We start from the raw sequence: 72,089 nt of genomic DNA, 5'->3' as shown, positions 1-72,089 counted from the left end.
GAATAATCACTGAAGGGATGACCTCTAATCTGATTAAGTGAGTCAAAGAGATAATTACAAACAATTAAAAATAAGGTGGTGCTGGAGACAAACTAAATGACTGGAATAACATGATAGGTATAAGAGTTCGCTGCTGAGGGTCTAACCAAAGTAATAAGTATTTCAAAACTGTGCAATTAATTAAGGTAGAGTGATCATAACAACTTATCAACGTGATGGTGTCAAAACAGGACAGTACGGAAGATTTTACACAGACAGAACAGTGTGGTGGGGTCACATGTAAGACCACAAGACCATTTGGAAATAAGGCCATTCGGCCAATCGAATCCACTCTGCCATTTAATCATTGTTGATGGACATTTCAACTCCACTTACCCGCATTCTCCCTATAGCCATTAATTCCTTGCGAGATCAAGAATTCATCAATAGCGCAACATGAACCCAAGATCACGATTGAGGTCGTCTTCATGGGTACGGAATTTGGCTATCAGTCTCTGCTTGGTGATTCTGCATTGTTGTGAATCTCGAAGTCCACCTTGGAGGATGCTTACCAAGTCAGCATGGTGTGTGGCTTGATTGGTTAATTGATTTATGGCTGTCACATGTACCAGGATACAGTGGAAAGTGTGGTTTTGTGTGCTCTATAGGTAGATTGTACTATACAAAGTATGTCAGGGTAGAAGAACAGAGTGCAGAATATAGTAGGTCAGGCAGCATCTGAGGAGCAGGAAATTCAATGTTTTGGGCCAGAGCCAGGGCTCCTCGGATGCTGCCTGACCTGCTGTGCTTTTCCAGCAACACACTCTCAACTCTGATCTCCAGCATCTGCAGACCACACTGTTTCCCTGCAGAATACAGTATTCCAGCCGCAGAGAAGGTGCAGAGAGAGAGATCATTTGAGAAGTCCATTCAAATGTCTGATAACAGCGGGGAACTTTTATACCTTCTGCCCAAGAGGGTGGAAGGCTTGGAGGGGAACTTGCAGGTGGTGGTTCCCGTATATCTGCTGCCCTTGTCTTTCTAGATGGGAGTGGTTGAGGGGTTTGGTAGGTGCTGCCTAAGGGTCTTTGGTGAGTTTCAGCAGTGCTGCTGAGCATTGGTGGCAAAGGGAGTGGATGCTTGTGGATGTAGTGCCAATCAAATGTAAATGCTTTGTCCTGGACAATGTTACGCTTCTTGAGTGCTGTTGGGGCTGCACCCATCCAGGCAAGTGGGGATTATTCCATCACACTCCTGACTTGTGCCTTGTAGATGACGGACAGGTTTTGGAGAGCCAGGAGGTGAGTTACTCACTGCAGTATTCCTTGCCTCTGGCCTGTTCTTGGGACAGTGTGTTTATATGGCAAACCCAGTTGAGTTTCTGGTCAATGGTAACTCCAGGAATGTTGATAGTGTAGGATTCAGTGACAGTAACACCACTGAACATCAGTGTGGTAGTAGGGGATTGGTTTAGCTGGGTGGCTGCCTTGTAGGTTTGTAGTACAGACTAATGCTGATAGCATGGGTTCAATTCCTGTACTGGCTGAGGTTACCATGAAGGACTCTCCTTCTCAACCTTTCCCCTTGCCTGAGGCATGGTGACCCTCAGCTTAAAGTACGACCAGTTGTCTCTAATGGGAGAGCGCTGTGTGGTCTGGTAGGTTTATTAGATGTTAAAATAAACACAGTGAGTGCTGGAGAAAGTCAACAGGTCCGACAGTGTTTGTGGAAAAAGAAGCAGAATTAACCTTTTGAATTCAGTGTGATTCTTCAGGCCTTTGATGTAGTGTTTTGCTTTTACTGACATTACTTTATAGATACAGTCGGTTCTGCTATAACGAGTGTTTCTTCAAAGTGAATTGGCAATAATGCTATTGAGGAATTTAGACCAGTATTTGTAGAACGCAGACTTTCCTTCCCTGTATTGGTTATAATGAGATTCCGGTCCCATTGGTTTAAATGGTGCTGCTATTGCACGATTTTGTTATAAAGCAGGATTGCATGGGAATCGAACTATCGCGTTATAGCAGAACAGATTGTAGATGATGTGTTCTGTTGTGAGACACAGGCTCACATTGTAAAAGCTGGAGAAACACTACAGGTCTGGCAGCACCTGTGGAGAGAGAAAACAGAGTCAATGATTTGGATCTTCAGGAGTTCTGAAGAGGGATCACTCAATTGAAACATTAACTCCACTCTCTCTCCACACATGCTGATTTTCTCCAGCAATATCTGTTTTTGTTTCAGATTTCTGATATCTGCAGTTCTTTATTTCTTGTTTATTAAGTTCACATATTGTCATCATTAAGAGCAATCTCTGGAGCACTGGTGTGATGTGCCAGGAAAGGATTTTGCTCAGCAGGGCAATAATCCTGATGGGCAGAGAATGTCTTGTGATTTCTGTAACCCTTTCAGTCCTGTACCGGATGTTTTATGGGGGTGCTGAGGTCGTGCATGCATCCCATCAGAATAGTCTGATTTGGGATTCTTTAGTGGCACAGAGTGGATGAGAGAATTAATATATTAAAGAGGCTGACCCTTCAATTGGAAGGGTGGCAGTCATGAAACATGCATGGTTCAAAGTGTTTTAAATCAACTTACAGAATCAAAGGATTTCTCAATGCAGAAAGCCATTGACCGTCTCTGGCACACTCTCAGGCAGTGCATGCTAGGTGCTAATCACTCACTGTGTGGCAATGTCATCTCGTTCATCATGCACCAACCACCTTAAGTTGGTGTCTGTTGGTCATGCATGGTGCTATATAAATGCAACTCTTTCTTTACTTTTCCTCACCGAATAGGCAATCAAGGTAGCTTTGAAGTCTGTCCAACCAACTGGACTGATGCCCATGACCAAGTCTGGAACTCTGATGTTTGACATTGGAGTTTGAGAAGCTGAAACCTGCTGCTGTGCAGTTAATGAATCGAACCAACAGCTATTACAGATATTTGGCAGGTCCCCAAATACCGCCACAACTTTTGCCGCAGGTTCTGATGCTTTTATTTCAAAGCAGAGATCAACCACTGTTGTTTCTTCCTGAACAGGTCAGAATGGCACAGACTGTTTATATCTTGTGACTTCAGAATGTACATTATGTGGCAGGTCACCTGACCCAGGCTAGGACAGAATTCCGTGGGCTCCGCCAGATCTCCATTGTCCTGTCCAACTTCCCAAGCCTTAAACTTTCTCCAAATAAAACATGCAGCACTGTCCGATCTCCTCTAATCTTCACCGTGCCCAGTGGGAATTCCTTGCACTGTACCTCTTAAGCTCTCTTGTTCTTTAACACCCTCTCTCAGTTCTCTCTCTTTCACTTACTCTTTCTCTCCATTTGGCTCATCTACTCTCTCCCTCTCTTCTCCTATTTCCCTTTCTTTATCCCCTTCTCTCTATCTCTAGCTTTCTTTGTCTCTCTCTATCTCTCTCTCAACACATTTCCAGCAAATTTAATGAAGAGTGGGAAACAAAAACAGAAATTGCTGGAAAAGCTCAGCAGGTCTGGCAGCATCTGTGGAGAGAAATCAGAGTTAATGTTTCGGGTTGAATGGCTCTGCTTTCTCTCCACAGATGCTGCCAGACTCTCTGAGCTTTTCCAGCAATTTCTGCTTTGGTTTCTGATTCATAGCATCCATACTTCTTTCGGGTTTTTTTGGGGGAAGTATGGAATGCTAGTTGATTTTCTTTTTCTCTTTTCAATTCCTCACCTAGCAATTCCAGAGATGAAAGTTTCATTTTCTGAGGAGAGATTAAGCCGTTTCGGCTTATTTTTGGCTAAAGTTTTAGAGAATGAGAGGAGATCAAATTGAGCAGTATAAAATACTGAAGGCATTTGACAAAGTAAACATAGTGGTGATGCCTCCTCATGTGGCACATTCTAGAATGAGAGGCGATAGCTTTAGGATAAGGGGCAGCAGATTTAAAACAGAAATGAAGATGAATTACTTCTCTCAAAGGGTCGTGAATCTGGAATTCACTCTCCCACGTTGGGGTGTTGAGTAAATTTAAGGAGGAGATAGATTTTTAATTAATAATGGGAATGAAGAGTTATGGAGGGCGGGCAGTAAAGTAGAGCTAATCAGCCACGATCCTACTGATTGGCCAGAGCAGGCGCGAGGGGCTGAATGGCCTCCTCCTACTCCTGGTTCTTGTGAACATTAAGACCAGTTGCAAAGTCCTCTTACAACTTAGTTTCTTAACAGCTGTTCCAGCTGAAATCATCCAAAGGTATCAACGTAAAATGCAGCAAACGTTGGAGACCTGAATCGAAATCAGAAAGGAAGTGCTGGAGAAACTCAGCAGGCTGGGCAGTGTCTGTGGAGAGAGAAACAGAGTTAATGTTTTGAGTCTGGTATGACTCTTCTTCAGGATATCATCCACAGGGACCGGGAGGATTACACTTCAGCTCATTCATGAGGGAGTAGAATGAAGAGGGTTCCCAATTCCAAGTCACAGAATCACAGAATCATACCACGACAGAAAAGGCCCTTCAGCAAATCAGATTGTAGACTATTGAATGATGAGGGGTTGGGAGGACTGCTGAGACATTAGAGGGCACTTTCTTTAACTTAAGGTGACTTCAACCCTCTAAGAAGTTGCCAAACAGGGGAATTTCTCACATTGTTTAAAATGCACAGGGAGTTCCCAAAAAGTGAAAACATCGTATTAAAATCCATAGAAGTTGTCAAGTTCACTCAACCAGCCACAGTGATTCCGGTGGAAATGTCAGCTCAAATTCATAAAGCTGTGTCTGCTCATCTTCCTCCAATGTTTTTGACATAAAATTCCTGGCGTCAAACTTCTATTTAAACTTCAAGCAATGGGAGAATCTAGGATTAGGATAACTGTTGAAAAATCCCACTTGGGATGCGAGATTGTGTGAATTCTTTATCTCATAAGGCCACGAATCCTCGGAACATTTTTCCTGGTGGAAGCAGAATCCTTGAATATTTTTAAGCTGAGTTCAGATTTATTCTTGTTAAGCAAGGGGGTGAAAGGTTATTGGGGTAGGCAGGAACTCAGATTTGAGGTTACAGTAAGATCAGCCAGAATGTAAAGATTAGATCCCAGCTCCTGATTTATATATTATACCGAAGATTGTAAAACTGAAGAGCCCCTGATTATATTTCTGCCTTCTTCCAGGCACCTTTCTCTTGTCTTCACCGTTTCACAATAAATTACGTTCTATGCGCAATAATTCTGGCCTCTTAAGCATCCTGAATTTTAATTGCATCACCATTCTGTTTTCAGCTGCCCAAGTCCTAAGCTTTGGAATTCATTCCCTACACCTCTCTGTCTCTCCACATTACTTCTGGGCTCCAAGATGCTCCTTATCTTTTTTAGTCACAGAGTCATTGGGTTTGAGTCATATCGAGCCTGAGCCAGACATAAAAACTACTTATCCATTCTAACCTGAGCTTTGTTTGTTTGTTTTTCTACTTTTATGATAAGAAGTCTGCAGTGCTAAATATTTTACCACATTTCTTTATTATTCTATTTCTGTAACTAAGATTTTGTTGGTACTTTGTACCTAAGATGACACCAGGTGTGGTGACATTTGCACTGTACTTTTGTATTCCATTCCTGAGTACATATGAAAATGAATCTAAATCCAATCCCACCCATTTTCCAGCACTTGGCCCATAGCCTTGTATACCTTGGCATCCCAAGTGCACGTCTAAATACATTGTAAATGTTATGAGGTTTTCATCAAGGGACATAGTGCCACACATTTTCTTTTTAACTTCAGCCTCTTTAAAATACCTTGGAGCAATTTATTGCATTAAAGGCTTCATATGACATAGGCACATAGAAAACAGGAGCAGGAACAGACCATTCAGCCCTTCCAGCCTGCTCCACCATTCGATATGATCATGGCTGATAGAGTCATTGAGTCATAGAGATGAACAGCATGGAAACAGACCCTTCAGTCCAGCCCGTCCATGCCGACCAGATATCCCAATCCAATCTAGTCCCATCTGCCAGCACCCTGCCCATATCCCTCCAAACCCTTCCTATTCATATACCCATCCAAATGCCTCTTAAATGTTGCAGTTGTACCAGCCTCCACCACATCCTCTGGCAGTTCATTCCATACACGTATCACCCTCTGCATGAAAACGTTGCCCCGTAGGTCTCTTTTATATCTTTCCCCTCTCACCCTAAACCCTCTAGTTCTGGACTCCCTGACCCCAGGGAAAAGACTTTGTCTATTTATCCTATCCATGCCCCTCATAATTTTGTAAACCTCTATAAGGTTTCCCCTCAGCCTCCAACGCTCCAGGGAAAACAGCCCTAGCCTGTTCAGCCTCTCCCTATAGCTCAAATCCTCCAACCCTGGCAACATCCTTGTAAATCTTTTCTGAACCCTTTCAAGTTTCACAACATCTTTCCGATAGGAAGGAGACCAGAATTGCATGCAATATTCCAACAGTGGTCTAACCAATGTCCTGTACAGCCGCAACATGACCTCCCAACTCCTGTACTCAATACTCTGACCAATAAAGGAAAGCATACCAAACGCCTTCTCATCCAACTCAATCCCCTGTTTCCACCTTCTCCCCATACCCTTTGATCCCTTTAGCTCTCAGAAATATATCTAACTCCTCCTGAAAACAATTTAATGTTTTGGCCTCAACCGGCTTTCTAGGGCAGAGAATTCCACTGGCTCCTCAATCTCTGGGTGAAGACATTTCTCCTTATCTTAATCCTAAATGGCCGATCTCATATCCTTAAAGGCTAACTGGGGGTGACATGGTGGCTCAGTGGTTAGCACTGTTGCATCACAGTGCCAGGGACCTGTGTTTGATTCCCGTCTCGGACAACTGTCTTTGTAGAGTTTGTACATCCTCCCCATGTCTGCGTGGGTTTCCTCCGGGTGCTCTGGTTTCCTCCCACCATCCAAAGATGTGCAGGTCAGGTGAATTGGCCATGCTAATTTGCCAAGTCAGGGGTAAATATAAGGTAGGGGAATGGGTCTGAGTAGGTTACTCTTCAGAGGGTCGGTGTGGACTTGTTGGGCTGAAGGGCCTGTTTCCATACTGTAGGGAATCTAATCTAACCCTTAATTCTGGATTCATTAGTTACCAGGAACATCCTTTCTGCATTTTCCTAGTCAATTCCTGTTAGAATTACATAGATTTCTATATAAATGCAAGTTGTTGTTATTGAGATAGGTCTCCTGTGATCTGAAACATATGCTGTTAAACCTATCATGTCAAGAATAGAGATATCCAAGATTAATAATAACCTGTTTTACTGTGCTATTTGTGCATGAAGACTGTGTAGGTCTGTTGGGAATGGCTAAAGGCACCACGACATTAGACTGTGATAGATTTATATGGGCTGCTTTTCCTCATTGATATCCCAAAGTGCTTTACAGTCAATTAAATACTTTTGAAGTGTAGTCACTGTTACAGTGCAGAAAATTCTGGGATGAACATGTAGTGGCATAGTGGAAATGCCACAAGGTTATTAATGCAGAACCAGGCACAGAGAATGCCGGAGAAACTCAGCAGGTCTGGCAGCATCTGTGGAAAAAGAAACAGTTAAGGTTTTGAGTCTGGTATGACTCTTCTGCAAAAAACTCTCTCCATAGATGTTGCCGGATCTGCTGAGTTTCCCCAGCATTCCCTGCCTCTGTTTCTGACCTCCAGCAACTACAGTATTTTGCATTTATTGTAGTAACCCAGAACCTCAGACTAATATTCTGGGGCTGTAGGTTCAAATGCCACCACAGCAACAGGTGAAACTCTGAAATCACTGGGAATTAAAAGCTCAGCTAATGGAGATAAACGTAATCATTGTTGATTCTTGCAAAAACCATCTTGTTGTCTAGGGAAGGAAATCAGCACATGTGGTTGACTTTTAACCATCCTGTGGGCAATTAGGGATGAGTTTCTCCAGTAATGCCCACATCCTATGAATAAATGAAAACAAGAGAGCAAATTGTATTACAGCAAGCTCCTCGAAGGATAAAGTAGATAACTTACCACAGTATCTGTTTTAGCAACGTTAATTGTGAGGTAAATGTTCACCAGGATGACAGAGAACCTTCCCTTGCTCTAATAGAGTCATCGAGGCATACAGCATGGAAACAGACCCTTTGGTCCAACCAGTCCATGCTGAACATAATCTCAGGTGAAACTAATCCCACCTGCCTGCTCCTGGCCCATATCCCTCTAAATTCTTCCCACTCATGAACTTATCTAAGTGCCATTTAAATGTTGTAACTGTGCCTGCATCCACCCCTTCCTCAGGAAGTTCATTCCGTAAGCAAACCACCTTCTGTGTAAAAAAAATTGTCCCTCGTGTCCTTTTTAAATCTCTTTCCTTGCACCTTAAAAATATGCCCTCTAGTCTTGAAATCCCCACCCGAGGGAAAAGAAACTTATCATTAATCCCATCTGCTCTCCTCATGACTTTATAAACCTCTGTAACGTCACTTCTCAACTCCTACACCTTGAAGTAGTTGGCCTGAGATCTTTTACACTCCCTACTAAGGGAGTGTTTCATCTGAAAGACAGCTCCCCCTGACAGTGCGGCGCTCCTGCAGTACTGCACTGTTCAATGTCAGCTTAATGTATGTGTTCAGATCTGTGGAGTGAAAAACCTCCTTAGGATTAGTTCACAGAAATAGACCATTCAACCCAACTAATCCATACTAGTTACCACAAGAACCTTCCCTTATCTTTCCTCATCCATCTCCATCATAGATCAGGGGTGAGACTGAGTAACAACTGATACCTTTGTTAGGAAAGAACTAAAATTGTTCAGTCTCTTTGTCAGCAGGTGTCACTGTGTCTACTGTTCCACTCTGACACCATTGCATTTCCCCCTCTCCGTGAAATAGCCTCGCAAATCTGAGCAGGGGAAGTCTTAAGTGGTAGCAAGTCAGAGTTCAAGTCTGCAGACCCATTAATCTGCACTGTTATGACAAACTTGTAACCCTTCCCAGACATAGACAGTGAAAGCATTTCCTTATGACGTGAAGAAGCATTTGATAAGAGCTTCGGCAACTTAGATTCGTAAGGATTTGTCGAGTCAAAGACTCGTCACAGTCTATGGATGAGTCACCACAGAATTCATCATATTATCCAGCAGCGCCCCTGAATCACCTTGCCATGGTTTTTAAATGCCAACCCTTGAAAGAGTTATTGGTGATGCTATTTAATCAAAACGCAGTATCTTTAGGCTGGCGAGTAGACTGTTGTTAGTCTAATATGCTTCATGCTTATCTGAAAGAAAGTATTAGACAACTGATGCATAGTTTTAGATCGATCAATGAACAGGAACTTCTCCCACAGGATGTGCCAAAATTCACCTCTCCTTTAATCGCAAGGGGGAGTGAAGCTATGTCTGGCTTCATTCTGAGTGGTACATCCATTGGACGTGAGCCAAACCAATCCACTCAGAATAATTCAACTTTTATGTTGCTTTGTGGATACCTGCTCCATCCCAAATAAATTGCAACAGTGATTCTTTCATCAGCTGTAAAACATTTTGGGCTGGCCTGAAGCCACAAAAGGTGTTATGTAAATGGAAGGCTTTGTTTTCCGATGAAGTGGACCTTTTCTTCTGCATTGTGATGGCGTCAATTTGAATACAACAGTTAATCACCAGGCAGTTATCTTGTCTATCAAGTCCAACAGCGGATTGATCGCGGGATGTTTTTAATTAATATCATCGCTGCTTGTGGGTCCTGCCTGACCTTTGCACAGTCCCTCATGAGAGGGAGATGAGTTTTCATTGATTTGTTCTTTCATAGGACATGGGCGACACTGGTAAGGCCTGCATTTGTTATCCATCCCTCATAGTCCTTGAACTAAGTGGTTTGCTCGGCTATTTCAGATGGCAGTCACACACAATGCCATGGAGTCACATGTAGGCCAGGCTGGGTGAGGTTGGCATATATTCTCCCCTACAGGCTATTAGTGTACCAGATGGACTTCTACAACACTCAAGTTGGGATGTTGTATTGCTGCTGTACAGGACAATGGTTAGGCCACTTATGGAATACTGTGTTTAATTCTGGTTTCCTTCCTATAGGAAAGATGTTGTTAAACTTGAAAAGGTGCAGAAAAGATTTACAAGGATGTTGCCAGGGTTGGAGGGTTTGAGTTATAGGGAGAGGCCGAATAGGCCAGGTCTGTTTTCTCTGAAGCCTTGGAGGCTGAGGGGTGAATTATAAAGGTTTATAAAATCACTAGGGGCATAGATAGGGTAAATAGCCAAGGTATTTTTCTCAATTTAGGGATGTCCAAAACTAGAGAGCATTGGATTAAGGTAAGGTGAGGGGGGAAAAGATTTAAAAGGGCCCTAAGGGGCAACCTTTTCATAAAGGGGGTGGTGCTATATGGAATGAGCTGCCATAGGAAGTGGTGGAGGCTGGTACAATTGCAACATTGAAAAGGTCTCTATTCATGATTTATGAAGAGGAGGGATTTAGAGGTATATGGGCCAAGTGGGACTAGATTAATTCAGGATGCCTTGTTGGTATGGACAAGTTGGACCAAAGGTTCTGTTTCTGTGGAATTCGACTCTATGATGGTCACCATGAATGAGATTGACTTTCAATTGCAAATGTATTCCAAATGAATTTAAATTCCACCAGCAACCATGGTGGGATTTGCATCTCTGTCATCATAGCATTTCGGGATCATAGGCCAAGGCCATAGACCAGTACACCACCACCTCTCTCCTGCACTCCCATGCTGTAGAGGTGTTTGGCCTCATTGCACTGAAGATGAAGGTGAGATTTAATAAAAACTGTCCATAATTATGAAGCATTGTTTTCTACAGTGTATCAGGAATAATAAGAAGGTTGGAGATTGATGAATGAGCCTCAGTTCACTTCACCTCATACCTTCTCACCTTAATTTGCTCCAAGCAAACATTTCTTGCTGCCAATGTCATTATAATTCCAATAATATACAGACTTGCAAGCCAACAATGAAAACTCTTTGCCTGCTCGTTGACACTATAAATAGCCAGTACAGTTAATAAGTGCTGTTTCATGCTTCATTGCAGTAAGACAAAACCATTTCACTTCTTTGTCGAAGGGTTGAGCTGTGGAAAGCCAACTCCCTCCCATTATCTGCTCATAGTCGGTCATGCTTTCACAATCTGCTCAGTCAGTAAAAAATATTATTCAGAGGCACCCTGAATTCCATTTCAATACCAAGGATTAAGCTGCCAATAATCTTTAAAGGCAAACTGGAACTAAGGGAAAGGAGAGGACAAGGCTTCGGAATATCCGCTGTGCTTTCTGAAATATCTTGGAATCGTAGAATCCCTACAGTGTGAAAGCAGGCACATCGAATCCATGCCCATAATCCGAAGAGCATCCCATCTAGACCCACCCCCTACCCTATCCTGGTAATCCCACATTTCCCATGGCCAATCCACCTAGCCTGCACATCCCTGGACAGTATGAGGCAATTTCCCATGGCCAATCCACCCTAACCTGCCCATCTTTGGACTGTGGGAGGAAACCAGACCACCCGGAGGAAACCCACGCAGACACGGGAAGAATGTGCGAATCCACACTGTTGCTCAAAGCTCGATTCTTCCCAGCCAAGTGACAAAAAAGGTTGGCATTTGCATTTCACATGTCATGCACTATGGGTAATAAAGTGAAGTTGGCACTCAGCCTCGCACACAGAAAGATCCCACGAGCAGTAACAAGGTGATTGACTATTCACTCTATCTTAGAAAATTCTCTCTCCAGATGTGGGTGACCCTAGCAAGGCAGGCACTTATTTACCATCACCAGTGTTCGTTGAGAATGTGGTGGTCAGCTTTGCTCTGGATTCTTTGCTGATGCTCCACAATGCAGTTAGGTAGAGTCATAGAGTCATGGAGCCATACAGCATGGAGACAGGCCCTTCTGCCCAAACTGGTCTACGTCGACCAAAATGTCCATCAACATTAACCCCATTTCCCTGTACTTGGCCCATATCCTTCTAATCTTTTCCTATCCATGTATTTATCCAAATGTCTATTTAATGTTGTTAATGTACCCGCCTCAGCCACTTTCGCTGGCAGCTCATTCCATATGCATACCACCCTTTGTGTAAAAAGGTTGTCATTCAGGTTCCCTTTTATTCTTTCCCCTCTAACCTTATACTGATGTCCTCTGGCCTTGATTCCCCAACCCTGGGAATAGACTGAAAGCATTCACCCTATCCATGCCTCTCATCATCTTGCACATTTTTATAAGATTCCCCCCTCAGTTTCCTATTCTATAAAGAAAAAAAAGTCCCACCTAGTCCAATTTCTCCCTATAACTCAGTCCATTGAGTCCTGACTAGTGGTATCTTGTTCTGCTATTCAGGGAAATGCTGGCCAGTGTTATGATCCCAGCTGATGGTAATACTTGACGAGACAGATCCCAGAGTGACATTTGACTTAGTTTACCACAAATATTTTTCTATTTATTTTTCTTCTTGTTTACCATGGAGGACAATCACTGTACGCATTTGAACGGACCCGTCAATGTACTTGTAACAAAAGAACATAAAGGTGTTTTGTGCGAAAGGAAAAGGATCATACAAATTAACCTGTTTTCTCGAGAACTTAGAAGGTGATCTGATTGAAGTCTTCAAGATATTTACAGGAAAAGACAAGTAAAGATAAACTGTGTCCTTCTAGATTGGAGCTTCTAGGATTAAGGGCATAAACTAGGGAGTTAGGGCCAGACTGTTCAGGAGAGATGTTAGGAAGCACTTCGATACACAATGGATGGTAGATGTTTGGAACTCTCTTCCATAAGTGACAGTGAATGCTGGATCTGTTGTTAGTTTTAAATATGCGACAGATATTTTTACATTAAGCAAATGTATAATGGGATATGGGTAAGAATAGGTATATGGAGTTAGGCCACAGTTAGTCATGATCTCATTGAATGGAGGAACAGGCTCAAGGGACTGAATGGCCTACTCCTGTTCCTATGTTCCCAGTGTGTTTTGCAAGAACTATTGGAATGGTTCCATTCCCAAATATCAGAAGGAAAGAATCAACCCATTATCCCAGCAATAACCTTACAGATACTCAACCCTCGGTGAAGATTCACCCTAATCTCCATGCTAAAGCTTCTTGCTCAGCTAGAATCAGTTCCCTTCCTGCTGCACAGATCTTTATGCCACAAAAGGAGGTCATTCAGCCCAGCATGTTCATGCCAGCCAACAAAAGTCTCACTACACTAATCCCATTTTCCATCTCTTGGCCCATAGCCCTGGAGGCTACAGCAACACAAGTGAAAATCTAAATACTGCTTTCATGTTATGTGAGTTTCTGACTTAACTACTCTTTTTGGGTGGCACTGTGGCTCCATGGTTAGCACTACTGCCTCACAGCGCCAGGGACCCAGGTTCAATTCTAGCCTCGGGCGACTGTTTCTGTGGAGTTTTCACATTCTCCCGTGTCTGCATGGGTTTCCTCAGGGTGATTCAGTTTCATCCCACAGTCCAAAGATGTGTAGGTTAGGGTGGATTAGATCTGAGAAATGCAGGGTTATAGGGATTAGGTGACAATAGACAATAGACAATAGGTGCAGGAGTAGGCTATTCTGCCCTTCGAGCCAGCACCACCATTCATTATGATCATCCTCAATCAGTATCCTGTTCTTGATTTATCCCCATAACTCTTGATTCCACTATCATTAAGAGCTCTATCCAACTCTTTCTTGAAAGTATCCAGAGACTTGGCCTCCACAGCCTTCTGGGGCAGAGCATTCCATACACCCACCACTCTGGGTGAAGAAGTTTCTCCTCAACTCTGTTCTAAGTGGCCTACCCCTTATTTTTAAGCTGTGTCCTCTGGTTCGGGACTCACCCATCAGCGGTAACATGCTTCCTGCCTCCAGAGTGTCTAATCCTTTAATAATCTTATACATCTCAATCAGATCCCCTCTCAGCCTTCTAAACTCAAGCGTATACAAGCCCAGTTGCTCCAATTTTTCAGCGTAAGGTAGTCCCGCCATTCCAGGAATTGGCTTCGTGAACCTACGCTGCACTCCCTCAATAGCCAGAATGTCTTTCCTCAAATTTGGAGACCAAAACTGTGCACAATATTCCAGGTGCGGTCTCACCAGGGCCCTGTACAGCTGCAGAAGGACCTCTTTGCTTCTCTACACAATTCCTCTTGTTATGAAGGCCAGCATGCTATTAGCTTTTTTTCACTGCCTGTTGGGTGGGATGCTCCTTGGAGGGTTGGTGTGGACTTGATAGGCTGCTTCTGCACTGTAGGGATTCTATGATTCAGGTAGTGGGTTCCAGATCCCATCAGCCTCTGGGTGAAAAGATGTATTCTCTCATATTAACTTCCTAACCCTGACCTTAAACCTATGCTCTGTGGTTATTGACCCTTCTACTAATGGAAAAAGTGCCTTCTTATCCACCTTATCTTTGCTTCTTATAATCTTAGTTCCATCTTGTGCATCTCTCTCAATTTTCACTATTCCAAGGAAAACCACCTCAGCCTATCCAATCTTCTCCCTTGGCCCAGTGCCTCCAACCCACGCACCATTCTGGTAATTCTCTTCTCCAATGTTTCTTGTGCAATTTCATTCTCCCCACAAAGTGATGACCAGGACTGCACAGAGTCCACCAGTTGCATCCTAACTAGCATTTTATACAGTTCCTGCATAACCTTGCTGCTCTTGTATTCTATGCTTTGGCTATTTAAGACAAATATCTTATATGTCTTCCTAGCCACCTTATCAACCTGCCCTGCTATCTTCTCTGGATACTTATACCAATGTCTCTCTGAACACCAATACTTTCCAAGTTCCTACCTTTCATTGTCTTGTTAGCCTTTTGCAAATGCGTTACTTTGCATTTTCCTTGTTGAATTTCATTTGCTGCTGGCTCTGCCCACCTGTAAATATCATCCCTGAGTCTACGGTTATCATGATTTAACACCCTAACAATTTTCATGTGATCCACAAACATTTTGATTATACCATCACATTTAAGTCCAAATCAGTAACTACACCACAAACAGCATGGGTCCCAGCCCTAAGCCCTACTGAACCCACAGACTTCCATTTTGGGAAATATCCCTCTACCACCACCCTCGGCTTCCTGCCTCTCAGTTAATTTTGGATGCAACGTACCACTTTGTCTCGGATCACATGGTCTCCTTGCCCAGTCTGCCACAAGGGACCTTATCAAAAGCCTCGTTAAAGCCTATGTAGACACATCAAATACAATAGGGGAAAGTGAGGACTGCAGATGCTGGAGTTCAGAGCTGAAAATGTGTTGCTGGAAAAGCACAGCAGGTCAGGCAGCATCCAAGGAGCAGGAGAATCAACGTTTCGGGCATGAGCCCTTCTTCAGCAAGGGCTCATTCTCCTGCTCCTTGGATGACATCAAATACAATACCAACATCATCACTCCTGGTTATCTCTTCAAAGCATTTGATCAAACTTGTCAACATGACTTCCCTTAACAAATCCATGCTGACTATCCCTGATTGAACCATGCCTCTCTAGGTGAAGACATATTATGTCTCTCAGAATTCTTTCTAATTATTTCCCTTAGGTTAGACAGACTGGCTTGAGGTATTCCTTCATTTCTTAAGATCATGACTGAGCTGATAATGGCTCCTATTTTCCTTTCAACCCACATATCAATCATTTGTTTAGGGCTAAAAGGGTCAAATGGTATGGGGGAAAAGTAGGATGGGGCACTCAGTTCAATGATCGCATTAGTTTACAAGGATATTACTGAGACAGGAGGGTTTGAGACCTACAAATAGGTTGGTACGTTTTTCACTGGAGCGTAGAAGGTTGAGGGTTGACCTCATTGAGGTTTATAAAATCATGAGGGGTAAAGATAAGATTAATAGCAAAGGTCTTTTCCCTAGGGTGGGGGTGTTCAAAATTAGTGGGCATATTTTTAAGGTGAGAGGAGAAAGATTTAAGAAAGACATGGGGACAACTTTTTTACACAGAGAGTGGTTTGTGCGTGGAATGAACAGCCAGAGGAAGTGATGGATGCTGATACATTTACAAATGTTTAAATGGCGCCTGGTATATGAATAGGAAATGTTTGGAGGGATATGGGACTAGTGTAGTTTGGAAACAGATCCGGGTGGACTGGTTGGACCAAAGGTTTTGTTTTCATGCTGTATGACTCTATGACTCTGTGAGGGTGCCTGTACTGCCTTAAGTTGGGTAGTTTCTCTCACTTAGCAGGTTGTCTGCCAAGAAAATTCCAAACAAAACCCAAAAACAAAGCCAAGAACCAAGGAACACACTTCCCAGTAAACAGGTTCAAGCAATTAGTTTAAGATATGGAACTGCGAACAGGTGTCTTTAAAGTTCCAATATCATTTTAGTGATCCCAAGAAAACAGGTTCCAGATGAGCCACTGTCCAGAATCCTTCAACATGAATCTTCAAGAAACGCTAAAACTGATGTGTCTTCACGGCGACTGTCTGAAATTACAAATCTCCCATGTTCACCAATGCTGAGTAGAACAGCAACCTAACAGGAATTGGAAAAGGGCAGAAACGTCTAAGGAAATTTTACTGATAGATAATATCCCACAAAACAGGAACATGCAAAAGATGCTTTCTGTTATTGTTAAGATGTGGAGGTGCCAGTGTTGAACTGGGGTGCACAAGGTCAGAAAAGTGACTTCACTCGATGAAGGAGCAGCGGTCTGAAAGCTTGTGATTTCAAATAAACCTGTTGGACTATAACCGGGTGTTGTGTGACCTCTGACTCTGTTATTGTTAAAACAGACTAGAAATTGCTTTCTAGATCTGCTGGTGGAACAATCCACTAAATCAGTTCTGTTGCTGCTCCTTTCCATAGAATTGCTTTTGAGGCTGATTCACCACAACTAACTAATTTCGATCCGCAGGGACTTTGTTTCAATATTTACAGCTGCTGAGTGGCTTTTTTTAAATGAACTTACATTTGGAAAAATAAATAAGTGTACGTGTCCCACTATTAATAATTAACTCAGTAGATTGTTTGCTGAGTGCAATATTCATTTGCTCTTTCTCTTCTTCCACATTATTCAGACCATCCTGAGCAGTTTGGCTTTTACCAATGCTTTTGCCCAAAATACTTCCTGCTGCAAATATAGAAACATAGTGGTCACTTAATCCTACAGCGTTTGGATGGGATTTGGTATCTCCTTTGCTTATTGGCCATCTTCCTATTTCCCCCACATTTCCTGTGGAACAATAAATCAGCCATCAACATGCGTCAGACAATCTGATTTCATGAGTTTAAACTTTGGATGCGATATTAAATTAAGATCCCTGAACTGTCCTATCAGATGGAGGTAAAAAAGTCCCTCAGTCATTATTTCAAAACATGTGAAGATCATGAGGAGACTTGAGAGGGTCACTGGGAAAAGGGTGTTTTCCCCAGTGAAAGGAAGCAAAGTTTGAAAATAAGAGGTTGCCCTTTTAAGATACAGAGGATGAGAAATGTTTTCTGTTCTCCAGACAGCAGTGTCAGTGAATATTTTTAAGGTCCAAGTAGATGGAATCATAAAAACATAGACAATTGGAACAGGAGAAGGCCACTCATATCTCCCCTGCTCAGGCCAAGGAGAGAATTCCAGGATTTCGACCCAGTGACGGTGAGGGGCTTGGAGGGTAATTTGCAGGGGGTGGTGGTCCCAAGTACCTGCTGCCTCTGTCCTTCTAGATGGAAGTGGTCCAGGGGTTGGAAGGTGCTGCCTGAGGATCTTTAGTGAATTTCTGCACTGCATCTTGTAGATAGTACACACTGTTGCTACTGAGCATCGGTGGTGGAGGAAGTGGATGCTTGTGGACGCTGCTTTGTCCTGGATAGTGTCAAACGTCTTAAATGTTGTTGGAGCTACTCCCAACCAGACAAATGGGGAGTATTCCATCGCACACTTGACTTGTGCCTTGTCGATGATGGATGGGCTTTGGGGAGCCAAGAGGTGAGTTCCTTGCCAGAGTATTCCTAGCCTCTGACCTGCTTCTGTAACCATTGTGTTTATGTGGAGAGATAGTCAATAGTAAATGCAAGAGGTGAGACAGTGCCTCTGTGATTAGCATTGCTGCCTCACAGTGCCAGGCTTTGATCCCATCCTCGGGTGACGGTCTGTGTGGAGTTTGCACATTCTCCCTGTGTCTGCCTGGGTTTTCTCTGGGTGCTCCGGTTTTCTCCAGAGTCCGAAGATGTGTAGGTCAGGATGGATTGGCCATGGGGATTTGCCCATAGTGTCCAGGGATGCATTGGTTACGTGGACTAGACATGACGTGTGCAGGGTTGCAAGAATAGGCTGGGGCTGGGTTTCGGTGGGACCCTCTTTGGACTCAATGGGCTGAATAGCCTCCTTCCACACTGTAGTGATTCTTTGATTGTAAGGATGTTGGGGACTCAGTGATGGTCACATCATTGAATGTTAAGGGGCAGTGATTGGAGATGGTCCTTGCCTGGTATTTGTGTGGTGCAAATGTTACTTGCCACTTGTCAGACCAAACCTAGGTATTTCTCAGGTCTTCTTGTGTTGAATATGGATTGTTTAGTATCTGATGAGTTGTGAATGAGTCATAGAATCAAACAGTATGGAAACAGGCCCTTTGGCCCAACTCGTCCATGGCAACCACATTTCTTAAACTGAACTAATCCCATTTGCCTGCATTTGGCCCATATCCCTCTAAACTTTTCCTAATAATGTACTCATCTGGATGTCTTCTAAATGTTGTATTTGTAGCCGCCTCTACCATCTCCTCTGACAGTTCGTTCCATATACACACCACTCTCTGTGTGAAATATTTACCCCTCAGATCCCTTTTAAATATTCCCCTCTCATCTCAAACCTCTAGTTTTGGTCTCCATTATTTTGGGGAAAAGACCTTGGCTATTCACATAATTTATGCTGCTCATGATATTTTAAACATCTATAAGGTCACCCCTCAGGCTCCTATGCTCCAGGGAAAGACATCCCAGTCCATCCAGCCTCTCATTGAGTCATTAAAATGTACAGCATGGAAATATGCCGACCAGTTATCCTAGATAAATCTAGTTGCATTTGCCAGCACTTGGCCCATATCACTCGAAACCCTTCCTATTCATATACCCATCCAGATTCCTTTTAAATGCTGTAATTGTACCAGCCTCCACCACTTCCTCTGGCAGCTCATTCCATACGTGTACCACACTCTACATGAAAAGGTTGCTCCTTAGGTTCCTTTTAAATCTTTCCCCTCTCACTTTAAACCTATGTCCTCTAGTTCTTGACTCCCTCACCCTGGGAAAAGACCTTGTCTATTTATCCTATCCATGCCCCTCATGATTTTATAATCATCTATTAGGTCATCCCTTAGTCTTCAATGCTCCAGAGAAAATAGTCCCAGCCTATTCAGCATCTCCCTGTATAGTACAAACCTTCCAACCCTGGCAACATCCTTGTAAATCTTTTTTGAAGACTTTTAAGTTTCACAACATCCTTTCTATTGCAGGGAGATCCTATAGCAGAATTGGACACAGTATTCCAAAAGTGGCCTAACAAATGTCCTGTTAGTCACAATATGATCTCGAAAATTCCTATACTCAATGCACTGACCAATAAAGGAAAGCATACCAAATGCCTTCTTCACTATCCTATTTACCTGTGACTCCACTTTCAAGGAACTACATACCTGCACTCCAAGGTCTCTTTTTTTCCAACAACCTTACCATTATGTGGAGAAGTCCTGCCCTGATTTGCCTTTCCAAAATGCAGCACCTCACATTTATCTAAAAAAAACTCTATCTGCCATTCCTCAACCCAGCGGCCCATCTGATCAAGGTCCTGTTGTACTCTGAGGTAACCTTCTTCGCTGTCCACTATACCTCCAATTTTTTTTGTCAGTCCATGTGACATTTTATAAATTCCTACTTTGGAAATAGATTCAGTCTGACTCAAGGTTGGGATACAGACAAACTCTAACCTCACACCTTTAATGCATTGTCTGAGCTGAGTTGTCACCTTTTTTCATAAAACCTTAAGTTATCTCAGGATTGTGACTTGGAAGAAGTTCTGAGATTTACATATTAATCAATTGAAACCTGCCTCCCCATTCTAAGTGGTTAAAGACTTAATAGCAATATAGATTTATTCAATACATTGTATGACACTTTTATCTTTTGGCATAAATTCTGTGTCCTGTGATCCTGCATCACTCGCTGTCTGATGAAGGAGCAGCGCTTTGAAAGCTTGCAGTTTCTAATAAACCCGTTGGACTGTAGCCTGATGTTGTGTGATTTTTAACTCAATCAAGTTCATGAGACATGATTTCCCACGCACAAAGCCATGTTGACTGTTTCTAATCAGTCCTTGCCTTTCCAAATACATGTAAATCCTGTCCTTCAGGATTCCCTCCAACAACTATCCCACCACCGACGTCAGGCTCACTGGTCTATAGATCCCTGGCTTTTCCTTACCACCTTTTTAAAATAATGACACCACGTTAGCCAACCTCCAGTCTTCCAGCACCTCACCTGTGACTATCGATGATACAAATATCTCAGCAAGGGGCCCAGCAATCACTTCTCTGGTTTCCCACAGAGTTTTAGGATACACTTGATCAGGTCCTTCAGGGGGAGGAGAGGGCTTATCCACCCTTATGCATTTTAAGCCATCCAGAACCTCCTCCTCTGTAATATGGATATTTTACAAGATTAGATTAGACTACTTACAGTGTGGAAACAAGCCCTTTCGGCCCAACAAGTTCACACCAACCCGCCGAAGCGCAACCCACCCAGACCCACTCCCCTACATTTCCATGTCCTTCTCCACGGTAAACATTGATGCAAAATACTCATTTAGTATCCCCCTCCCCCATCAAGGTTCGACACATAGACGGCCTTGCTGATCTTTAAGGGACCATGTTCTCTCCCTTTTGTCCTTAATGTATCCTCCTAACTCAAACCCTCCAGTCTCGGTAATATTACTTGTCAATCAATCTGATCATCAAATTGAATGCCCTACTTCCACTTTCTCCCCATGCCCTTTCACCTCTTTAGCCTTAACAAGTATGACAGACATGTGGGAAGAAAGGACAATAGAAGCCACAATCAGGTCAGTATGAAATGACAGAATACCTAAAGGGGCTGAATGGCCTTTATCAGAACTTTGGTTGAAAATTCGGTGTCCTAGCTAATGTTTCTTGCTCAATCAACTCAATGGTCAGTATGACATTGATGTTTGTGAGAGCTTACTGTACACAAAATGGCTGCTGTATTTCATGCATAATGATAACTTGTAAATATAAATAATAGAACATTTAAAGATTCTTCAAGAGAGTCTTCTAAAGCAAGATTTGACACTACCATCCTTACTTGGAAATGTGTCACTGTTCCTTCAGTGTCTCTGGGTCAAAATCCTGGAATTCCAGGATGTTAGGGGCATTGTGGGTCTACCTACATCACATAGCCTGCAGCTGTTCAAGAAGGCAGCTCACCCTCATCTTCTCAAGGGGCAACTAGGGAAGGGCAATAAATGCAGGCCCAACCAAAGACACCCATGTCCCATGAGAGAATAAAAAAGACATATATGGCAGTATTAGGGCTGGTAAATGAAAGTTGCTCAAAAAGAGAGAGGTTTTAAGGAGAAAGTTAAAAGGGGGAATGAGGGCAAAGGGAGGTTTATGAGGGTAGAGGGAGGTGTGAATTCTGGAGCTTAAGAACTTGGCATCTAAAGGCATGGGTTCCAAATGATGGGAGCAATTAACATCAGAAATGTTTAAAAGGCTCAAATTAAATAAGCACTTGGAGGGTTATAGGGCTGATGGAGGATAGGAAGAGGGTGAGGCCATGGCGGGATTTGAACACCAGTAACTGCACTTCCAAAAGTACTTCATTGGCTGCAAGGCTTAATTATCTCATTAGGGAAATTGGCAAATGCAAGTCCAGCAAATTCTCCCGGATCTCACCGCACAATGATCCTGGAACAGCAGAGTCTTCATGCACCGAGTCCAAGGGTCAACATCGCCAGCCTGTCCTCCAGGAGATTAACTTGGAATTCTAAACAACAATCTTCCAAGCGATGGAACGCTGGTAAACAGGAAGCTGCCCCACTTTGTGATCCCAGCGTAGCTGCTGGACTGTGAAAGAAAACATCCTGAAACAATCAGGCCCAGCAAACTACTGACGACAGCAGGAGTCAAGAGTTTAGAAAGGAAACTTTGTGTCATCGCTAATGACTGGCAACTCCATGAACTAATCCTGAGAACAAGTGCTTGGTGCCTATAGCATGAGTGAATTAGCACTGAATCTGGTATCTGCTCTGTCCACTCATTTAAACACGTGGAGATGGAAACCAGGGTCAACAATGAGTTATTCAGAAGGAAGAAACAAGGCTAACATTACTATTATATCTTTTACCAGCTCATGGTGTCCCAAAGCTCTTTACAGGCAATGAAGTACAGGCATGGTCATTGCTGTAATGCGGGAAACACAGTGCAGTGGGTTTATGAATACTCAATTTACAAATGCTCATTGTTACACCACAGTATGGATTGGGACTGTAATTCATATTTGTAGGGCTCTTCTTTCCTCTCAAGATCGTGACAGCAGGTAGGAAGTGGTCAGGCTCCTGGCCCATCTGCTTTTGATCATCAGTTAAAAATCACACAACACCAGGCCTATTTGGAAGTACAAGCTTTCAGAGCGCTGCTCCTTCGTCAGTGGGGCAGGATCATTGGACACAGAATTTACAGCAAAAGATCAAAATGTTATTCAACTGATGCAGTTTATTGAACAAACCTAGATTGCAGTTAAGTCTTTAATCACTTCGAATGGGGTGCAGCTTTCGATTGATTAGTATGTAAATCCCAGAATATCTTTCAGGTCACAGTCCTGAGATAACTTAAGGTTTTATAAAAATCTCATTGCAGCAGCTTCAGCGGTTTCCATGGCGTCGTGGTAAGCCCAGCCCAGGATTCCAATGTCCCGGAATACCTACAGTCAGAAAGTGTTGTGCTCGAATAGCACAGCTAGTCAGGCAGCATCTGAGGAATAGGAGAGTCGATGTTTCGAGCATAAGCTCTTCAACACACATTCCTGACGAAGGGCTTATACCTGAAACGTATATTCTCCTGCTCCTCAGATGCTGCCTGACCTGCTGTGCTTTTCCAGCACCACTCTCATCTTGACGCTGATCTCCAGCATCTGCAGTGCTCACTTTCTCCTCCCGGAATACTGGTCATCGGTTTCATCGGCAGCATCCTGGGATTCCTTGCGATGGCTTTGGTTTCAGGTTTCCTCTACCTCGAGAGTCCTGGAGCCGTGAATTGAACTAAGATGGACTTTGTCTTAGTTCTTTTTTTTTAATTATATCTAATTTATATTAATAAAATGGCACTGGAATCTGGCAACTTAAACACATTTTGCTGTATTCCTTTTTGTAAAAATACAAAGTGACAATAAATTACTATTCTGTTCTGCCAGTTCAAAGATCTGACAGATGTTAATCTCCCGTACTGACAATCAATCATTGGCTGTGGGCTGTTTCATCTTGTCCTGCATTGCGTTCCAACTCGTGGACAAATCGAGAACACAGTCCAGAACAGAACCTATTTGTAACCTGGGGATAGTCTGTAGCCAGTTTGTGTACAGCAAGAGTAATAGATTAACGGATTCACTATTCTTAATGATGTTAGTTGAAGGGTAGTCATTGTCCAGAACCCTAGTAGAAAGTTCCACACTTTTCTTCAAAAATAACATCAGAGAGCTTTCACATTCGTCTGTGATTCTCCGATGAGGTCTCAGGTTAACATCTAATCTGTAAAGATGCTGCCTTCAACATCACAGCACTCCCTCAGTGCCGCACTGGATCACATGCCGAGATCTTGTGCTCAAGTCTTCAGAATGAGAATTGAAACCACAGTCACTAAAAGAGACAACAACGTTACTCACTAAGCTGCAGCATCATGGTCCCACCTGGCAAGTGATCCCAATGAGGCCACCGAGGAACCGGAACAGTCATCACAGGGAGCCATTGAGGGGGGACCAAAGACGGTGTCAACTTGGACCCCACCGGAGGGCCGCTGCCCTGGGGGTTTGACATGTATGCTCAAACTGAAGGGAATATATAAATGCCAGGTTCATCAGCCGCACCCACAAGGTAGAGCGAAACATCACCTGTTCACAACGCAATGTCATCCAGGCTCTCAAAACCAACCTCTACATTGTCATCAAACCAGCAAATAAAGGAGGAGCCATCATCATTTGAGAATAGAGCAGATTACTGCAAGGAAGCATACCGACAACTCAACAATCAGGAACACTACAGGCAACTCCCAGCCAATTCGACCAAAGAGCACACCAGTGAACTAAACACATTGATCAGGAATTTGGATCCAGTCCTCCAGAGTTCCTTATGCGGCCTCATCCCATGTACTTCTCGCATAGGAGACTTCTACTGTCTTTGGAAGATACACAAAGCCAACAAACCAGGACGCCCCATCGTATCAGGCACTGGGACTCTGTGTGAGAACTCCTTTGGCTATGTTGAAAACATCTTGAAACCCATTGTACAGGGGACCCCAACTTCTGTCGCAACGCTACAGATTTCTTACAGAAACGTAGCACCCATGGACTAGTCAAACCGGGAACATTCCTCATTACAATGGACATTTCAGCACACCAGCATTGCCCACAATGACGGCATTGCGGCAACAGCCTCAGTCCTCAACACAAGAACTGCCAATCCCCAAACACCGTCCTACAACTCGTCTGCTTTACCCTCAACCACAACATTTTCACCTTTGACAACCAGCTCTTCACCCAGACACACGGAACAGCCATGGGGACCAAATTTGCACCCCAGTATGCCAACGTCTTGATGGACAGGTTCAAACAAGACTTCTTCTCTACACAGGACCTCCAACTAACACTACACACCAGATACATTGATGACATTTTCTCCTCTGGACCCATGGCGAGGAGTCACTGAAACAACTACAAAGTGACATCAATGAGTTTCATCCCACCATCAGACTTACCATGGACTATTCTCTAGTATCTGTCTCATTCCTGGGCACATGCATCTCCATCAAGGACGGGCATTCAGCAAACCCACGGATAACGTCATGATGCTACACTTCTCTAGCTTCCTCCCGAAACATATTAAAACAACCACCCCCTACGGACAAGCCCTGTGCGTACACAGGATCTGTTCAGATGAGGTGGAGTGTGATGGGCACTTGGAAGTACTCAAGGATGCCCTCATAAGAACGGAGTACGATGCTCAACTCAGCGACCGTCAGTTCTGATGTGCCACAGCAAGAAACCGTAATGACCTCCTCAGGAGACAGACACAGGCTGCAACCGACAGGGTACCCTTCGTTTGTCCAGTACTTCCCAGGAGCTGAAAAACTACGCCATGTTCTTTGCAACCTGCAACACATTATCAATGAGGATGAGTACCTCGCCAAGACCTTCCCCATGCCTCCTTGTCTTGCCTTTAAATAACCACCAAATCTCAAACAGATCATTGTTCGCAGCGAACTGCCCAGCTTTCAGGACAATACCATGCAACCTCGTCACGGTGGACGCTGTAAGACGTGTCAGTCGACTCAGATACCAAGATTACGTGTGGGGGCACCTCCCACCATGTAGGTGGCAGGTACTCATGTGACTCGGCCAATGTTGTCTATCTCATATTCTGCAGGCAAGGATGCCCTGAGGCATGGTGCAATGGTGAGACCGAGCAGAGGCTACGGCAACGGATGAATGGGCACCACACAACAATCAACAGACAGGAGTGTTCCCTCCCAGTTGGAGAACACTTCAATGCTCCAGGACATTCGGCCTCGGACCTTTGGGTGACCATCCTCCAAGGTGGACTTTGGGACAGGCAACAACGTAAAGCAGCCGAGCAGAGGCTGATAGCCAAGTTCGGTACCCATGGGGATGGCCTCAACTGGGGCCTTAGGTTCATGTCACACTAGGCACAAACACACACACACAGACCCTCCTACAGACATACATGCACACACACACCTATAGACCCATACACTCACAGAGATCCTCTCTCATATGCTTACAAATACACTCGCACACTCCCACATGCATTGTCTCACAGATTTATACCCCTTTACACTCACACACTATCTCACAGACACTCATACCTCCCCTCCCCCCGCACACACCCACTCACATGCACACTCACACATATAAGTTTAAGAAGTGAATTTGTACTTGCAGAGTTACATTTTATTTTGCTCAAAAACTGCATGAATCCATGTAAGATTCTGTAAATCCCTTTTTTAGATTAGAATTAGTCTGAACATTGGGCACAGATGTTATGGGCTAGGCCAGACCACTCAAAACACTCTTAAGCCCAGACCATAATTTTGCAATTTGTTTCGATAAGTGTACAGTGCAAATTACCCGGATTAAGTTAGCGAGGTTGACTACCAGGTTTAAAACAGACAAAAAATTTATTCACATAATTGCACAATGAAACACGAAGAACAGAATAAAAAACCCCAACAGAACTCAGTCTATCCAAACTAGACTTAAGTATCCTATTCCGAATATACACAGAAGTCCCAATAAGCAAATCCCTTTAAAAACCAGTACACATGGAACACATGCTTACAGGTTGAAGTTAGGAGGGAGAGAGAGTTTTCACATAGCTCACTGTTGAACTCCCAACCAGTACTGGACTGAACTAAACTGCTCAACTCAACTAGAGAACTGACCACTCCCCTTTCTTTATACAGGTCACTTCTAAAACATGGCCACTTTGGTCTGAAGTTTCATCTGTTTACATATAAACAAAAAGGCCTCTCAATACCCTTTAATCTCTGTACCAAACCAGTCTGATCGGAGCCCGGCCTGGTTTATTGCCCCTCTGAAAAAAATCAAGGACAGAGTCTCCTTGAGCCAAGGAACAGCTTTTAGAAAGCTTTGTGACACAGACAGCCTCACACAGGGCACGTCACACCTTCAATGCATTATCTGGCCAACATGGCACCTATTGTTAAAGTTCACTTGAGAATGTAACTCGAAGAAAGTTGTGGGATTTACATTTTTTAGATTAGATTACTTACAGTGTGGAAACAGGCCCTTCAGCCCAACAAGTCCACACTGACCCACAACCCACCCAGACCCATTCCCCTACATTTACCCCTTCACCTAACGCTACGGGCAATTTAGCATGGCCAATTCACCTAACCTAACAATTTTGGACTGTGGGAGGAAACCCATGCAGACACGGGGAGAATGTGCAAAACTCCACAGTGAGTCACCTGAGGCAGGAATTGAACCCAGGTCTCTGGCACTTTGAGGCAGCAGTGCTAACCACTGTGCTACTGTGCCACCCATGTGAAAGAACTGAAACCAACATGCCCATTCTAAAAGATGAGAGACTTAACAAACAATCCAGATCTTTTTCAATATATAATTTCAGTTCCATCCCTTTGTAAACTTTTGCTATAAATTCTGTCTCCTATGATCTTATACTCCATAACCACCTGAAGGAGCAGCGCTCTGAAAGCTAGTGCTTCCACATAAACCTGTTGGACTATAACCTGGTGTTGTGTGATTTCTAACTTTGATATTCCAAAGATGTGCAGGTTAGGGTGGATTGGCCATATTAAACTGCCCATGGTGTCCAGGGATGTGTAGTTTAGATGTATTAGCCAGGGGAAATGCAGGGTTATAGGGATAAGATGGGGGGTGAGTCTGGGTGGGATGCTCTGGGTGTGGACTTGTTGGGCTGAATGGCCTGTTTCCACACTGTAGAGATTCAATGATTCTATGATCATGTCAAAACTGCATTCACTCCCAGCAGAGGGCACCTCCTTTATTCATGGCCATACCATGAACTATTGGCCTGATTCGGAATCGAAATTGAACTTCCTTTCAAAGCACAGAGCTGCGCATTCCCAATCCGATGACCAATAATTTTCCCGCCCGATCAGCTAACAGCACAAACGACCAATAACAGAAAATAGCATTTGACTTTTATTTCTTCATTAATCACAGTTTAAAATAAGGCATTAACCTTTACACTGCGAGAGTCACAGGAACTTCACAGAAGGGTAGAGTGATTACAATCAATATCATCATGTGAGTGCTTTGACACAGATTGCTCTCTCTGACAGTTTGGTCTGGATCAGGGGGACCCAGGATCAAGTCCCAACTGTCCAGAGGTGACATGATCAGGGGGACCCAGGATCAAGTCCCAACTGTCCAGAGGTGACATATCTGAACAGATTGATTGAAAATCTATACAATACCAGCAGAATTAAGCAATTGCTTGATAGTACAGAACTGTGGTCTTGTTCAAAGTCCAAGCTTTCTGTCATTCATTCATCACACCCGGAGTGCAAGAAATTGTTCTGAGACAAGGAACATCAATGTATGAAGCATAAAAAAAGAGAGTGCTGATTAGTTGGGGTGTGGAGATGCAGCAAGAACTGTTAACTGCCAAGCTTAGATAGCTGAGTAAACTCAAGCCAGACGGATTGGTCAGGGTATTGCCATGGTGATAGCAGAATTGTTGATGCTCCCTATTGGTTAGTCTACAGCAGACCTAGGCATTCATGGTGAGGAGACTCTATTCACCACACCCACACCCTAATCCCACTCCCTCAGTGGTGGGGGGCTTTAGCAACCAAATGCCATTTGGTTATCCCAAGTGGAATTTCCAAGCGTTACTCTCCTGAATGGCCATTGCCATGGGCCATAACCTCTGTGTCTGGTGTCACTCAGTGGCAGCACTCTCATCTCTGCCCCAACTCCAATACTGGGAAGCTCAGTTGCAAAGCCAAGTTATTTCTCCTTCCTAAACTGGCTAAGATCACCCCGTGAAGACCCTGCCTTCTCAACCCCACCGCTTGCATTGTGGCCTTCTGATTACACTCACTAATAGTCATTCCCTTTCAATGAGAGAGCAGCCTGTAGGGCTCAAGTTGCCATCATTGCGCAATTGGCAATTTTATAAAATGCACTTCAGTTTGAGAAGTACTCCACTGAATTTCTGAAACACTTTGGGATGCCCCATGGATGTTATACGTAATATTGAATTATTACAGCCCTGAAAGAGGCTGTTTGGCTCATCATGCCTACACAAGCTCTCTGTAAGAGCATCTTAGTTACTCCCCCATTCTGAGTTCTTCCTCACTTTCCATTCTCTCTATTGTCTGCTCTCTGACCTCTTTAGTTCAGCCCTTCTATCAGTCAATTGTGACAAAGATACACAACAATGGTGTCCTTTTGAGGGTGGTCTTAAAAGATGAATTGGTAAAATTGTCTTAATAGAAACATTGACACTTGCTTAAATATATATATATACTGTATACCTATCTATAATACATTACAGAAATACTCTTCATTAGAAACAATCATGTTAAACAAAAATCACTTACACAAAACACCAGTCAAGTCAATGAACAGAATTCTCATTTTACACCCATCCTGAACACCATCAATCTTCTTGTACATGGTATGACTATGTGACTATATCTTGACTATATCCAGATTACATTGGATAGTTGGCTTGGGAAGGGGATTGATAGATTTTTATTAGCCAAGGCTAATAGGAGTTATGGAACAGAGGTGAGTACATGGATCGGCTACGATCAAACGGAATGGCAGAATAGATTCAATGGGCTGAATGGCTTCCTTCTACTCCCATTTGTGAAAAGCACCAGCATTTGTGGAATGCACGAATGCTCATCCTCCCATTGTTCACTATGTTATCCAAACTCATCAAGGTGTATTGTTCCAAATTCCATCTCCGATAACCTTTTCCCAGCATCCGAAATCATGGGGCTCCAAATCTTCCTCAAACTCAAAGGTGGAATCATACAAACCATTGCTATCTTGATTAATCACTTCCCAGCTTCTTCCACTTTTCCAACCTGGTTTGCTGTATGTATTGTATTACACAGTTACACATCCAAAGCCATCATTGTGATCTACTGAGCGTTAACAATCTCAATTGTCTGTGCCACCAAGTGAAAGGAAAACAAGCTGGGGGTGAGTAGGAAACTGTACCTTTACTGGCACAGATTAACTAAGCCAATTTGTTTGCTTAAAGATCAGTGTTCATTGTCCATCTCTAATTGCCCTTGAGAAGGTTGCAATGAGTCACAACTGAGGAGCTTGCTGCAGCCATTTTGGAGAGTGTCAACGTCACTGCATTGGGTTGGGAGTCACATATAGGCCTGACCAGGGAAGGATGACAGATTTCCACCCCTGAATGACATTAATGATCCAGGTGGATTTTTAAATAACAATCTTGCAATTATATGGTCACCATTTTCGACCTTAGCTTTATGAGATATATTTAATGAACTGAACTGAAATGTGCCAACAGCCATAGAGGGACTGGAACTTTTGTCCCTGAATAATTAGGCCAGGCTTCTGGGGATTACTAATTTAGTAATACAGTCCCAAAGCTGCTACTACCCTCTTGTCATGTATTCTAAATGATTTTTAAGATTTGTTCATGGGATATGGATTTAAGATATGATTTAGGATCAGAATTAGGTCATTCAGCCCATCGAGTCTGCTCCACCATTCACTGAGATCATGGCTGATAACCCTCAACTCCACTTTCTTGCCTTTTTCCCATAATCCTTGGTTCCTTTCCTGATTAAAAATCTGTCTCTCTCAGCTTTCAATATACTTAATGACCCAGCACTCTGTGGTAAAGAGTTCCACAGGTTCACTCCCCTCAGAAAGAAGAGATGCCTCCTCATCTCTGTCATAAATGTGCAATTCCTTATTCTGAGATTGCACTCTTTGGTCCTAGACTCTCCCATATGGGAAACAACAGGATTCCCCTGAGGAACCTTTTGTATTTTAATATTTGCTGCCAAACTCCAATTGCCCTGGTGGAGAAGGTTGTAAGGTGTTCCCTTCTTTACCTGCTGTGGGCGTGGGAACCCACGTTAGGGAGGGAACTCCAGGATGTTGAGCCAGTGACACTGAAGGAGCAGCGATATATTTCTAAATCAGAATGGTGTGACTTGGAGGGGAACGTGATGCTGGTACAGCTCCCACCTATCTGCTGCCTTTGTCCTTCTAGATGATTGAAGTCATGGGTTTGATGGTGCTGTCTGAGGAGCATCGGTGAGTCATTGTGGTGCATCTTGCAGATGGTACACACTGCTGAAAGTTTGCATCGGTGATAGTGAGGGAAGTGGATATGGAAGGTGGTGGGTGTGGGGCCAAGCGGGGGCTGCTTTGTCCTGGAAGGTGTCAAGCTTCTTGAGTGTTGTTGGAGCTGCCCCCATCCAGGCAAGGTGGAAAATATTCCATCACACTCCTGACTTGTGCCTTGTGGATGGTGGACAGGTTTTGGGAAGTTGGGAGGTGAGTTGCTTGCTGCAGGATTCTTAACCTTTGCAGCCACTGTATTTATATGGCTAGCCCAGTCCAGTTTCTGATCAATGGTAACCCCCAAGATGTTGATAGTGGGAAATTCAGTGATGGTAATGCCACTCATGTCAAGATACAATGGCTAGATTGTCTCTCACTGGAAATAGTAATTGCCTGGCATGTGTGGAGTCTGGTTGCTACTTATCTGCCCAAGCCTGGATATTGTCCAAGTCTTGCTGCAATTGAACCTGTAATGCTTCAGTATCTCAGCAGTTTCAAATGGTACTGAATATTACGCAAATCAACTAACATCCTATTTCTGACCTTATTATGGAGGGAAGGTCATTGATGAAGCAGCCGAAGATGGTTGGGCCTAGGACACTACCCAGAGGAACTCCTGTCACTTTACAGCACTGTAACTGACACCTTCCATTATTTTACTAATAATTGAGAGTACAGTGATGTTTTGGTAATTGGCCAAGTTGGGTTTACCCTTTTTTTGTGGACTGGACATATTGGATAATACCTGGTAGATGCCAATGTTGTGGCTGTACTGGAACAGCTCGTCCAGGGATGCAGCAGGTTCTGGAGGACAAGTCTTCTGTACTATTGCTGAAATGTTCTTCAAGGTGATTCTGCAGTGCTTTCAACTGTTTCATGCTATCGCATGGAATGAATCGAATTGGCATCTGTGAATGTGGGGACTACCGAAAGAGCCTAGGTGTCAGGAATTGCTTGGTAATTTGACAGTGGGGTGGTATCACCAGCTGATTGTTATCAACAGTGCCACTTCCAAAAAGAGACAGAATGGGAGAAAATGCACAACAGAGAAAAAGGCCATTTGGCGCAATTGGTATCTTACGCAACATACGAACATAGGCAACCCCTTATTCACCTAACCCAGTCTGCAAGTCCCATTCCTTCCTGCTCGTTGAATAATGATCCAGAGCAAAAGATTTGTTTTTCTCCACCTCACAAAAGGTGGAGAAGACTGAATAGGAAATTTAGACTTTGAGTTTGTTGCAGACTGAATTCAGGACCTTCCTGATGAAGGGCTTTTGCCTGAAGTGTTGATTTTCCGAGGTAAAAGCAATGACTGCAGACGCTGGAAACCAGATTCTGGATTAGTGGTGCTGGAAGAGCACAGCAGTTCAGGCAGCATCCACTCTCTTCTAGACTCAAGATCCTCTACTCTAATCCAGTCTATAATCCCATCATCAACTCAAACAGTTCTCTCTAACAGATTTTTTAAAACAATGAGGATGGGTGAACCAGCTTAATGCAAAATGAGAAACTACCAAAAGGAGGCCATTTGGGTCGTTGGGCCTGTGACACCTCCCAGAAAGTTTGATGCAAGTGATGCAATCCTACCCTTTCCGTGTAGCGCTGTAAACATTTTTCCTTCATTTGTTACGATTGTACTAAAATTATTATTGAGCTCGCTTCCACCATAATGTGTTACCTGATCAACTGTGCCGTTAATCATGAGCAGTTGGGGCAGACCTTACAGACGTAAGACGGATCCATGGTTATCCTACCTTTGAAGGCCACTGTTCTCATAATCACTCTGTGAGGGAAGTAATCTAGTGTCAGCGATCTAGTCTGAAATTGATTTACTTGGGGGGGGGGGGGGTGCTTCTGTGAATTGCTGGGTACTGCGAACCCCTTGGTTTGAGGAGAAGACCAACTTCCAAAAGATGGGAAAAGCCAGTGCAAAATGCCTGGCCTTCTTTACGAAACCCCTTTGGTTGTGATGGCCATCTGATACGCAGATTATGTAAAATGTTTATTCTCCTCACTTCGCTTCATTTAAACATTGACGAAGAAAAGAGCAAGCACATTGCCTAGGCTTTTACATGGTGCAAGAACATCCCTTTGACCTTCTGCCTCCGTGCCAGGCAGCAACCCAGAGCTACGACAATGGTGAGAAATATTACAATCATCAATACCAGCAACAAGAGACTCCATGTCGCCCAGTCTCGTGTGCCGTCCTGGCAGAGGCTGGGCCGTGGGCTAAACAATTGCGCTTGCGAGTATCCATCTTTGGTCTGGTAATGGCACAGCACTGACCGTTTGTCTGGGACATCGACCCAGGCCAGCCACCGAACCTCAGTCGTCCGGCAGCAGTCAAATGGGTTGCCAGAGAGCAGCAGGGTACGTAGGGTCCTGTTCAGCAGCTCCATGGAGGTTTGCTGCAAGGTGCTGAACTGATTGTTGCGCAGATCCACGGTTTCCAGCGACAAGCTCCTGCTGGAGATGGCAAGCTCAGTCAACTGGTTCTCAGACACATCCAGCGTCCGGAGATTGGAAAAACGTGACAGGTTCACGCCCAACGAGAGAAGCCTGTTGCCTTTCAAAGACAAGTTGGTCAATGAAGCCTCCAGATCAGATAGAGCCTCAGGATGAATGCTCATTCCAGGATTCAAGGACAGGTCCAACTCCACAAGTGGAGTCTGATGAAAAGCATGAGGAGGCAAGTGCTTAATGTTGTTGTTGCGCAGATATAAATACCTGAGTGTATTGATTCGGGAGAAACTTGTGCACCCATTCTCATGGTCCTCAGGCCAATGGGTGCCCCAACAAATGTTGACATTGTTGTTATGAAGGCTAATGATCTGAATTCTGTTCAGGCCCCTGAAGGTATTGGAAGGTAGATTCTGTAGGTGGTTGTCTTGAAGGTGCAAGTGTTCCAGGAAGCTGAGGCTGCCCCAGGCCAGTGAAAGGTTCAGTAATGCGTTGGAACTCAAGTCGAGGTTGACCAGCAAGTTCAGCATGTTGGCCTCACCGATGACGAAACTGTGCAGGCAGTTCCTGCTGAGGTTGAGGAACCTCAAGGAGTTCATGTTTCGGAAGAATTCCCATGGGATGGAGGTTATCTCATTGTAGCTCAGGTCCAAGTAGACCAATTCAGTCAAGTGCAGTGAGAGAGAGGACTTGGTCACGTTTGTCTGCAAATTCCGATTCAGGCTCCCTTCCAGGTGGGAGGGCGGTGGGGACAGCCCTTGAAGTGAATTCCGTGAGAGGTCGAGGTGCTGGAGGCGGTTCCTCTTGGGAAAGAGGGGAAAATAGAGCAAATTATTGTCACTGAGATCCAACCATTGCAGAGAGTACTCCTCCTCAGATTCAGCCATGAGGAAGTGTTCAATGCTGTTCTTGCTCAAGTTCAGCACCTGAAGTTGCTTGAGGTCGAAGTCAGAGATACAGGGTATGGAGTTCATGGCCAGATCAAGCACAGACAGATTGGAGAGCGACTGAAACGCCCCCGACTCGATCTCAATGATGATGTTGTGCTGTAGGTTTACGTGGGTCAAAGAGGGGGATCCTCGGAAGGTGTGGTCCGAGAGTTTGGTGATGCTGTTCCTAGCCAAGGACAGCTCCTCGAGCAAGGGGGCCTCTTTCAGAAAATCCTCAACAACATCAGTGTACAAACTGTTACCCGATAGCTCCAGCCTTTTCACATACGGTAACCTGCCGAGGCCATATTTGCTGAGATCCAAGAGGTTGTTTGCGAGGTTAAGCACCTCCAGGTGAGACAGACTGGCAAAGGTCCCTGGTTGGATAAACTCCAGGCGGTTGGATTGTAAATCCAGGTACTGAATGAAGTGGTAGAGAGTCAGATTCTCCATTGTCAGCCTCTTAATGCGATTAACAGATAAATCCAGTTTCCATATGTCGAAAGGGAGACCTGTGGGGATTATGTTAAGGTCTCTATTCTGGCATAATGCTTCTGCCTCTACCTAAAAAAGGAGAAAGGGGAAAACAAAAAGGACAAATTTGAGTTATACACAATTTGCAAATCCAAACTGTGCCTGATATGCATTAGATGGCTTCACCTTGTCCTCTCCACCCCTCTTTCCTTTCTGCCTGCAGTCCACTGGCTTTTAAAAACCAGGTTTGGCATCACTCAATTTTTTGCCTTTAGAAAGAGAGGGGTAGACCTGGTTACACATCTCACTGAAGGTGTCCCATTATAAAGTGCAACTCCTCAGTTCTGTTACACCCACGGTCTGTCAGCTGATATTGTCTGGACTTCACTCTTTAGCATCTCTGAGCTATTCACACAGTTGTAACAAAGTGATAACATCTGCTTTGGTCATTTAAAACAGAAAATTCTGCTGTCAGAAAGAAATGTGGAAAGAAGGGCTGATATTTTTATAGCCACCACCTCAAGACCAATGCTCCCCTAACTACTTTTTGAGTGCAGCCAAAGTGCACTAAATGAACTCCCAAGAGGCATCTCCTTCTCGGAATTTGTCACAACATCCAGGTTTTGAGAAACCATTGGTCAGAAAGTTCCAGAGCACTTTACAACAACTTCCACTGATGCAGCACCTTTTAACAAATGGAACATCTCAACATCCTTTACGGAAGTATTACGGAACAGAGTTTGACATCAAGAAGGTTACCTCAGAGTACAATGGGATCTTGACCAGATGGGCCAATGGACTGAGGAGTGGCAGATGGGAGTTTAATTTAGATAAATGTGAGGTGCTGCATTCTGGAAAGGCAAATCAGGACAGGACTTATACACTTAATGGTAATGTCCTGGGGAGTGTTGCTGAACAAAGAGATCTTGGAGTGCAGGTTCATAGCTCCTTGAAAGTGGAGTCGCAGGTAGATAGGATAGTGAAGAAGGCGTTTGGTTTGCTTTCCTTTATTGGTCAGAGTATTGAGTATAGGAGTTGGGAGGTCATGATGCGGCTGTACAGGACATTGGTTAGGCCACTGTTGGAATATTGTGTGCAATTTTAGTCTCCTTCCTATCAGAAGGGTGTTGTGAAACTTGAAAGGGTTCAGAAAAGATTTACAAGGATGTTGCCAGGGTTGGAGGATTTGAGCTTTAGGGAGAGGCTGAGCAGGCTGGGGCTGTTTTCCCTGGAGTGTCGGAGGCTGAGGGGTGACCTTATAGAGGTTTATAAAACTATGAGGGGCATGGATAGGGTAAATAAACAAAGGTCTTTTCACTGGGGTTGGGGAGTCAAATTAGAGGACATAGGTTTAGGGTGAAAGGGGAAAAATTTAAAATGGATCTAAGGGGCAGCTTTTTCACGCAGAGGGTGGTGCGTGTATGGAATGAGCTGCCAGAGGAAGTGGTGGTGGTGGCTGGTACAATTGCAACATTTAAAAGGCATTTGGATGGGTATATGAATTGGAAGGGTTTAGAGGGATATGGACCAAGTGCTGGCAAATGGGACTAGATTAGGTTGGGATATCTGATTGGAATGGACAAGTTGGTCCAAAGGGTTGGTTTCCGTGCTGTATATCTGTGTCTATCGAGACACATCAGGAGAATGTCTGGGTAACAGACATTGGAGGGGACGGGGGGAAATAAGGATGGTGATAAGTTAGAAAATCATTGGTCGAATAATCCAGCGATCCGGGCCATTACCCTGGGAACACAGAGTTAAATCCCACCATGGCAGCTGCTGGACTGTCACTTAATAGTCTGGAGTTGAAAGGTAGTTACATGACATGATTTCTGATAGGCCTATTGCAAATCTTCTGGATGGATGCTGAACATTGGCCGAGGACACTGGACAGAAGGGTCTCCGCAACCTCACATCTCATCTCTCAGCTCTTCCCATCCATGCCCCGTGTGCTCTGGTATCTATTGGATTCACCTGAACATTGACACCACAAAGAAGAGCTCATAAGTTCTCCCCAGTATCCCACTCAGTCTTTAGTGCTCAACCTAAAAGGTAGCTATTAGTCATCATCATACCTCTGTGCAGGGGGACCTGACTGTTGTGTTTCCAATATTACAACATGACCTTCCACCTACTATACTCAATGCTCTGACCAATAAAGGAAAGCATACCAAACACCTTCTACACTATCATATCTACCTGCGACCCACTTGCAAGGATCTATGAACAACAATAATCAATCCTTCAATAAAACATTTTAATGGGCTGTAAAATATTTCAGCACATCTCGTGGTGACAAAAGACACTGTCTGAATGCAAGCCTTTCTTTCCAAGTGAAACCTATCCAGGAATCTAATGACCCAATTTCAACACAACCAACATCCTGTTTTAATTGTTAACAGGTCCACTGCAATGAAATGGCATTGTATATACTCTCCGGTATTCCCCAACTGTTACTCAACATTGTTTCATGCATTGCTTCCTCACCAAAATCTCAATTACATGAACCATATTATTTTGCATTAAGCTGTGTCATATTTGTATTGGGTTTCATTTTACACAAAAGCAACCACTGTCAGTCTGGGAACATTATGTGCTGATTGATGCTGTCAATTCACAGCACAGGACACAGCGCTCAACCTTCCTTCTTACTTCAATCTCCAAAACTCTTTCACTTCAGGACTTGAGTTGTCATGTTGAATTGTACAGGACATTGGTGTGGCCACGTTTGGAGTACTATGTCCAGTTGTGGTCGCCCTGTTATAGGAAGATTATTAAATTGGACAGGGTTCAGAAAAGATTTACCAGGATGTTGGCGGGAATGGACTGTTTGAGGTATAAATATGGACTGGAAAGTCTGGGACTTTTATCACCGAAACAAAGGATGTTGAGGGGTGATTCTATAGAGGTTTACAAAATCATAAGGGGTATGGATTGGATAAACAGCAAAGGCCTTTTCCCTGGGGTAGGACAGCTCAAAACGAGAGGGTGTAATTTTAAAGTGAGAGGAGAAAGGTTGAAAAGGGACTTGAGGGGCAAATTTTTCACACAGAGGGTGGTTCATATGTGAAATGTACTGCCAGAGGAAGTGGTAGGTGCAGGGACAGTTCCAACATTTAAAAAGCATTTGGACAGGTACATGAATAGGAAAGGTTTAGAGGGGTATGGGTTAAATGGAAGAAAAGGGGACTAGTTCAGCTTGGAAAACTTGGCCAGCATGGATAGGTTGGACGAAAGGGTCTGTTTCCTTGCTGTATGACTCTATATTCAGCCCAAATGGCCAGTCCCCATCAGCCTTTTCCTACCTAACCTCACAAACATAATCATTTACTTGTTTCTCTCTCACATGTGTTCAGCCAGCACTCCCTGAAATGCATCTATGCCATCAGTACTCCTTGTGATATTCACAGAATCCCTACAGTGTGGAAACAGGCCATTCAGTCCAACAAGTCCATGCCAACCCTCCAAAGAGCATCCCATCCAGACCTGTCCCATTCCTGTAACCCTGCATTTTCCATGTCTAACACTTAACCTACACAGCCTTAAAACCTACAGGGTAATCTGTTATGTCCAATTCATCTAATTCGCACATCTTTGGAGTGTGGGAAGAAACCGGGGCACTCAGCAGACATGGGGAGAGCATACAAACTCCACGCAGACAGTCACCCGAGGTTGGAATCAAACCTAAATCCCTGGTGCTGAGGCAACAGTGCTAACCACTGAGTCACCTGGGTATGTGCTCCAAATCTTAACCTCTTGTTTCAAACAATAGGCAGCCCCCCGAACATGTCCCACCATTCAATCATCTCATGACTCATCTACATTCCAACTCCTCCCAAATACCTGGCTCCATAAACTTCTGGCATACTTCCCTTCTGAATTCCCGAATGGGTTGGTTAATGACCAGCTTGTATTGATGCACACTACCGATATCACCAGAAGTAAGTTACCTCTAATCTTTCTCTTTCTAGAGAAAGGGGGTCCCCTCTGATAGGTGTGAGCTCTTAAGTCTTAAATATGAGGGTGCTACTGACATTATTGTCTTCCGTTGTAGGCTAACAACAAAGGGACATTTCCCAGTGAACATAAGAAATAGGAACAGAAATAGGCCATTCAGCCCTTTGAGTTTACTCCATTATTCTAGATCATGGTTGATTATCTATTCCAATGCCATTTCCACCTATACCCACATTCTCTCATTACTTGTATTTGTCTTGACCTTCATGAGCTGCTACAGTCCCCTGCGGTTGTGAATTCTAAAGGTTCATCAACTGTTTTCCTCTCGACCTGAAATTGCCTAATCCTGAGGCTGTATCCCATGGTTCTAGACCACCCCAACAGCTCTGAGGAAAAATCCTTTCTTTACCCACACGGTCTAGCCTTTTAATGAACTTTGCAAGCTTCAGTGAAATCACCCAGAAAATACAAGTCCAGATACCTCAATCTCTTTCCATGGGATAGTCACTCCATCCCAGGAAGTAGCGTGTTAAATCTCCATTGCATTCTCTCCATGAAATGGAGGCCCTTGCTTAGGATGATTGATCTCCTTCAGTGGAGCTAATGAATGGCAATGGGTGTCAAAATAAATGGAAATTGGTAACGTGGGGTGTTGTATAAATCAGAAAACTAGAGATGCAGGCAGAAATGAATGAATGAACGACCATTATTGTCACAAGGTAATGCAGTAATCATGGGTGACTTAAATCTATACATAGACTGGGTGAATCTAATGAGCACCAATTCTGAGGAGGACAAATTTCTGCAATGTGTGTGAGATGGTTTTCAAGGACAGGAACCAATAAGAGAACTGGCTACGTTAGATTTGGTAGCGTGCAATGAGAAAGGGCTAATCAATCTTGTTGTAAAAAAATCTTTAGGGAAGAGTGACCATAATATGGCAGAATGTCTTCAAACATAATGTCATAGGGTAGTTTGATCCCAATGAGTGTCTTAAATCTGAGGCAGGAAAACTTTGAAGGGTTGACAGGTAGATTGGCTGCAGTGCGTTGGGAAAATACATTGAAAGTATTTGAAGAATTATGCATGGTTTGCAACATACATTCCTGTAAAGCATAAAGCCCCAAGAGACAAAGAGAGTTAATCTTGGCCAACAAAAGAAGTTCAAGGTTGCATTAGGTCAAAGGAGACGTTTATAGAGTTGTCAAAAAATGTAAAACCTGAAGACTGGGAGCACTTAAGAATTCAGCAAAGGAAAGCCAAGAAACTGATAAACAAAGGGGGAATAGAATATATAGTAGCAAAGAACATAAAATAGATGGTAAAGGCTTCTATAGCTATGTGAAAAGGAAAAGATTAACAGAGGCAAATGTGGGTCTATTACAGGCAGACAGGATGTGAATCAGCAGGGAAGCAGGTTGTAGCACAGAAGCTAAATAATAACTGTTTCTACCTTCACAGAAGATGATGCATAAAATCTTCCAGAGAAATGACAGTCCAAGGGACTGATGAGAATAAGGAAATGAAAAAAAAGTTATTAAAAAAAAAGTTGAGCTGGAGGAATTAGTGGGACTGAAAGTTGACAACTCCCTAGAACCAGATGTTCTCCACCCTAGAGTGTTGAAAGAGTTGACTATCAAGCTAATGGGTGCAGTGGTGATCATCTTTCAAAATGCTATAGATTCTGGAATAGTGCCTGCATGTTGGAAGATTATAAATATTACCCCAGCATTTAAGAAAGAAGGGAGAGAGAAATAGGGCACTACAGAACTGTCAGTAGTAAGTGTCAGTAGTAAGGGAAATACTACAACCTATGACAAAGCTCTGCATAACTGGTATTTTAAAAATAATGGTAGGGTGGGGCAGAGTCAAGGTGAAAAAGTGTGGCACCGGAAAAGCGCAGCTAGTGTGGCAACATCCGAGGAGCAGAAGAGTCGACATTTCTGACATAAGCTCATTCCTGATGAAGAGCTTATGCTTGAAATGTCAACTCTTCTGCTCGTCAGTAGCTGCCTGACCGGCTGTGCTTTTCCAGCGCCACACTTTTTGACTCTGATCTCCAGCACCTGCAGTCCTCACTTTCTCCTGGGGCAGAGTCAATATGGATTTAAAGGAGGGAAATCAGTTTTGACAAACTGGTGGAAAGTTCCTTTTAAGGATGTTACTAGCTGAGTAGAAAAGAGAGAACCAGTGGATGTGGTGTATGTGGATTTTTTGGAAATCTTTCATACAGGAGGTTAGTGAACCTCAAATTGGAGGACAGTGTTTATTCTCTGAACTTGTTGAACTCAATGTTGTGGCTTGAAATCTGGATGTGTCTAAGCACCATATACAAGGTGCTAGAGATCTGGGAAGGCAGTGGTGCAGTGCTAACATTACTGGACGAGTTAGGCTAACATTGTGGAGGCATGGACTCAAATCACCCCATGGCAGCTACTGGAAATTTAATTAAATTAAAATCTGGAATTAAAAAAAGTTAGTCTCATGGTGTCCATGTCACTTTTACCGATTGTCATAAAAATCCACTTCTTTTTATTAGGAAATGAAATCTACTATCCTTACCCAGTTCTGGCTTACATAGGACTCCAGACCCATGGCAACCAGATCAATTCTTCATTGACCACTGGGCAATTAGGAATGGGCACTAAATGCTGGCCTAATCAGCAATGCCCTCATCCCATGAATGAATAAATTTCTGCAGTCTGCACTGGGCTTCACCAGAACATGGCAGGAGGCCAAGGACAGAAATATTACCATGAGTACAAGCTGCCATCCCCATGAGATTATCCCTTGTACCTCGAGAAAGTAGTCCTGTGAATTTAGGTCCAGGACTAGAACTGACCATTCAGAGCAGTCAATCTCTCGGTTACTGCACAGACATGATAATATGACTGCTACACTACTGCTCAAAGTCAGCTCTTCAAACTAGGCCTCAATGTTTTCAAAGTACGGTTTTAATTATACCCAAGGTCTTAGCAATCGCTGGAGTAACTTTACTTTGTTATTATCTCCCTGTACCATAATGCTAGATTCAATCCTGCAGGTTCAATATGCCTTAAATCTAGCTCTTTGCAAATAAACCAGTGATGAAATGGTTTCCTAATTAAGGGATCATCTGAGAATAGTGAATGCGGACAGAAGTCGAGAGTGTGGTGTTGGAAAAGCATAGCAGGTCAGGCAGCATCCGAGGAGCAGGAGAATAGACGTTTCGAGCAAAAGTCTTTCATCAGGAATTCCTGTTGAAGGGCTTTTTCCCGAAACGTCGATTTTCCCTGCTCCTCAGATGCAGCCTGACCAGCTGTGCTTTTCCAGCACCACACTCTCAACGTTAATCTCCAGCATCTGCAGTCCTCATTTTAGCCAAAGTGTGGACAGAAGTCTTCCTTTCTAGAAATACTTCCTGTTCAATTGAGGCATTCACAATTGGACAATTACTTGGATTAAATAAATGCGTAAGAATATGGAGAAAAGGCAAGAGAATGGCACTAGGTAACGATGCTCCTTTGAGGAGGATACTGGGCCGAATGGCCTCCTTCTGTACCATAAGCCTTTCTCAATTCCGTTTCACCCGTCTTTTTATACAAATGGCGGCTGAGAGAACTGTCAGCAGTTTACAAGTTCCAACACCAGGGGGCACAGTATTTGAAGCTGACACTCCCAGTGCAATACCACACAAGGATACTGCACAGATGCAGATCAGCGCTTTAGGTGAGATTTTAAACCAAAATCCCCTCTGCCTTTCTCTGTGGATATGAAAACGGATTCTACAGCATTATTGTGAAGAAGATCATGGGGCCTCTCCCCAGAGTTCTGGCCAATATTTAACCCTCAACCAACACTTCAAAGAGAGGAACCCAGTTTATTTGATAGTTATTGTGCAGAGTAAGATCCAGTCGAGCTGAATTGTTCTCTATATTACAGTAGTAACTGTACATCATTGGCTAAAACGTACTTTGCGATACCCTGAACTGCAGAAACACTCTACACAACAGGAAGGTGATGGCCAAGTGGTATTATCACTGGAGTGTTAATCCACTAGACGATGATCAACATTGTCTCATGAATAACAAGTAATAATGTGTAGTAGGAAGATCCATACAGTATGGGAACAGTGTGTTGATAACTAGACTCCCAATTTGTAGAGTGTTGCCGTGGATAATGTACGATTAGATAAGGACTGACAGTCAAGTGCCAAATAGTCCATAGACTGTTAATCCAATAGATTGGAGACCCGGATTTGAATCCCACTAGAGGAGATTGTTGAATGTGAATTCAATTTTTCTAAAAAATCTGGAATTAAGAGTCTAATAATGACAATAAATCGATTGTCAGAAGAACCCATCTGGTTCACTAATGCCCTTTAGGGAAGGAAATCCTCACCTGCTCTGGCCTACATGTGACTTCAGACCCATAGCAACGTAATTGACTCTTAACTGCCTCTTAGCCAGCGATGCCATCATCCCATGAATGAATAAAAAGGGGGTAAAAAAAACTTCTCTTTTCCTATTTTCCACAAGTACGGCTGCGTTGCTGTGACTGCATCTATATACGTGAGGCAGCAAACCTCAACTCCAAGTCTCCTGGCACTCACCGTCTGGCAAGGATGGAACTCCAGTGGTCGGGAAGTTGTTGCCACACTGTGCACAGCTATCAGAAGGAGGAGGAAATGTTCCATAGTTTCTACAGGGAATATAAGATGAAAACAATGTTTAGTAATAGGAATCAGTGACAAAATACAGCAAACAGCACACATTGTAAATGTAAAGAAAGTGGAAATGCTTACAGTTCTAACATAAATGTTGAACAACTTTGAGATGTAGAAACAGATATAACATATAATTAAAAAGTACCATATCATTGACTATCATTGATAGGCGTCATTAAATTACTGCAGTGTAGGTAGGCTGGAGTGAGGGAAGAGAAAGTTGAGGGTTAACTTGATAGAAGCTGATTATCTACCGCCCTTCCCCACCCCATGACCATTGAAGCTGGGAACACGTAAAATTGAATGGGTGGCTTTCCAGCTGACTGCTCACCAGACCAGCCAGCTTGAACCATCGTTTGCTAGAGGGTGGAGGAGAGAAAAAATGGTTGGGCAAAGACCTGGGCCTATGTTTTTTAGGTGGCCAGTTAATGACCAAAGGACTTCATCCCACCACTACCAATATTTTGCCCATGGTGATGGTCAGGGGGTGTGGAGGTGGGGGTTGGTGAGGTGATCTCCTTTGAGGTCTCCTTTGGCCCATTTCCCCTCTCCACCTCACACCTGCTCCCCCTCCCCACCCCAAAACACCCCACCCCTTTCTCACCCCTCTTAGACTCCTCATCAGCTTCTCAAATTTAGCCCCTCATTCCCTTCACCACTCCTCACTGAGCCACTCCTCAGTGGCTGCTGGGGCTAAAGACCTGTCAGGACTGGGTGCAGGTTAAATGGGAATCCTCCAGAGACAGAGGGTGGAGTCTCACCTTAAAACCATTAGTCCTCCTCTCAGCAAGGTGGGTCATAGGCAGGTCCCCAAAGGGGACAAGACTATTCTTGGATTCATTCTTCAGGGCAATGCCTTGACCAATCAGATTCCATTGGTTTGGTTTCAATTTAAACCAGGTTTGGCAGTTGACTGTTAGCCTTATCTAACTGTACATTGTCCACTCTACAAACTGGGAGTCCATTTATCAACACTCTCTTCCCGTACAGTATGGAACTTCCCACTACACATTATTACTCATTATTCATAAGAGAATGTTGATGAAAGTGAGACAAAAAGCTTCAACAAAATGTGTCACTTTTCAGCGAGATTTAAGACCATAAGACATGACTCTGCCATTCAATGCGATCATGGCAGATTTGATAATGCTTAATTCCTGCCTTTTCACCAATACTTTCACTTATTGATTAAAAATCCATCTATCTCAGCCTTGAATATACTTAACAACCCAACCTCAACCGTTCTGAGGAGAAATTCCTGCTCATCGCTGTCCTAAATATGTGATCGCTTGCTCGGAGATGATGCCCAGGTTTAGGATACCTGGTTGGCATGGATGAGTTGGGCCAAAGGGTCTTTTTCCATGCTGTATGACTCTTTAACTAGAGTACAAACAGTAAAACATTGTAAAATTCCTATGATATGGACAATGTTGTACTTGATTAAGCAGTTCTATAGGAACAACATAAAATCCATTGGTCTAGCTCACAACCAGCCCTCTTGGCTCCTACGCTGTTATAATATTGTCAGTTTGCTCATCTAATATCCACACTGGATGAGCCGAAAAATCGAAGACAGAAAACAATACCTTTGCCCACAGTTTAACAGACTGTTATCCAAATGTTGAATAAAGCAGAGAAAGACTTTCAGAGATTTACAAGGGTATGACTGTAAATCTATAGTTTAGCATTAACGATCCCTTCCAGAGCCTATCCCCTTCCAGCAGCCAACCTCCCTCATGGGTGGAGAATCGAGCTTTTTTTTTAAAAGTTTGATAATTCCACCACCATCTGAAGCAATCACCTAATGAACAAACAACAAATTACAAACATTAGGGGAAGTATAACAATGAATTTAAAAATAGTGTAGAAACACAGAAGGGAACTAAGTTGAAAAGAAATCGAGAACAGTTTTCTTTAAACATCCGGAAGTGATATTACATACAATTGATTGCCACTAAATCCCCTCTTTATCTATTATCCACCGCAGTGTTTCCAATCGCATTGCATGTTCTCTAATCAACCTGCTCAGGGATATTATCACACACCACTCGAGCAGGTAGAATTTAAACCCAGGCCTCCTGGTCTAGAGACAGGGACATTACCACTGCGCTACAAAAGCACATAATTAATCAAAATATTATTTGTAAACAACCTATTCAGAGACATAATTACGCAATTCTGAGCAGGTGGGATGTGATCCCAGACCTTCTAACTCAGAGATAGGGGCTGTGGCACAAGAAACCTTTCAATTAATGCAAAGTTCAATCAGCATCACCTGATCTTGATCAACTCCAAACCCGATGTGGTTTATATATAAAAAGGGACAGTATTTCTACTCACTACACACCCCTGTCAGAGCGTCACTGCATCCCTTTCCCTGTCTCAGGATGGGCAGAATGTTGGCAATCTTGCTGTCAAACTCATCTCCCACTTACGCACCAACACAAAGACCATCTCCTCACCTATGACCCCCACCTTAGTTTACCTGAAGCTGGTGAGCTGACAGTCTCCTCTGTCCTAAGGAAAATAACCACGGCCGCCCCATTCTTTTTCCTCATAGCTGCCAGCCCTTGCAACATTCTCTGTAATCTCTTAGAGCAATCATGACCTTCCTGCAGTGTGGTGACCAGAACTGTACACAAAACCCCAGCTGTGGCCTAACCTGTGTCTTATATAATTCCAGCATTCCTTCATTGGGCGAGGAACTGAATACAAGAACAGGAATGTAAATATTTCATAAACCTTCCTTACCAACTTCAGGGGCCTGTTAACATGTACTCCAAGGTCTCTCAATACCCTCCTGTTTACCTTGAGTATTTGCCCTCGCTGAATGCATTATCTCACTCTTCTTAAGATTCAATTCCATTTGTCATTTTTCCACTCACTCAACCAAACCAGTGATATCATCCTGCCATTAATAGCCATCCTCCTCACTGGAAAGAACCTGGCCAATTTTTCTGTTGTTTCCCACATTCAAGTCGAAGTCATTAAGAAACACCACAAATAGCGAGGGACCCACAACAGAGCCCTGTGGAAAGCCATTGAAACCACGTGTGTGTTGTAAACATTTTGGTCAATTGTTATCCTTTGTCTCCTGTTTTTTTTAAAATCAGACTAATACCTGAGGGCTGGGGTTAGACCATAAGACAAAGGAGCAGAAATTAGGCCATTCAGCCCATCAAGTCGGCTTTGCCATTCAATCATGGCTGATAAGTTTCTCAACCCCATTCTCTCGCTTTCGTCCCGTAACCCTTGATCCTCTTGATAATCAAGAACCTATCTATCTCGGTCTTAAGCATATTCAATAACTTGGCCTCCAGCGCCTTCTGTGGAAATGAATTCCATAGATTCCCCACTCTCTGGCTGAAGAAGTTACTCCATATCTCTGTTCTAAAAGGTCTTCCCTTTACTCTCAGGCTGTGTCCTCGGGTCCTGGTCTCTCTAACCAATGGAAACTAGATTACCTACAGTGCGGAAACATGCCCTTCGGCCCAACAAGTCCACACTGACCCTCCGAAGAGTGGATTAGTTAGATCAGCCATGGGTCTCATTGAATGGTCTTGGAGATTCAGAGGCCATGATGACCTACTCCCACGCCTTATTTGTATGTTTGTGCTGCAAAGCCAACATTACTTAACCTGGAAGCAATGCTACAATTTACAAAAAAAACACACCCTCCTTTTCAAGTCCATGATGTGGAGGTGCCAGTGTTGGACTGGGGTGGACAAAGTTAAAAGTCACACAAAGCCAGGTTACATTCCAACAGGTTTATTTGGAAATAAAAGCTTTCAGAACACTGCAACCCGATGATGGAGCGGCGCTCCGAAAGCTCGTCCTTCCAAATAAAGCTGTTGGACTGTAACCTGGTGTTGTGTGCTTTTGAACTTTTACAAATCCGTTCACAGATTTCTGATCTCAAATACTTTTCAACCCCACACTCTCGCTATCCCTAGGCAATGGCCCAGTGGTATTATCGCCAGACCCTTAATCGAAAAATTCAGCTAATGTTCTGGGGACCCACCACTACAGATGGTGGAATGTGAATTCAATAAAGATTCTGGAATTAAGGATCTACTAATGACCATAAAACCACTGTCAGGAAAAACCCATCTGGTTCACTAGTGTCCTTCAGGGAAGGAAACTGCCATCCTTACCTGGTCTGGCCTACATGTGACTCCAGCCTCACAGTAATGTGGTTGACTCTCAGCTGTCCTCTGAAATGGCCTAGCAAGCCACTCAGTTCAAGGGCAGCTAAGGATGGGCAATAAACGAATAAAAAAACTCCAGCCATTCAAGAACGTACCGTTTGCATTCCTCCACTATTTGCAGCCTCGCTCTCTTCCCACCCAACTCCCCCCGCCTCTCTCTCTCCCTCCCCCCCGCCTCTCTCTCTCTCCCCCGCCCCCCCGCCTCTCTCTCTCTCCCCCTCCCCCGCCTCTCTCTCTCTCCCTCTCCCACCCCGCCTCTCTCTCTCCCTCCCCCGCCTCTCTCTCCCTCCCCCCGCCTCTCTCTCTCCCCCCTCCCCCGCCTCTCTCTCTCTCCCCCTCCCCCCCACCTCTCTCTCTCCCTCCCCCCCGCCTCTCTCTCCCTCCCCCGTGCCTCTCTCTCTCCCCCCAGCCTCTCTCTCTCCCTCCCCCCAGCCTCTCTCTCTCCCTCCTCCCCCCCGCCTCTCTCTCTCTCCCTCCCCCCGCCTCTCTCTCTCCCTCCCCCGCCTCTCTCTCTCCCTCCCCCGCCTCTCTCTCTCCCTCCCCCGCCTCTCTCTCTCCCTCCCCCCGCCTCTCTCTCTCCCTCCCCCCGCCTCTCTCTCTCTCCCTCCCCCCCGCCTCTCTCTCTCCCTTCTCCCCCCGCCTCTCTCTCTCTCCCCCCGCCTCTCTCTCTCTCTCCCTCCCCCCCGCCTCTCTCTCTCTCCCCCCGCCTCTCTCTCTCTCCCTCCCCCCGCCTCTCTCTCTCCCTCCCCCGCCTCTCTCTCTCCCTCCCCCCGCCTCTCTCTCTCCCTCCCCCCGCCTCTCTCTCTCTCCCTCCCCCCCGCCTCTCTCTCTCCCTTCTCCCCCCGCCTCTCTCTCTCTCCCCCCGCCTCTCTCTCTCTCTCCCCGCCTCTCTCTCTCTCCCTCCCCCCTCCTCTCTCTCTCCCTCCGCCTCTCTCTCTCTCCCTCCCCCCTCCTCTCTCTCTCCCTCCCCCCCGCCTCTCTCTCTCCCTCCCCCCCGCCTCTCTCTCTCCCTCCCCCCCGCCTCTCTCTCTCCCCCTCCCCCCGCCTCTCTCTCTCCCTCCCCCCCGCCTCTCTCTCTCCCCCTCCCCCCGCCTCTCTCTCTCCCTCCCCCCCGCCTCTCTCTCTCTCCCTCCCCCCGCCTCTCTCTCTCTCCCTCCCCCTGCCTCTCTCTCTCTCCCTCCCCCCGCCTCTCTCTCTCTCCCTCCCCCCGCCTCTCTCTCTCTCCCCTTCCCCCCCCTCTCTCTCTCCCTCCCCCCGCCTCTCTCTCTCTCCCCCTTTCCCCCCCCTCTCTCTCTCTCCCTCCCCCCCACCCCTCCCGCCTCTCTCTCTCTCTCTCTCCCCCCCACCCCTCCTGCCTCTCTCTCTCTCTCTTTCTTTCTGAATCAGGTTTGGACTGTCTGCCCCAACATCGGTGTCAGATTTTACTTCAGTACACTCCTGCAAGAGGTTTTAGTGTGTTTCATAAAAAAGGTGCCATATTAAGCTAGTTGTTGTTGATACATATAAAAGGGATGAAAATGCAAAAAGCGTCACGAGATAAATAAGGAACACGTTACTATAAGCATGGTCTGAACAATGTCAGAACCCCAACAGCGAGTAATATAAACAACTCTGGAAACGGGGGGGCTTAATTTAAGCACTGAACCAATGAAATCTTGCGCTTGGCGATATTAATTAGACAGATGGATTGTTCCCTATATGAGTTAGACAATTATTATCCACAATTTTCCAGCACAGCCCGGGAAAAAGTTCGGAATGGGAGCAGCAAGATCGATAGGTCGCCCCGGGAAGCTCACCCAGGTTAAAAGGTTACTCTTGGAAAAACATTGTCCTCCTTTGAAGGCAGGAGGAGAGATTTAACAAATACTTGAATTTTCAAGTGATTTTGACAGAGGGGAGTAGATGGACTAGAATAGAAATCGCTGGAAAAGCTCAGCGGGCTTTGTGAAGAGAATGTGGGTTGAGTAACCCATCCTCAGAGCAGCAACCGCAGTTTTGAGTTTTTTTTTAACCGAGTAGCTAGACACAGGGTACAGTCAGCTCTTGTATAACATGATGGAAGGGTTTTATTTTGTGTAACCCCGCTTCACAGAAGGATTTGCGCTTTAAGACACAGCACTGAAAGTCTTGGTGATGTAACTGCATTACAGCCAACACACGTTTGTACGGTACAAAGAGTATCCCCAATTTGTCAATCGGGCTACAGTGAATTCGGGTTGACGAAACGCATGTTATAACTGAACGACCGGTAATCACTAATCACAGAACACACACTTCACCTAAAACGAAGAACTGCTGTAAATCTGAAACAAAATCAGAAATTGCTGGAGAAACTCAGAAGGCCTGGCAGCATCTGTGGAGAGAGAAACGGAACCAAGTGACCTTCCTTCAGTTCCGACCAAACCTGCTGAGTTTCTCCAGCTTTTCCCCCTTCTGTTAACACAGCCAAAGATCCGCAGAGGAGATGAACAGTATGATTTTCTTTTTAAAAATAAATCAGGTTGGTAAGACTTGCACTGACATAGCACCTTTCAGCATCTCTGGTCATTCCAAAATCGATCTTAAAGATTAGTGCAGGTGAACCAATGGAGTTGTGAAAAAGGTCTGCACTGGAGTGGGGAGTCGTGGGTGAGTTTGGTGATTTGAGGGGTGCTTTCTATATTTCCGTCTGGGCCAGTCTATCTCCACATGCCTTGCGGTGTTTACTTGCTAACTCTGGGATATAAAGCTACAATACGCTGCCTGAAAGATTGGTGGGAAAAGGTGCAAAGAATTGGACACAGAGGGGAGAAAGCTTGCAAGGCAAGGGGAGAAAGAGCACATTCATAGAATCCTTACAGTGCACAAAGAGGCCACTTGGCCCATTAAGTCTGAACTGTCCCTCCGAAGAGCATCCTACCCAAACCCAGCCTATCCCTGTAACCTTGCATTCCAAATGGCTAATCCACCTAGCCTGCTCTTCCGAAGGCAATTTAGCATGGCCAATCCAGTTAACATGTATATCTTTGGATTGTGGAAGGAAACCCAGAGAGGACCAAAGCAGACACAGGAGAACATGCAAACTCCATGCAGACACTCTGCCAGAAGGTGGAATCGAACCCGGGTCCCTACCGCTGTGAGGCAGCAGTGCTAACCAGTAAGCCACCATACCGACTAATTGGGTAGCTTGCATTAGACGGGTCAGCACAGCCATGACAGGCCAAACGGTCTCCTTGATTCTGGAGGAACAGAAAAGAAAGTCAACAGGCTGAAGAAATATGCTCTTACCTCAGGCAGTTTCGAGCTGGACCGTTGTTTTCAGAAATGCAACTGGCATGAGATAAACACTCAGCAGGAATGTTTCCGTAACAGACCGACACCCGCATAGGAGTAACCTTCAGTTTCATGGAGTTCTTCTCAAACCATTTACTGTCTGGTGGCTAAGTGAGTTTCTGATCTCTCTGCTGACTGTAGATAAAACATCAAAGTCAAAGCGCTTCAGATTGAAGACAATTGACTCCGACCTCATCTGTCCAGACTAAAGAGAGCAAGCACTGTCTCTTATCACTTAAAGACAAGTGGTCTCTGGCTACCTTTCTACCTGATTAGAGTTAATGTTCAATAGGTGACAGAAGATGGCAACAAGGTACCAAGGGAGAGGCTGGCTAAAATCAAAGCACAGAACATCCCCCTCAACGACACACTCTAACTCACAGTGCAGAATCCCTTTTAAAACTTCATCATGGTTTCAGCTGTTCACACTTTGAAAACCCACTCTGATATGTCATGAAAGGTGCTATATAAATGCAAGTCATGTCCAATCTTCTGAGGTTATGGTGGCAGACAGAGAGATTTGTGAGACATTCCTTTCTCTTTGTTGTTGATTGTCAGGGGAGAAAAGAACCCATCTACTTCATGCCTGGCCTTGAGGGAAGGAATTCTGCTGTCCTTACCTGATTTGACCTACATGTGACTCCAGACCTAGAGCAATGTGGATGATTCATAATTAGGGACAGGCAATAAACACAGGCCTGGCCATTGACACCCACATCCCATGAATTAATAAGAATAAATTCCCCATCTGAAGGCACTGACTCACAACAGATTGAGCAGGCTCCTCACTCAACTGACCAGTTTTCAGGAACTTTGAATAGGGTTGATTGTGCAAACTCTCAATCTTTTGTTGTTACACATTCTTCCCGTCTCTGCGTGGGTTTCCTTCAGGTGCTCCGGTTTCCTCCCACAGTCCAAAGATGTGGAGGTTAGATGGATGGGAAATGCAGGATGACAGGGATAGGGAAAGGAGGTAGGGGGTCTGGGTGGGATGCTTTTCGGAGGCTTGGTGTGGACTAAATGGTCTGCTTCCACACTGTAGGGCTTCTATGATTCTATCAAATATTATTGGGAAGAAAGAGACATTTACCAATCCTCTTGTTTTGCAGTCATCAGGGCAAATGCAAGGATGCTTAACAGGCACACACATTTATACTACAGGAGAAAAGGAAATTGGGTCATTGGCAAGTTGATTGCTTCCTCCATGACAACATCATTGCTAATGGAGATCAATAGGCACCACTTCTCCTGGCAATTCAAAGAAGGCATGAGAGTTGAACATATTCCTTTTATTTTGAAGAGCTATGGAAGTGGAGGGGGGGGGGTGCTACTTATGAATATTGTTTGCTCCTCGCAAGTATAAATAAATCACGTTATGAGCTCAACTGATTCAGGCGAGGATTTTACAACATACTGTCGCTCTCAATTCCTATGTCCTGATTATCTTAAAGTAGTCACCAGCAGTTATTAGCACACGCAGAGCTGTTCGGCAAGTGTTGCAAATGAATAATGAAAGCTTAAGAAGCTGTGTCAACTTGTTAGCAGGACTGGATGGTACAACAGGTTAGCGACTTTACAAATAATGTGCACAAGAAACAACAGTAGACCACTCAACTCTTTGAACCCCCTCTGCCGTTCAGTTAGATCATGGCTGATCATTACTGGGCTGTTACCTCGGTGAGACTAGGAGCTCCTGACTAACTACATCCAACCCCAGACGATGATGATCAGAAACCATTGCTAAACGAAAGAACAAATTTGTACAGGTCACCTTTCATAAAGGGAATCTAACCTACCTCCCCAGAACATAAGCAGGGGTCTCTGGATTGATAGTCCCCCCAAGTAACACAGCTGCCAACTGGTGCACAGCATGCTGCCACTATAGCAATGCAATAATGAGAGGTAATATGTTGTTCTGACGATGGTTGAGAGATAAATATTAGCTAGGGCACTGGGGAGATCTTTACTGCTTTACATGTTGGCTATGGAACCTCTTACAATATACCTAAAGGGGTGGACAGAGCTTTGCTATGGAGTCTCATTCCAAAGACAGCCTTCAACAGTGCTGCACTCCCTCAGTACTGCACCACCTACCTTCCATTCCTTTAAAAAATGTAAAATCTATCTATCGGTTGGTTGGTACAGTACTTCCTGTTTTGAAGTTCCACTAATCTATCAAGGTGTGATCCATCAAATCTTCCACTAGAGTTTTGTCGAGTCTGATTTCTTACCAGAGCTAACTTGTGTGATGTGCAGTACACCCTACAGCAAACTGCATTTAATAAAAAGGTGTCTTAATTCGGTAGTGTTTTTCCAAATGACAGACACTCAATTATCTAGTAGTGGCCCCACCAACACCCTCCCTTCAGTTGTTGGGAAACCGCACTACCTCTTACCCCCAACACGCCCCTCTTTTAAAACCATTAGCCTTTTTGAAATTCCCCTTGAGATGTGAATTTTATGACCAAGAAAGGTGGATTAGTAGCATCATCACTGCACAGACTCTATCAGTATGAAACTCACCACACATACCTGCGCGGAAATTCAATCCAATTGGTAGCCAACAGCTTAGAAGTGACCAGGAGGATGTTACCAGGATGGTGCAGGGAAAGCTAAGGTTAACTCTTGCCAAGGAGTTCATGTGGGAAAGAGGGCTAAAAGGAGCAATCCCTCACTGATTTTACAATATCCTGAAATCAAGGAAGTCTTGTTTTGCCAGTGTTTTGCTTCCGGTGGTAGGAACCGGAAAGTACGGAGCAGGGAATATCCAGTTTTTTGCATTATCAGGTTTCATGGCAGATTTGATAAGCAGTATAAAGAATAAACAAAATCCAAAACCAGCTGTCATCTTAGCCAATCCAGGAGTTTCCAAATGATGCAAACTAAGTCGTTATTTTTAATTATTCATTTGTGAAACGTGGGTATTGCTGTCCTGGTCACATATTGCTCATCCCCCTAATTCCCAGAGGACAATTAGGAGTCAATCACATTGCTGTGGCTCTGGGGTGATACACAAGGCAAGACCAGGTAAGGATAGCAACTTCCTTCCTGAAAGGGGCATTAGTGAATTGGATGGGGTTTTCCGACAATAGTTACACGGTCACCATGAGATTCGTATTTCCATATTTTGTTTTGAATTCAGATTCCACCATCTATCTTAGCAGGATTTGAACCTATGTCCCCAAAAGGGGTGGCACGGTGGCTCAGTGGTTAACACTGGTGCCTCACAGCACCAGGGTCCCAAGTTCGATTCCAGCCTTGAGCGATTGTCTGTGTGGAGTTTTCACACTCTCCCCGTGTTTGTGTGGGTTTCCTCTGGGTGCTCCGGTTTCCTCCCACAGTCCAAAGGTGTGCAGGTCAGGTGAATTGGTCATGCTAAATTGCCCATAGTGTTAGATGTATTAGTCAGAGGGAAATGGGTCTGGGTGGGTTACTCTTCGGAGGGTCGGTGTGGACTTGTTGGGCCGAAGGGCCTGTTTCCACACTGTAGGGGATCTTAAAAACATATATAAACGGGGTCTCTGGATTGATAGTGTAACCATTATACAACTAAACCACCATCTCCTCCAACATGAGAAGGAGCAAGTTGCAGCTTGGAGTTCACAGGGGCAAAGAACAAGATGCTAGGACAAATGATTACCATTTAACCAGTCTAGAAATTGTAAACAGGTTACAGCCAAAGCACTTCTGAAGTTCAGTTCCTGTTGTAATGTGGGGAAGCAGCACTCCACTTGCACAAAGTAAGCTCCCACAAACTGCAATGCAATATGAACAGGTAATCTTTTTTTTTTTACAATTACAGGCAAGAAATAAATATTGTCCAGGGAGAATTCCTCCACTTGGTGGCTCTGGGGTCTTTCAGGCCCTTAGGCCCCAGCTTAACATCTTATTCAAAAAATGGCACCTCCTGATGGAATTGCAACCAAATTATTTTCCCATCCATGTCCGAATTCTTCATCACATAAAAACCTGGAGCCAAGGTACAACCTAGTGGCCTACCTGTTTTCTACCTTGTTACCTGTCTCTCATCCCTCCTCGACAAATCTTTTCTCAAAATATCATTTTACATGATACAGCATCAAATTGATTTAGGATCACTCCTGTGAAGCACCTTGGGACTTTTCTACCACTTTAGAAAATGGTGCTATACAAATGAAAGCTGTAACTGTTGGATGGCAGTTCTGCATTGTTGCCTGCCCAGCAGTTAAAGGCAATGGGAGGAATAATTGGCTTTTGATATTCATTTCTCTTATAATAACACTTCATTCGTGCCACTGTGACCTTTCAAAATGCTTCTGAAGCAATGAATAACTATTGGTAGCCATAACGAAGTGAAACAGCAAAGTCCATATGCAAACTCCAGGTTATTTGGGGTGACTTTAGGCTGCATTAACAGGCGAGAGTCTGTCATTTCAGTGAGTTACATTTTTTTTCCACAGCCATGGAACTAAAGCTCATTCAAAGACAGCACCTCTGACAATTAGTGAGTGTTAACCAAGATTACACATTGCATTCTGAACCAGGCCTATCTCCACAATCCTGTGAGCACGGTCAAATTAGGTACAGGTTCTCTTGAAAGGATTGCTGCCTCACGTTGCGACTGACTTTCCTACCTGTAAACAGTACAAACCTCCCAAAAGCCCATCCACTCAGAAACCTCTGTCAATGCAGGAAGGTTGCCATCAGACCTTCAAATGTCTCCTTCCGTTCAACGAGATCATGGTTGACCTATATTTTAATTCATGGTATTCCTTGTTTTTAAAAGAAAACTCATTCCTTGGACGAGTGGCCATCTCTGGCTGAGCCAGAATTTACTACTCGTCCCTAGTTGCCCTTGATAAGGTGGTGGCGAGCTGCCTTCTTGAACTGTTGCAGTCCAAAAGGTAGACCCACAATGCCCCTGGGGAGGGAATACTGGGATTTTGACTTAATGACAAACAGCGAACTAGTTCCAAGTGAGGACGGTGAGTGGTTTGGAGAGGAACTTGCATGGGGTGGTGGTGCCATGTATCTGCTAGCCTTGTTCTTTGAGATGGAAGTAGATGGAGGTGCTGTCTGAGGAGCCTTGGTGAAATGGTACACACTACTACTGAGCATCGATGCTGGCGGGAGTGGATGTTTATGGATGGGGTGCCAAACAAGGGGACTGTTTTGTCCTGGATAGTGCTAAGATTCTTAAGTGTTGTACTCCCCATCCATCTTGACAACTGGGGAGTATTCAAACACGCTCATGACTTATGACTTGCTTTGATTCCATAGTTCTTAATACCCTCACCCAACAAAAATCTACCCACCTCAGTTTCGATTTTACTGGCTCAGACACATGTTGAGTGTGCTCTAAATGTGAAGAAGTATTTCCTGACATCCCCAAAAGAAACACAAAAGAACAGCGGGTGTTGGAAATCAGAAACAAAAACAGCAATTGCTGGGAAAACATCGCAGGTCTGGCAGCAGCTGTGGAGAGAAATCAGAGTTAACGTTTCGGGTCAAGTGACCCCTCCCCAGAGCTGCCAGACCTGTTGAATTTTTTTCAGCAATTTGGTTTTGATTTTCTTCCTGACATCATTCCTGAATGACGTAAAATTAGGGTTATGGCTTTGTGCTCTCCTCACCCTTGACTCTACGTCAAGGAAATACATTAGATGGACAGTCACTATCAATTACTGTCATCGCCTCATTCACCCGCTAATCTGTAGTCCAGAGAATGTGGACTGATGTAGTAAGATGGCTGTCTCTACAAATCTGTCCTCCTAATTAGCCTGTTTAACTCTGACTTAACTCAATGCAAAATGGCACAAAGCTACATATGAACTGTATGTACAAAAGCACACTTCAGGAGTCAACATAGCGGGCAAGATGTGGCTGTAGCCTTTTAACCATTTACATTGGGGAACAGTTCAGAGGTTCACATCCAGGACCTGAAATGCCACTCAGGTTGGGTGGTGGGATGGGGAAAGTGGTATTCTCATTTCCTAGAACTCCCTGCTGTAGCAAGCAACACTGGGTGATTTTGTCTCCTGTCGGCTGGAGATCAGATTGCTGGCAAGGGATCACAGAGTGCAAGTAGGAAAGCCCAGTGGCAGTGTACAAAATGAAAAAAAAAAGCCACAATTATACATTCAAGAGACAGAAGGAAAAATAGCTCAATGCTCCAATTAGTTTATTTACAAACAATATTCCTATTGCAAAAACAATACAGCTCAGATTCTGGAAGATGTCCATAAAGCTCTTTGCATTAAGGAGACAACTATTTAATTACTACACACACACAGATTTAACTCATTGTTACAGTGCACTAATATCTAAACACAGCCATGATGTTTTACATTGTGGTTCACTTGTTTCGCACATCCTTTTTTGGTGAATAATAAAATTGATGTCTAGGCCTAAGTGTTTCACAAATCCATCCTTTCATTCATACACCAGTTTCTTGATTTGGATTATTTACACTGTGCTGTACAGAGCAGCAGGGGTAGTGATGTAGGGTTAGTGTCCCAGCTTCTGAGCCAACAGCTCTGGGTTCGTTTCCCACCCAGGAATCAGTAGCTGTGGAAGGCACTCTCATGACACAGTTGATTGTCAAACTGCAAGTTGTTCTGAACTCATATCACTGGTGGGTGGTAGGAACAGGAGAGATTCCTGGTCAGTCATAGAGATGTACAGCACAGAAGCAGAACCATTCGGTCCAGCTGATCCATGCCAACCAGATATCCTAACTTAATCTAGTCCCATTTGCCAACACTTGGTCCATATCCCTCTAAATTCTTCCTGCTCATATACCCATCCAGATGCCTTTTAAATGTTGTAATTGTACCAGCCTCCACCACTTCCTCTAGCAGTTCATTCCATACACGTACCACCCTCTGCATGAAGATATTGCCCCTCAGGTCCCTTTTAAATCTTTCTCCTCTCACGTAAAACTTATGTCCTGTAGTTTTGGACTCCACCACCCCAGGGAGAAGACTTTGACTATTCACCCTATCCATGCCCCTCATGTCATGGAAAGAGCATCTACCATCACTGTGCACAGCTCCAGGCAACAATATACATGTAAAAACTGCACTTTGTCACCATAACTCTGTCTCCCATACTAAGGTGTAATATGACGTTAAGCAGAGTACCCCGTACATTAACAGGCCCTTTGCCCCAAGACATCTCTATATACCCCATAAAGGACTTTTGTCATTCCAGCTCTTCATTCCAGACTTTCAGCAGTGTGTTCCTTCCTCACCCTGGGCAAAGTGGAAACTGATTCATACAGACAACGCAGTACCAGATGCAGACACAGATCCCTATCATTAAGAAAACGAGTCATTAGCTTTGGGCTAGAGAGAGGAAATAAAATCAGCCAGACTTCCTGTTCATCACAGAATTACACTTTGCAGTTTTGATGTTGAAATTATAGCCCCGGTTATTCATTGCTGGGAGGCTAGGTGGGGCTATGAATTGGTGCATGGACTAAGCCCACCCCATTCCCTCTCTGGTAGGGTTACTGGAATGACCAGTCACCAAGGGAAGAAGGGGATGTCTGAATGCTTCTCAAGCTGACCAGGGTAGAACCTTTTCAGTGGAAAAGGGGAGGAAAAAAAGATGAAAGAAGGAGCTGTCATTTTGTCCAACATGTACATTCCTTTAACAGATTGTGACCAATCCCATTTCACACTGACTACCCATGACATTAAGGCAGCATTTGACTATGTGTGCCATCAAGCAGCCTGGAGAAAACTGAAGTCAATGGGAATCGGCCGGGGAAATCTCCCTGCTGGTTAGAGTTAAAAATCACACAATCAGGTTATAGTCCAACAGGTTCAATTAGAAGCCTGTTGGACTATAACTTGGTGTTGTGTGATTTTTAACTTTGTACACCCCAGTCCAACACCGGCATCTCCAAATGCTAGTTAGAATCATACTTGGCACAGAGGAAGATAGTCGTGGTTGTTGGAGGTCAGTCATCTCAGCTCCAGGATATCTCTGCAGGAGTTCCTCAGGGTAGTGTCCTAGGCCCAACTATCTTCAGCTGCTTCATCAATGACCTTCCCTCTATCAGAAGGTCAGAATTGTTCACCGATTGATTCATGACTCCTCAGAAACCGAATCAATCCATATTCAAATGCACCGAGACCTGGTCACTATCCAGGTTTGGGCTGACAAGTGGCTAGTCACATTTGTGCTACACAAGTGCGAGAAAATGACAGCCTCCAACAAGAGAGAACCTATGCATCACCCCTTGACATTCAATATTATTACCATCACTGAAGTCTATCTACCTCCTAAAAGGGTCAAAAGTATGGTGCTTGGAAAGCACAGCCGGTCAGGCAGCATCTGAAGAGCAGGAGAATCAATGTTTTGAGCATAAACTCTTCATCAGGTGAAGAGCTTTCCTGATGAAGAGCTTATAGTTGAAACGTCAATTCCCCTGCTCCTCGGATGCTGTCTGACCGACTGCCCTTTTCTAGCACCACAGTCTCGACTCTGATCTCCAGCATCTGCAGTCCTCACATTCTCCCACCACCTAAAAGGCACAAGTCATGGTTGAGATAGGTTATGGAGTCTGTTTGAACAATACAAGGAGCTCGTTGAAACAGTCTGTTTGCTTGGCATCACATCCATCATTCATTCCCTCTCCCTGGACAGTAGCGGCAGTGTGTACCACCTACAAATGCAAAGCAGAAACTCACCAAAGTGCCTTCAACAACATCTTCCAAACCTGTGACCTCTACAATCTAGAAAGACAAACATGCATGGGAGAACCCAAGCTTCCCTTCAAGCCTGACTTGGAATAACATTGCCATTCCTTCCCTGTGACTGAATTTAAATCCAGGAACTCCTTTCCTTCTTATCGGCATCTACACCAGGTGGACTGCAGCCACTCAAAAAGGCAGCTCATCATCACATTGTCCAGGATAACCAGGATCAGGCAAAAAGTGTTGGTCCAGCCAGCGAGGCCCATATCCCATGGAAATGTAAAGGCCAAAACCTGTCGCACAGCTGATTAGTGACACCACTCGAATGTCTGCCAAACATTACAGCCCACAATAAATTCATAAGAAATTGTTGTGTCCATGCATCACTTTGAGCCAGCAGTTTGTGATTTCCATCTTGCCTCCACAGACTTGAGCATAAAAATCTGAAAGTCTGGTACAAACTCAGGGAATGCTGCTTGATTGGCGATGCAGTGTTTCTCACTTGAAGTTAAACCAGGTCCCAAGTACCCTTTTAGGTGAATGGAATAGATTTTGTGGCATCATTTTGGGAAAAAGAACAGAGGTCTTCTCCCTGGTGTCCTGGTCAATATTTGTCCCTCAGTCAATGGCACAGAAAAAAACTTTATATGATATGGCAATTTTTGGGAGCTTCCTTTGATCAAATTCTTTCCTAAATTCAAACAGCACTCTTCAAAAAGTGCTTAGTTGGCTGTGGCACTTTGGAGATATATCAAGCTTATAAAAGGTGATATATAAATGCAAGTTCTTTCATTCAAGCCTGAGAAGCAAAGACTTCAATATCTCCTATGTTAGTAGAAAAGGTTACAGATCCAGTCAGCATTCTCTTCTCATGCTGTGTCAATGTTGGCTTCCCTTTGGTATTCTTGCGAATTGTCCTGATAAGTGTCAGCCAAAAAGCTTTGAAAAAATGTGCCCTTTTTCAGCAAGACTCAAGTTACACATCCTTAGAGCATTTCACAGTGCTTCCTGGTGAAACAATTAATTGCTCTGTAGGCAAATACAACAGCCAATCTGCACATAGTATGATCCCACCCAAAGCAAATGACATTAATGACCAGCTGAACTGCTTCCACTGTGTGATAGATCTTGGTCTGAAAAGGTCTTGCATTTATAGTGTGGTTTCCACATTAACTGGAAAGGCCAGCATTTGTGGCAGATCCCTAGTTGCCTTTGAGTGGCTTGCCAGACCATTTCAGAAGGCAGCTGAAAATGTGTTGCTGAAAAAGCGCAGCAGGTCAGGGCTTATGCCCGAAACGTCGATTCTCCTGTTCCTTGGATGCTGCCTGACCTGCTGCGTTTTTCCAGCAATACATTTTCAGTTCTGATCTCCAGCATCTGCAGTCCTCACTTTCTCCATTTCAGAAGGCAGTTTGGAGTCACATGCAAGCGAGACTGGGTAAGGATGGCAGATTTCTTTCCCTGAAGGACATTACTGAACCAAAAGGGTTTTCACAACAATGACAGCTTGATAGTGACCATCCCATAGTAGTTTTCAATTCTAGATTTTAGTAATTGAAGTTAAATGCTCTGGGAGGTTTCAACCAATATCCTCAGTCTTCGGATTACAAGACCAGTGATGTTACCAGTAGGCCACTACCTCTCCCAGTCAGGTTTGAAACTCAGTGGTGTTTGCTCCATGTTCTACAATGCAGAATTGAAATGGTATAGAAGGAGGCCATTCAGCCCATCATGTTAGTACTGGGTATCTGAATATTTATTGCCAATATTCTGCCTTTTCCACATAACCCTGCACAAAATGTAAGTAGAACTAACGATCCAATGCTCTCTTGAATACCTCATCGGAACCACACCTCAGGGCACTGTATTTCCTGGTTCATATTCCACAAATACTCGCTGAGTGAAAAAACAAGCTTTGTCTCACCTTACAGTTGCTTCTTTTGCAAAATACCTGAAAACCATAGCCTCTGATTCTCAAAATGCTCGTAAGTGCAAACAGCTTTTCTCTATACACTCTCTCTAGAAACCTGCACCGATGCTCAGTAGCAGCAGTGTGCGTAATCTATAAGATGCACTGCAGACATTCACCAAAGATCCTCAGGCAGTACCTTCTAACCCCGCGACCACTTCCATCCAGTAGAACAAGGGTAGCAGATACATGGGGAACACTATCTCCTGCAAGTTCCCCTCCAAGTCACTCACCATCCTGACTTGGAAATATATCGCCATTCCTCCACTGTCACTGGGTCAAAATCCTGGAATCCCCTCCCTAAGGAGGGTGGGTCAACCCACAGCACATGGACTGCAGCGGTTCAAGAAGGCAGCTCACCCCCACCTTCTCAAGGGGCAACTAGGGGCAGGCAATAAATACCAGAGATGTCCACATCCCCACCAGTGAACTACACAAATGAAATCTCTGAATATGCTTCATGGGTTCAGTAAGCCCATCAACTTCATTCATACTCTTAATAAATCAAACATTCATGCAATTTTTAGAAATAAAATATTACAATATATAACAACTTTTAAGGAATCTCTTCTCTACACTTTGCAATGAAGCTGTTTAAAACATGTAATATTTGTCCAGAGCAGATGGGAATCTGAACCCAGACCTTCTCGTATAAGAGACAGGGACATTACAACTGCTCCCCAAGATTCAGGAATCTATTCTATACCATCTCAGCAATGTACTGCAGGTGGCAGAATAGCCTAATCAAAACACATTCACACTGGCACCGCAGTTAAACCATTCACATTAGCACACATCAGCCCCAACCCTCTTCAGATGATAGCTATGAGAGCAGAAAGGTGCTGAGAATACACAACCGTTCTGGCAGCATCCGTGGCAAGATGGAGAGAGATACAGAATTCACATCCAACAGTGCAGTTCTGAAAGTGCTGTCATATGTGACTTGCTAAGCACTTTTTTATTTTCATTTCCAGCACCTGCAAGATTTTACATTAAGTCTCTACAGCAAGAACCTTTCAAAATAGAAAGAGTCTTAACACAAATGACTCATGCCCCGTTAAGTATCTATTTAAAAAAAAAATAAAGTTGCAGCTATCAATTTAAGTTCTCATTGACAAACAGCACTCTTCTTGGAATGTGGGGAGTTCGGGAGAAGTGTTTGGTTGCTGAATGAAATAAAATATTTTCCTGTTGGAGTTTAGAATGCCCAAACACTGCTGTAAAATAGAACCCTCCTCCTCCTTAGGTATACTCAAATCATATATGTTAAGCAGCTTGCTGTCCAGATTAAAATAGACATAATTAAAACCTACCTGTAAAAGGTAACTTTTTAAAAAAATTCTTAATACTTGCATTGAATTACAGCTTATTCCCCATTGTTATCAGTGAAGAGACCTCTCCAATATTAGAGTTGATCTTTCTCTGCATCTTTTCTGTAGCCGTGACACTATATTCTGTATTCTAATCTATTACCTTGAAACTTATGTAAGGTGTGATTTGTCTGGATAGCACAGAAAACAATATTTTCCACTGTATCTCAGTACATGTGACAATAATCATATAAAATAATTAAACAAAATAAGACATTCACAGAGGATTTAGCCAAGAACAGCAGAGAAGAGACATCTGACATTTGATTGTTATCTTGTTAATAACTTTTCATCAAAATAAATCGTGAAATTTCTCAGAAACTGATAATGTTTTCAATAAAAAGCCCCCGGGGAAACCAGGAGCATCAAATCTCCGGACTGAGATTACTTTAAAATCTTGTTTTGTTATCTGTGTCTATACACACAATCTGCTGCAATCAGTGATAAGCAGGTTTAAACAAGAGAGGAGGGGAAGAGGGGGATACAATAATAATCAAGACAGGTCAGAAATACAAAAGCAACGTAAAAAGGCAAGCATGCTCCCCCTCCCATTCAGTGGACAACTTTTCAGTTACCTGTCTGGAAGCAGAGCCGATGGAGAGAAAGCAAGCAACATTCAGATCTCTCTCCCCAACACTTTGTCTCACATTTTTACTGAAGTCTTGCTCGCTGGCTGTGCACCCATTTAATACGAGGGAGGGCGCTTTCTCCCCTCCTGTTGTGTTCGTACATCCCATCCCCATTGACTGAACGGGAAAGGAGAGGAGGGGGAAGTTGAGAAAATATGCCTCCTGCTCACAACCATATTAGGAAGACGGCGAAAAAAAAAATCATGGAATATCTGGGAGGTTCAGTCGTGGTGAGTCATTGGTCGGACGCTGGGTCCTGGTGCCTCCCTCTCATCCCTCGACAGATAGACTTTAAACATCTGGATCAGAGCGTATGTCTCAGACCAGTCTCCTCCCATCCTCTCCATCCCATCCTATCAGCATAGCCTTCTATTCCTGTCTCCCCACAATGGCTTTCCCCATTAAATAAATTCATCTCCAACCACTTTCTGTGATAGGGATTCCCAACAATCTCTATCTAGGCAAAACTAGTTTCTCCTGAATTCCCCAATGGATTAATTAGTGACTGATATCCCCTGGAAAAGTAACTGAACCATCTTTTCCTCAGCTAACCTGTTAAAGACTCACAGAATTTTCATTATATTTAATTAGATCACCCCAAAATCTTCACTTTTTGGTCAACTGCACAGTGATTAGATTAGATTACATTACAGTGTGGAAACAGGCCCTTCGGCCCAACATGTCCACACCGACCCGCCGAAGCACAACCCACCCATACCCCTACATTTACCCCTTACCTAACACTACGGGCAATTTAGCATGGCCAATTCACCTGACCTGCACATCTTTGGACTGTGGGAGGAAACCGGAGCACCCGGAGGAAACCCACGCAGACACGGGGAGAATGTGCAAACTCCACACAGTCAGTCGCCTGAGGCGGGAATTGAACCCGGGTCTCTGGCGCTGTGAGGCAGCAGTGCTAACCACTGTGCCACCGTGCCGCCCGTGAGTGTATTCCTCATTCAGTCAGATATACCGAGATCAAGGTTAGATCATGCTTCTGAAATTGTTGGTGATGTCAGTGAATCAGGGTTTAGCCATTATGGTAAGGTAATATTTGATTTGATTTGATTTATTATTGTCACATGTCCCTAAGTACAATGAAAAATGCTGCTTTGTGTGCCATATAAGCAGAACATAACATACAAAGACAAAAATCAGAGTCAAGACTAGAGTGGTGCTGGAAAAGCGCAGCAGGTCAGGCAGCATCCCAGGAGCAGGAAAATTATTGTTTCAGGCAAAAGCCCTTCATCAGGAATGAGCTGGGAACCTTGGGGTTGGAGAGATAAATGGGGGCAGGGTGGGGCTGGGGAGCAGGTAGCTGAGAGTACCCACCTCCGCCTATAAAAATCAGATTGATTGACAGAGTGAGGGATACAAAGTTACAGCTGCCGGCGTCTTATTAACACAGTACCTGATCCCCATCGTATTTAAATGGGCTGCTGCCTCTGCTCATAACTTCTCTCCAATTTATTTAACAAACTTGCAGGAGTTTGATTGAAGAGCTAGCAGAGAGGGTTGATAAGGGTAATGCAGGGACGTGGTGTGCACAGATTTCCAAAAGGCTAGAAATTATAATTTGGAACTATTTGACCAGAAGAAATAGAAACAGCAGTATGCCATTCAGCCCCTTGAACCTACTCCATGATTCAATACGATCATGGCTGATCTGATATTCCTCATGTCCACTTTCTTGCCCTTTACGATAACTCACGATTATCTATCTATGTATTATCTATTCTCAGTCTTAAATATATACAAGGGATCTGCTCCCACAGCTCTCTGTGGCAGAGAATTCCAAAGACTCACAATCCTCTGAGAGACGAAATTCCTCCTTATCTCAGTCTTAAATTGACACCCCTTTATTCTGAGACTATGCCCACTGGTCCTGGACTCTCCCATGAGGTGAAATATCATAGAGTCACAGAGATGTACAGCATGGAAACAGACCCTTCGTACCAACTCATCCATGATGACCAGATATCCCAACCCAATCTAGTCCCACCTGCCAGCACCTGGCCCATATCCCTCCAAACCCTTCCTATTCATATACTCATCCAGATACCTTTTAAATGATGCAATTGTACCAGCCTCCAGCACTTCCTCTGGTAGCTCGTTCCATACACATACCACCCTCTGCATAAAACAATTGCCCCTTAGGTCCCTTTTATATCTTTCCCCTCTCACCCTAAACCTGTGCCCTCTAGTTCTGGACTCCCCTACTCCAGGGAAAAGACTTTGTCTCTTTATCCTATCCATGTCCCTTATGATTTTATAAACCTCTACGAGGTTACCCCTCAGCCTCTGACGCTCCAGGGAAAACATCTCCAGCCTATTCAGCGTCTCCCTAAAGCTCAAATTCTCCAACCCTGGCAACATCCTTGTAAATCTTTTTTGTACTCTCTCAAGTTTCACAACATCCTTCAGAGAGGAAAGAGACCAGAATTGCACACAATACTCCAAAAGTGGCTGAACCAATGTCCTGTGCAGCCACAACATGACCTCCCAACTCCTATATTCAATACTCTGACCAATAAAGCAAAGCATACCAAATGCCTTCTTCACTATCCTATCTCCCTGCAACTCCACTTTCAAGGAGCTATGTACCTGCACTCCAAAGTCTCTTTGTTCAGCAACACTCCCAGGACCTTACCATTAAGTGTATAAGTCCTGCTAAGATTTGCTTTCCCAAGTGCAGCACCTCACATTTATCGAAATTAAACTCCATCTGCCACGCCACAGCCCACTGGCCCATCTGATCAAGATTCTGTTGTAATCTGAGGTAACCTTCTTCACTGTCCACTACACCTCCAATTTTGGTGTCATCTGCCAACTTACTAACTATACCTCTGTGTTCATATCCAAATCATTTACATAAATGATAAAAAGTAGAGGGCCCAGCACCGATCCTTGTGGCACTCCACTGGTCACAGTCCTCCAGTCTGAAAACAACCCTCCACCACCACCCTCTGTCTTCTACCTTTGAAGCAGTTCTGTATCCAAATGGCTAGGTCTCCCTGTATTCCATGAATCTAACCTTGCTAACCAGTTCCCATGGGAACCTTATCAAACACATTACTGAAGTCCATATAGATCACATCTACCGCTCTGCCCTCATCAATCCTCTTTGTTACTTTTTCAAAAAATTCAGTCAAGTTTGTGAGACTTGATTTCCCACGCACTAAGCCACGTTGACTATCCCTAATCAGTCCTTGCCTTTCCAGATACATGTAAATCCTGTCCCTCAGGATTCCCTCCAACAACTTGCCCACCACTGACATATGGCTCACCGGTTTATAGTTCCCTGGCTTGTCCTTACCACCTTTCTTAAGCAGTGGCACCACGTTTGCCAACCTCCAGCCTTCCAGCACCTCACCTGTGACTATTGATGACACAAATATCTCATCAAGGAGCCCAGAAATCACTTCTCTAGCTTCCCACAGAGTTGTTGGGTACACCTGATCAGGTCCTGGGGATTTATCCACCTTTATGCATTTCAAGACATCCTCCTTTGTATTATGGACATTTTTGAAGATGTCACCATCTATTTCCCCACATTCTGTATCTTCTATGTCCTTTTTCACAGTAAACACTGATACAAAATACTCGTTTAGTATCTCCCTGATTTCCTACAGCTTCACACAAAGGCTGCCTTGCTGATCTTTGAGGGGCCCTATTCTCTCCCTAGTTACCTTTTGTCCTTAATGTATTTGTAAAAACTCTTTGGATTCTCCTTAACCCTATTTGCCAAAGCTATCTCATGTCCCCTTTTTGTTCTGCTGATTTCCCTCTTAAGTATACTCCTACAGCCTTTATACTCTTCTAAGGATTCACTCAATCTCTCCTGTCTACACCTGACATATGCTTCCTTCTTTTTCTTAACCAAACCCTCAGTTTCTCTCATCATCCAGCATTCCATACACCTACCAGCCTTTCCTTTTACCCTAACAGGAATATACCATCTCTGGACTCTCGTTATCTCATTTCTGAAGGCTTCCCATTTTCTGGCTGTCCCTTTACCTGCGAACATCTGCACCCAATCAGCTTTTGAAAGTTTTTGCCTAATATCATCAAAATTAGCCTTCCTCCAATTTAGAACTTCAACTGTTAGATCTGGTCTCTCCTTTTCCATCGCTATTTTGAAACGAATAGAATTATGGTCGCTGGCCCCAAAGTGCTCCCCCAGTGACATCTCAGTCACCTGCCCTGCCTTATTTCCCAAGAGTAGGTCAGGTTTTTCACCTCTCAGCATTTATCCTGTCAAGCCGCTTATGAATCCTGTGATTCAATGAGATCACTGCTCATTCTTCTCCACTCCTGTGAGTAGATCATCCCAACCTGTTTAACCTTTGCTCATAAGACAATCCCTCAATTCCAGGGATTATCCTTGTCAGCTAAATGGGGAATCAACCTATGGACAAAATTAATAGTCACACAGACAAAAGAAGATGAACGAAAGAAAGCCTGCACAGATTTGTTATGGGAAAACAAATACTTAACTAAATGGAAGGATTATTTTTGAAGAGCTAACAGCAGCGCAGTGATGCAGTGTGCATGGATTTCTAAAAGGCATTTAATACAGTGAGGTTTAACAGACTGTGAGAAAATTACAGCTTATGTAACAAAAGAGACTGTAGCAATGTGGATACAAAATTGATTGAGCAATGGGAAACAAAGTAATAGTTAATCGATGTTTTTCAGGCTGGAGTGGAGTTCCGTAAACATGAGAGTTGGAGACTTCTTTATTTTCCTCAACCAGTTCAGTATCAGGCCATTGGTGTATAATGCACAATTTCAACATTTGTGGATGTTTGAGAAAATTGTAAACTATGAGAAGGATAGTGTCAAATCAGTAAAGTGATGGAAGGTTGCTATCAAACAGCACTTGCTCAGCAATAACCTGCTCAGTGACACCCAGTTTGAGTTCTGCTAGTACCACTCAGTTCCTGACATCATTACAGCCTTGATTGAAACATAGACAAAGGAGCTGAGTTCCAGAGGGGAGGTGAGAGTGACAACCCTTAATATCAAGGCCACTTTTGATGGAGTGTGGCATCAAGGAGTCCCAGCTAAACTGGAGTCATTCAGAATCAAGGGGCAAAATCTCCACTGGTTGAAGCCACACCTGGTATATAGGAAGCTGGTTGTGGTTGGAGGTCAGTCATCTCAGGTCCAGGTCATCTCTGCAGGGGTTCCTCAGGACAGTGTCCTAATTCCAACCATTTCCAGCTGCTTCATCAATGACCATCCCTCCATCATGAGATTAGAAATAGGGATGTTCACCGACGATTGCACAATGTTCAGCGCCATTCACGAATCCTCAGATACTGAAACAGTCAAATGCAACAAAACCTGGACAATATCCAGGCTTGGGCTGACAAGTGGTAAGTAACATTCATGCCACACAAATACCAGGCAAATGATCATCTCCAATAAGAGACAATTTAATCACCACCCTTTGATATTCGATGGTGTTACCATCGCTGAATGCCCCACTATCAACATTTCTTGGGTTTTCCATTAACCAGAAACTCAACTGCACTCATTGCATAAACATATTGGCTGCAAGAGCAGGTCAGAGGCCTGGAATTCCTGGCAAGCAACTTACCTCCTGACTTCCCAATGCCTGTCCACCATCTACATGGTACAAGTCAGGAGTGTGAGGAATACACTTGCCTTGATGGGTGTAGCACCAACAACAATAGAAAATTGACACCAGTCAGGATAAAGCAACCTGCTTGATTGGCACCACATCCACCACCAACACTCAGTAGCAGCAGTGCGTACTATCTTTTAGATGCACTGCAGAAATTCACCAAAGATCCTTAGACAATACCTTCCAAACCCACAAACACTTCCACAAAGAACAACAAGGGCTGCGAATACATGGGAATACCTGCAAGTTCTCCTCCAAATCATTCACCATCCTGACATAGAAATACAGCACCATTCCTTCACTGTCGCTGGGCTAAAATCCTGGAACTCTCTTTCTTTAAGGGCATTAAGGATTTAGCTACAGCACATAGACTGCAGGGGAACAAGAAGACAGCTCACCCCTACCTTCTCAAGGGCAACTAGGGACAGGCAATAAATGCTGGGCTGTGAGTGACACCCAAGTCCAATGAATGAATATTTAAAAAATTTCAAAAGCACACAGAGAAGTTGGTGGAGTGAACAGCCTATTCAGCCTCTCCCTGTAACTCAAACCCTCCAACTCTGGCGACATCCTTGTAAACTTTTACTGAACTATCTTAAGTTTCACAACATCTTTCCTACAGCAGGGAGACAATGATGGAACAGTCCCTATTCACCTGGGCAACAACAACAGAGACTTAAAAACTCAACAACATCTTGGGCAGAAGCTGCTTTTCTGCTTCTCGTTTTGTACGCCAGCAGCAAAAGCAAACTATTCTGGCTGAAGCTTCTGGTGTGAGAGTGTAAGCTGCTTGTAGATTTCCTTAGGAGGGTGATATTCAATGATGGAGCTTCAGGGACTGATTAAGAGCTTCCCAGTGAAATAACGAAGGTGCTTTTTTTTTCTTCTTTTTTTTCTTTTTTTTTGACAAACACTGCCCTTCACATCAAAGGGCAGTGTTGTGTGATCAAAACAGTGAGGGGGAGGGTAGGGACTAAATCAAAATAGAGTTGGAGAGAGAAATGATGCACTCCACTCCCTGCGGCGCCCACCTCTCCCTGAACAACTCCAGGGTGTTGGTCGACACCGCGTGCTCCTTCTCCAAGGACACCCGGGCTCTAACGTAACCGCGGAAGAGGGGCAGGCAGTCGGCCCTAATGACCCCCTCCACGGCCCGCTGCCTGGACCTGTTAATGGCCAGTTTGGCCAGGCCCAGGAGCAGACCCACGAGGAGGTCTTCAGAACGAAGGTGCTTTTATCTCCTGTTGATTTACTAGTGTTAACCATGACTGATTCTGGCTGATTGTTAACTGTCGAGAGTGTCGTGCTGGAAAGGCACAGCAAATCAGGCAGCGTCCGAGGAGCAGGAGAATCGACATTTCGCATCAGAAACAAGCTCATTCCTGATGAAGGGCTTATGTCCAAAACTTCAATGTTTCTGCTCCTCGGATGCGGCCTGACCTGCTGTGCTTTTCCAGCGCCACACTCTCAACTTTGATCTCCAGCATCTGCAGTCCTCACTTTCTCCCGATTGTTGACTGTGCAATGTTGGTGAGACCGGTTTGACATTTCAGGTTGTATTACTTGGGGCTCTAATAGTGGCATGTTGTCATCCATTCAATCAGTTCACTGTCAGTCTTCAAGGCTAAAAGACTTTAGTTTTGCTGATTTGGAGATGCCAGTGCTGGACTGGGGTGTGCAAAGTTAAAAATCACACAACACCAGGTTATAGTCAACAGGTTTAACTGGAAGCACACTAGCTTTCGGAGCGACGCTCCTTCATCAGGTGATTGTGGAGGGCTCGATCGTAACACAGAATTTATAGCAAAAATTTACAGTGTGATGTAACTGAATTATACATTGAAGAATTGATTGTCTGTTAAGCCTTTCATCTGTTAGAATACAGTGATAGTTTCACTTCTTTCATGTGTAAATCACAAAACCCATAGGGAGGGCCTCAACCGGGACCTTGGGTTCATGTCACATTACAGGTGATCACCATTGCAGTACACACACACACACACAGATATTCCTACACACACACACTCTCACATACACACGGACACAGGTACACACAGACGCGCACACAGACACCCACACACACCCTTATAGACACACAGACTCCCACACATGCACCCCCTCACAGACTTAAGACACTCTGCACTCACTACACACACACACACACACTTTCTCACACTCACAACCCCCACCCCAGACAGACACACACACAGACAGACAAAGACCCACATGCACACATATATTTTGTGTGGTGAATTTTTTTGGTACTTTCAGAGTTACATTGCACTTTGCTCAAAAACCACATACATTCATGTAAAACTCTGAGCTCAAAAACTGCATGAATTTATGTAAAACTCTGTTATCTCACTTCTTAGATTGGAATCAATCTAAACATCAGGTCATAGACAGAGAACAGGGGGCCAACACCTTCAACACATTGTCTAGCTATCACCATTGTTAACAGCTAACCCGAGAATGCAACTTTAAAAAAAGGGTTTTGTGATTTACACATGAAAGAAGTGAAACTATCACTGTATTCTAACAGATGAAAGGCTTAACAGACTATCAATTCTTCAATGTATAATTCAGTTACATCGCACTGCAATTTTTTGCTATAAATTCTGTGTTACGATTGAGCCCTCCACAATCACCTG

At 44.1% G+C, this 72,089-nt stretch overlaps 1 protein-coding gene across 1 annotated transcript; it reads right to left on the bottom strand.

The window, feature by feature from the left end:
* Positions 1-27,922: 27,922 nt before the first annotated feature.
* LOC122550942 (transforming growth factor beta activator LRRC32) lies at positions 27,923-63,883 on the bottom strand. Its single transcript, XM_043692451.2, has 3 exons — positions 63,729-63,883; positions 43,497-43,585; positions 27,923-35,038 (listed from the first exon to the last, which is right to left on the bottom strand). Exons 2-3 carry the CDS (start codon positions 43,578-43,580, stop codon positions 33,146-33,148), a joined length of 1,977 nt encoding a protein of 658 aa, XP_043548386.1. The 5' UTR covers positions 43,581-43,585; positions 63,729-63,883; the 3' UTR covers positions 27,923-33,145.
* Positions 63,884-72,089: the final 8,206 nt, after the last annotated feature.

The sequence above is a fragment of the Chiloscyllium plagiosum genome, unplaced genomic scaffold, assembly GCF_037043375.1.
Source record: "Chiloscyllium plagiosum isolate Xiang-an unplaced genomic scaffold, Cpla_swu_hap1 HiC_scaffold_6, whole genome shotgun sequence".
NCBI lineage: Eukaryota > Metazoa > Chordata > Chondrichthyes > Orectolobiformes > Hemiscylliidae > Chiloscyllium > Chiloscyllium plagiosum.
The sequence above is the reverse complement of the archived record's forward strand: the minus strand, read 5'-3'. Positions and strand labels throughout refer to the sequence as shown.

Excerpts from the sequence above, each read along its gene's own strand:
- LOC122550942 (XM_043692451.2), bottom strand. The coding sequence starts at position 43,580 with ATGGAACATTTCCTCCTCCTTCTGATAGCTGTGCACAGTGTGGCAACA. Across the intron at positions 35,039-43,496 it reads AGTTCCATCCTTGCCAGACG|GTAGAGGCAGAAGCATTATG; the intron begins GTGAGTGCCAGG and ends CTCCTTTTTTAG.